A 72,089-nucleotide genomic window follows, 5' to 3' on the forward strand; every position below is an offset into this window, starting at 1 on the left:
AAACGAAATCCCAAGGTAAGTTGTATGTTCAGGATATATATCCACAAAATGGTAAGCAGAATGAATATCAAACTTTATCATGAATCCCCCTTCTTTAAGAAACATCAAACCTAATCTCAAATCTTCATATTTAACAGATTGTTTCCACACGTGTTTATTAACCCATCTCAGATCAAGAATGAGACGCTTTTTACCATTACTTTGAATGGAGACAGATAGTGGATTAACAACACGAGGTGGGACATCGGTTTTTTCTACCAAATCCCGATCTAACAAATCTGAAATTGCTTTCCTAACAAATTCCCTATTTTCACATGCTGATTTATTGTTTTTAAGCAATACGCTTTCAGGTAAAGAATAAAATGGAATCTTGTAACCATGTTCTATAGAATCAATAATAAATTGATTGGCGCCAATGTTTTTCCAAAATTAGATATGTTCCCTCAATCTATTTTAAACAATGATGTCTTTCTGACCTTGCTCGTAAATAAAATAATAATTTGTAAATCTGTGATCTTGTTCATAAATGTAATACTCATCTTTAAACACAGCACTTTCGATCGCGGGTGGGCCCGCCTCAGTGGCATCACTACTTCCTGGCCTGAACGCTCTCTTGCTGACCTCTAGTAGTGGGGCAAGTCCGCCGGAAGTGACCGAACTGTCGATGTAATTACATCGATGCTCTAACTGTTCATCGCGCATGTTTGGTCTAGTTCGTAATCTTTTCCACTTATGCATAGTTAGTGCAAATGTAAAGTTCAATAAAATTTCAGAAGACAGAAAACACACTACCGTATTTTTCGGGGGTAAAAGAAGCGACTTTTTTCCGCAGCGTCTTATTTATGGACGACAATGAAAAACTTAATATCCAAATTTTTGCCAAACAAATGCGCGTGTGATAATCGTTGGCGGTAATTTGATTGCATCTGAATAACCCCCATGTCACTATCAATCAATCAGTTAATTGGTTTATTGCAGTGTTATGGCTTTGTTAAATACCCACCACACTAATCCTTATGTGTACTCCTCCACGATAAAATCGTGGTCAGTTACTGATGATAGCAACCGGGTGTAATCCTCCTGGAAATCGTGCTTTTCATGCATTATATAATCAAAATATTTTTTCGACACGGAAAGCTTTTTAACAAAGTAATATTTAATTCATTACAAATATATTACAAATATAAATGCTTTGTTGAATACCAATTTGTAATCCGAAACACACTTCTGATGGTTTTATGTTAGCGCGCCGTTTACAAATTCTAGCGTCAAATATACAGTCGGGATTGTTAGCAGATTTCAACGGAATATGTCTTCTTTTCCAAATTTCAACATGTATTTCACACCCATGCACGTGACAGTGTTGTTGTCTTTTTAGACACCGATGATAAAAGGAAACCGTGCTCGCACCTAGTTGTAGGCTCCCGCACCTGGATTAATGACAGACAGACAGACAGTTTATTTCGACTTGTATAATGTACATCGTCAACAACACATAATGATAACAGTACAGTTTGTCAATTGTGATAGGAACAAAGTTTTATACAAATTTACAAATCATTTACTAAGCAAATACAGTGGCGTGATTACAAATTAAATATAACAACAACAGAAAAGAAAGAAAACAGGGGATGAACAATTAAAGTATTCTTGCATTTAGAATAGATGTTCGTACTTTAAGTGATTCTTTTACATAAAGGCATATATTAATTAGTTCTGTTTTATTATTCGTTTGCAGTAAACTTAAATATTTATACATAGATGGTCTTACATAATAACATGCTTTAATTTATTTTTTTTCTAATGTTTCTAAACGTCGGGCAAATACAAATAAAGTGAAATTCATCTTCAATATCGGTCGAATCGCAACAAATGCAATATCGTTGGTTTCTAGAAATGATTTGTCTCGCATAACGACCGGTTTGAATATGTAATGGGTGGGCTGACAATTTAAGTCTAGTAAAAAGGTATCTCAAACTTCTTGGGATAATGACTAGGTAGGACTTATATTCAAAGTTGATTTAAAAACTTCGATAAACATCTAGCATTGAACTGTGGTTTAACGTCCCATACCAGTCCTGTGTAAAGTGATCATATACTCTGCGTTTAAATTCCTCTACAAATGTATTAGTATCAATATTAATATTAGTTACATCATCAAATACATAACTGAAACCATAGTCATCAAGCATCTGTTTAACATTAAATATCCAATTATGACAGCCCTTGTGGTAATCTGAAACGGTCAAGTTATATACAGTTTTAATAATGATATTTTTAGATCTACGTATATTAAACCAATATTTAATGACACGTACATATCTATTTATATACATGGGATATCTACCCAGCTCACAATAAACACATGCATTACACGTGTTAAGTTTAACCTTTAATAATCGTTTACACAATTTCAAATGGATTCTTTCTAATTCCTTAGATTTAGTATAGCCCCAAACTTCCGAGGCATAGTTTAAAATGGAACCAACAAAAGCGTCAAATAGTTGACAAAGTATTTTGGGCTTTAAATCATAGTCATGACATTTATATAATAAGATATTCATTGCTTTTAATGCTTTACCCGTTAGGTGTTCCTGAATCAATGTAAAACTCCCAGTATAATTAAAAACAACTCCTAGATAATTAAAATCGTTCACTACTTGAATGACATGTCCATTGTAGGTCCACTTTTCATTGGGCAATAATCCGCCTCTTTTCCGAAATACCATAATCTTTGTTTTCTCTGTATTTACTTTTAATCCCCAAACATTGCAATAATAATGAAGGTTATCTAAATGATTTTGAATTTCGTCTGGCGATTTACCTACAATGACCATATCATCAGCAAATAACAGTAAAATCAAGACAATGTCATCAATATGCAATCCGGATTGTACATCATTTTGTAAAAACAACTCGAGATCTTCTACAAACAAAGAAAATAATAAAGGGGGCATAACCTCTCCCTGACGAAGCCCCAGTGCATATGAAAAATAGTCAGAATATGAAGACAATGACTTAACACAAGATTTAACTTTTTTATACATATCCCGAACAATCCTAAGAATTTTACCCTGTATGCCACATTTATACATTTTTAACCATAATGCATTTCTATATATAGTATCAAAACATTTCATCATGTCCACAAAAATAATATATAATCACTTATTTTCAAATAAATAATTTTTAACAAGAGAATGGAGAATAAATATTGCATCAGTCGTAGACCGCCCTTTCCGAAATCCGAATTGGGCGTCCGAAATATAGTTATTTTCACAACAGATATTTTCAATACGATTGTTTAAAACGGTTGTAAAGAGCTTAGATAAACAGCTAACCAAAGTTATCCCTCTATAATTATTAACATCTTCTTTTGAACCTTCTTTGTGGAGAGGGACAATTATTCCCTCGGTCCATTTTTCAGGATAATACCCTGAGTTCAATATGCAATTAAATAAGTCACATATATGCAAGGCTAATATATCAACACTTTCAATAAAATACTCGTTTAAAAGATAATCACTACCGCAAGATTTGTTCCGCTTCAATGACTTAACAGCATTAATGATCTTTTCAACTGAAATTTGATCATCGAGCTCAGGGTAAACATAATTAGGATTATCAAAATCATTACAACTATTAAAATTTTCAGCATCATAATTCTTATCATTTGAAATGTCTGTGCTTAAATTTTCAAAAAACTTTTTAAACTCATCGAGAGTTATTTTGGAAGATGTTTTAGCAGATTAAGATTTAAAATGTACCAAAATTCTCTGGGCCTACTTTGGCGTATTCTCAGGGCCTACTTTGGCGTAAATTTGCCAATTCGAACATACGTTTATTATAGTCTGCGTGCTTTTTCTTTCTTACGATATTTTTATAATTAGTTTTTGCATTACACAAAGTAGACCTGTTTGTATCGCTTTTGTCAACATAAAACAATTTAAGCGCTTCCAAATACATATTACGGGCGACAATACAATCATGGTCAAACCAATCTTTATTCCTTTTAATGTATCCTTCAAAATAAGTATCTTGTGAATAAAAACAATCTTTGGCAAACAATGGATCTGCAACATCGCGAATAGTATTAGAAAACTTATCAATAAAAACGTTTATTGAGTCCCTGTCAGGGCAATTTATATTATGCACAATATCATTAAAAGTTGGCAATATTCGAATAATCCCCGAGCGAAATTGTTCACGCAGGGAGTCGTTCCATTTATATTTAGTGTCTGACTGTTTTTCTTCGCAATGCAATCTGTTATTGCATAACAGTGAAAAGCATAACGGTGCATGGTCACTCCATTCATTGAAACGTTGTATATAAAATTGTTGTATCTGTGAGAATTTACTTTCTTTTGTTAAAAGATAATCGATAACTGAACAACCGTTATTTGACAAAAATGTGAACTGATCGCTATTACCAATGCGACCATTTACAATGCGAAACGATGCGCCCTTACAAATATCGAGCAGTTTCACCCCGTGACTGTTGAGTGATTTATCTAATGAGGCCCTGTCAGGGATGCAATCTGAAGTATAATCTTGGCTATCGATACAACTATTAAATTTGTCACAAACAATATAATCTTTTTTGTCACCAGCTCTACTGTTAAAATCACCACATATAAACACACAACCAAGAGTTTCATATAAACATATATCATTTTCTAAAATATCAAACAAATCAACGTTATAAATATTGTATATTGGGGAATCATCGCCCCATATATATGATCCACATAGATAAATATCTTCTGGAGTATTAAAAAAGGAATGATCTAGTTTCAACCAAATTAGAGTGTCGTAATGGTTTTTTATTACATGCATTCCATTCTTTAAATGTTCTTTGTAAAGTAAAACAATTCCACCGCTACTACGTTTTGCATTTTTATGCGTGAATTTGCGATAAAAATTGTGGGATACATATCCGTTCAACTGGATATTACTATTTGAGTCACACCAAGATTCATAAAGAAAACATATATTTTTTAAGGATATTTACAAAATCACTAGATTCTTTTGTCTTTTGTGAGTCCGTGCACGTTCCACGACAGTATAGACAGTTCACCCTCGTAGTGTTCCTAGGGACGTATCGGTTTGCCGTCGACGTACAACGTATCGTACGCGATCCACGCACGTTTACCTTCCTTTCTAGCATCTTTCATGTATGGAACCAGTTTGCGCCGCTTCTCTACCACTTCCGGTGGAAACTGCTCGTGCATTTGGTAGTTTGTACCTGTAAGGTGTTTCCATTGTTTCCGCACTAGTTCCCTGTCCATGAAGAAGGTAAATTTTGCAACTATATTTCGCACTTTGCCGTGAACCGGATATCCTGGCGCGCGGTGTACACGCTCGAAACGTATGGTGTCAGCGGTTTCTTTGGCGACCTTAAGTGTTTCCTCTATGTGATCGCGGGGCTTCCGCTCTGTGACTTCGGGCGGCTCGTTTCCTGTTGAGTTGTCTTCCGGGATATTCATAAACACTAAGTTATTACGCATTGACTGCGATTTCAATTAATGATAATATCGTGTTGCTTATGCTTTTCTCAGTTTGTAGCCACGACGAACCAATAATTGATTTTAATAATTGCATCATATATGTCTACATGTCGAATTTTATATTGAAACATTAGGCTGCGATAATTTTGATTTGTCGGCATTTTGTTTCATTTCAGACTCCATGCAGTTCTCAGATCATAATCTCTGTGATTTATTACTCTAACTTGTCTCTAACTTGTTAGTTGCTGACCACGCGTGCTACTGAAAAATATCCATCGGGATTGTGTTTTATGGCCCTAACAAGCACACAGTGGCTTCGACCCGTGGTTTAATCCCTAAATGTAAGATAAGCACGTGAACTATAAAATATTATGTTGGTCAGTACAAACGTTCTACCGAAAACCGCAGACCGCGTCTTTGTTTTATTGCCCAATTAAGCCACGAACATCCAATATCATGTATATTACGACAGACAAACTTTAGATAAGCACGTGTCGTCTGTCAAAAGAATGTTTTTTTTTATACATCAGTAAGCATATCGAAGTTGCTCACACAGTAAATTCCCGTATATGATCTCGGAAACGAGACTTACTTCAAACATTTAAAATAACGATATTTATTGTCAAAATAATTTCCAAAAACAAATGAGAACCATCCAACATACACCATACACAGACGACACAAATTATAAAAAAATTTGACAATTTAAATACAAACAAATGTTTAAATACAGAAAAAACTTGTACATGTTATGATATCTAATATAAATTAATTTGTTTATTGGTCGTTGCAAAATAATATGAATTGTATACGATGATTTTTTTTTGTGCAATCAGTATACATTACAATACAAATGCAGTAATTGTTCAATACTGAACGAACTAAAAGAGTGTAACGATAACAATACAGCGTGTTTAATTTTTATTTTATTCGAAGGAATTGTCAATGGCAAATAATTCGCGAGATACCTCGCGAGAAAAATGGAGAAAGTTTGTGTTTATGAATTTGAGCACTGTTTCGTCAATATTTACCAGAATTTTATGTTAAAAATGGAAATCCGACATATACGGAATAATCATTGTTTGGACAGATGACATCCGATGGTAATTGTATGAAGTATGCAGAGAAGCTGACGAAATGTTAACACAATCGCGCAGAAGTAAACATATAAGCGTATTATATGTATCGGTTTCTAATTTTCGTGAATTAAAAAATTATTCAACCTTTGCTATAGTATACAGTAACTATTTGTGAATATTTTTACTCGGGTAATCGCCGAGTGTAAAGACGCGGCGTGATTCTGCGGATCGATGCCGCGGCAGAAACAGACGCGGCTGTTTTTATTTGTAGAAAACAGTTTGTGTTTGGAAACATGGCTAGCACGACCGATTTGTGTGCACCAAATCTTCTTCAGTATTTTGTAATTCGGAAACTGGATTTTTTTTTATCACATTATCTTTTTCAGAACGTGATTTACAGCCAAAGGCCGCACAGATAACCATTAACCATATTACTGGAAAAACAATTTCACGAAAATATCAATAAACACAGAAAAATAAAACCCGAATTCTGAACTATCGCTAATCTTCTAAGCGGACGCGAAAATGCTTGTTTAGCTGTGACGTCATAAAACAGGGTAGAACAGGGGAGATAAGCGAATCAATAAAAGTCAACAAAATCGAGATGAAACACAACACGCAAACGTTATTTTTCCGATAATGTAATAATATTTCAATGTAAATAGCGTTAAATATATTGACTTTGGATTTTCTTTGAAATTGACCTTTAAACGAAAAATACAATTAAAGCGGAAAGTGTCGTCCCTGATCCCCCCGCACAGGCTAATCTGGGACGACACTTTACGCACACAAATTAAGCCCAATTGTCTCAGAAAAAGACACATATAATCATTTAAATTTGGTACCATGCAGAGTATGCAAACATGATCGTTGTAATAAGCAATCGCATTTGACATTGTGTTGGCCTACGTTTATTGTTTGTTATAACGCTCAAAATCCCAAAACAAACAAATAACGTTTAGTGTTAAATGTTACGTTTATGACATGTTTTCATGAACAATCGCTGATATGTTGCTCTTAGAAATTGTTGGTTGCTGGCATTACGTCAATATAGCCATATGTCAATACCGATACAAATTCCTTACAGGGCAATTGTTGTGACCCTTGAAGATTCAATTTGAACAGACGGTGGGCCATTCTCAAGCAGACCGTGCGTAATCGACAGTGTTTATGTTAACAGTAGAACGTCGGATTTAATGGCATGATATTGTTCGGTGATCATTGAAAAGCGACTGACCCTGAATTGTTTTTGTTTACTTCTTAAGTAACCTTTTGTAGAAGTCATCGGTGTCCACAAAGGTGTAGAAATAAGTGTGTGTTTTTTGGACATAAGACTGTGATACGACCTTTGCTGTCCGTATTTTGTACGCACGATTTACCCATTGATAGTTATTCTTTTACAACAACAACAGAAACCACAGCACAACAACACAACGATTGCTAGGCGTTTTAAAATAATTTGTTAATTTATGCTCGTTTTCCAACTGTTAATTGGCAATATGGATGAAAGCACATATGTCTTAATGTCTGTTAAAGCGTATATGGTAAAATACCTGTTAAAGCGCATGAAGAAAAAATCAATAAAGGTTTTATAAACACAACTGACTAAATAAGCGCATATAGTACGTCTAAATTTACAAAAACAATAAAATATATAAACTTTACTTTTTAAATTACTCGTATGGCATAAAGTAGCAAACTGCTTATAAAGTTGTGTCAAATTTTAGCTTCATATTTTAAGTAGCTGCATGGACGCAAATGATATAATAATGAACACTATAAATGAAATTAAGCCCCAGTAATTATATTCTATTTTGGTCACGTATAGCGCATGCGCAGAACAAATGATGTATCTCCGCGTTATACCGGTATATCGAAATATTGATCACAGTGAAATATGACTTTCGACCGCTAATACGCTATACTTATGCTAAACCCCAAATGCTTGAACCAAGTTGTATGAATTTTGAGAGTCTGTTGTATACTTGCATGTTTTGTCAAGTGTTTGCCTCATGAATGCTCTATTGGTCCCTCCCAATAAATAAAAGGTCGTGTGGTATAATGAATTTGTCTCCGCATGGTTCATTTTGTGCGCATGTGTACCTTGAATCACACTGTGCTTTAAAGTTCGTATGCGTGCACTAGCCTTTCTATGCTCTTTTTATATGACGTTACATGTAAGCTGTATACAATGTACACCGGTCAGCGTAATTAGGTACGTTTTCTTCAACATTTCTTGTGCGATAGATTTAACCGGGTCATCAACCAATTTCGCACAGTATTTGACACATTCCGTCGGTAAAAACGGAGATATATTAATCACATACGCGATAAACCTTACTAATACTAGTATGATTGTGAAACTTTTCATACTACATTGTACCATTGTTAATATCATATGACCAAAGGTTTGATCGGTGTCTTTGCTAATGAATTTATGGCGTCCTTAGATCTATCCTCCGAATAATCAGGACGCCGTCGGATCGCTGCCCTCGTCGCTTACTCTTAACATGTCACAAGTAGTCGTCAAAATGTCGCAGCCCAAGGGTTCATACGACGTCGTTTCACGTTCTCACGACAACCCTATTCCGTCCTTGGTTTCACTAATATAGTAATAGTATTGCGAGATTGCACACTATATAGTGAACCGATATTTATAATAAGATGTCCATACGTTAATTTGGCAAAGTTTATATTTTGCTGCGTATGACACAGATTCTTTTCCATGGGAACTTTCTATTAATGATTACTCAGCTTTCTTATGACCTCGGGCATGCTACTTCTAGCTTGTCAGGTTATAAAGGGTTTTCGCGTACCCATCGGCTCAAAAAAGTACTGGTGTTAGCGAAATGAAACGTTTCAAGTATATCTTGGTATTTGAACTAGCTCACCGCCATATTATGGTCAGGATAGTTTCTATATTACCGAAGTAATTGTATCCTTTATTAACAACAACAAATACATTCTTAAAACTGCTATTTTCACAACTACCGTCGAATGATATTATCGGTTGCATTTTCCACCTAATATTGAATTAAATAAAACAATATCATGTTATGAAGATGGTAAAAAAAAACAACACAACACACACGCAACAGCACCATATGAACGATTTACAAAAATATATATATTTTATTTCGGATATAATGCTCAAAGCCTATTATACTCGCACTATGACCTACATTCTAACTAATTTCTCCGATTGTTCCCAAATATTTAGGTGATTTAGTGATTTTAGTAGCAGTCAATTAAAAAAAATTGAGAATGTGTTCGAGTTGTTGTTGGGTGTTATAAAACTGTGGAACATATTACTGACTCGATTTATAAATACCTTTATTAATACATGTGTATACTAAATTTTTCTCATTATATTATCTATATATATACAAAGTCTCTATTAGCCATTGTATTATTTAAACAAAAACGCTGTATTTAATTTATGCCGAAGCCTTCGACCTCACGGTCTTCATCAGCGGCCATTTTTTATTTCAAGGACATACCGACCATATGGTATAAACGTGCAGGAATAAATAGTCATGAAAGGGCGCCAAAACAACGTTGACGCCGGAAACGCACAACGTCATATCCGTACATAAATGAAACATCTTGAAATAAAAAATGGCCGCTGATGAAGACCGTGAGGTCGAAAGCTTCGGCATAAATTAAATACAACGCTTTTGTTTATATATATATATATATATATATATTATAGTATATATGTTATATATATATATATATATATATATATATATATATATATATATATATATATATATATATATATATATATATATATATATATATATATATATATATATATATTTATATATATATATATATATATATATATATATATATATATATATATATATATACACATGGTATGAATTCTCACGATATCGACGCGAACGCTACATGTTAGTAGCGAAACGCAGACGTGTTGCTCTACACGCTGCATAGTTCTGCACGTTTTTTTAGAACTATCGTGCGTTGGTCATATGTGGCATGAACCGATTTCAGCGTTTTTATGTTCATGCAGATTAGTTATACTTATTTAAAACAAGTACTTATAAATCAATTATACCAAAATACATACATAAGCTAAAAAAAAACAATCGCCTGCCTTCGCCTGCCTTCCGACCAACCTGTCATGCAATGGGTCGGGTGATTACAAAATCATGCTTATTTTAGAGAGGACTCAGACAGTTCATTATAAACATAATCTATAAGATAAATGTCAATGTTTTGCTAATGTGATCACGTCAAATATATCATCGTTCATACTCATATTCTGAAATGAAATAGCAAACCAGAGAAGATTTATTCAAAAGTATATATGCATGTCACCACATAGCCTGTTCACATTTATGTCGCCACGAGTTAGAGAGTGAATATGAATAATAGACAGTACTGTGTTGAAATTCCATTTTTGAGATTATCCATGCTAAACATACTGCCGCGTTATTTTAATAGCATAAGTAATTCAACTTGGCAATTAAATTACATAAGCATGAAAACTCAAAACTCGAGAACAAGAATTAAATTGGAAACAAATATTTATCATGCCATATAAAACAACTATAGATAGCACACTGAGAAACTTTCAATATAAATATGTCCACAGAATCATAGCTACAAATAAATACCTTTTTAAGTGCAACCTATCCAACACAAATTTATGTGATATATGCAGCGAACACATTGAAACAATAGAACACCTTTTCTGGGAGTGCAAACATATTCAAACTCTATGGAACCAGTTAACAACTTTTCTAGAGAAACAACAATTAAAATTAAAACTGTCTCTCTTAAATATCAGTTTCGGTGTGAATACTTTTAAAATACCAGAAATTAATAACACTGTGAACCACATTATCATATTAATGAAATATTTTATATTTAGCTTCAAATACAAAAAACAAATACCTACTTTCAACTGTTTTATAAACTATTTAAAACTAAAGATCCAAATTGAAAAAGAAATAGCCCTCAACAACGATAAACTTCATATTTTTGAACAAAAATGGAAACGCATAAACTTTCATAACCCAGTCCAGTTGTCATCCACCTAACTCTACGCAACTCATCTATAGGATTGATTATTACATTTAAAAATAACAGCATACACCACATGCAACCAAAGCAAAAAAAAACAACATTATATCCTAGCATATCATGTATAATATGTGTTTGATATTATTACTGTTGTATTATACCACTTTTGTTTTTGCTTATGCACATATTTACATTGTATGTTTTATATTGAATAAAAAAAAAAAAAAAAAAAAAAAAAAAATGAAAACTCAAAGCACTATGAACTTTCGTCATAATGTTTTTAGCGCCAATCAACAAAGTAACTGTCTCCGTAGAGTATAATAATGATATGCTCATATAATGTGATCATGCAACCATGTATGGTCCTTATGTTATGCCCAGCAATAAGTTCTAACATAATGTGGATTCATGTATGATTAGCAATGTTGTTGTACGTAATTACAATATTAAATTACATGATAAAAGTATCATAAAATTTTCATATTAACATTGTATCTGTGTTAGGCGAAGACGAGACAAAATTGTACAAAAAGGAGTAAAATGTACGGAGCAATTTAAGTCACTGTGACAGTGAGTGTAGAAAATTAATACGTTAATAGACGGCTCGTGCGGAATTACATTTTCACTATTCAGATTAATTTTATCTAAGTTTGTATTAACAGTTGTAAAAACAAAAAAGTTTATATTAACGCTTGTTATACATATTCAGTTATACATGTAATAATATAAAGCCGTGTCGTGGGCATGGGGAATAAAATACTTGCAGTAACAAATATATCTTTGAAACATTTGTCATAAAATGCTTTATATTGATAAAAGTAAACATTGGATCTAAAAAGATCCGGTAATAAATCAAGAATACAAATAAAAAAGAAAAATAGTAACCCTCAACAGGGCTCGAACCACTGACCCCTGGAGTCCTGGAGTAAAAGTCTACCAGTTTGTCTCAAGAGTTTTGGAGCCGAACAGCTCATTAAGCATTTCTGGAACGAAAAAAACATGACAATGTAACATATTGTATACTTAAATTACCAGTCAGTAAAAGTATTCTACATTTTTAAAATATTAATGAAAATTATCTGAGCCTTTATTGCAGAAAGCATTTTTCTAGTATCAACTAGCAAAAAAAAGAATAATCAAGAACTGTCCTCAACTAAGAGTATGCTCCACTTGTCTCAGTGTTGGATATCGTAGTAAAAGCTATTAATTTGATAAAGATATTTTTGACATTTTCTAGACTTGTGAATAAAAGCAACCAAACAATAAGATCAAGTAAAAAAGGGTGCACAACGAAGCCAATATTAAATGAAGAGTTAACTACCCTAGTGAAATAGGTTCTCCTTGTACTAGTATTTTATACATGTGCGCTAAATGTGAACCAAATATTTCGGAAAGGTTCTGAGAAACAGAGGGCCATGATTGCTCTATATCGCTCACCCAAAACATGTTATTCTTCAATTAAAAAAATCAGCAGGGGTTTTATATAATATGTTTCAGTTTGGGTTGCCTTGGCAATCAGAGTTATGCAAGGAATGCAATCCTTTACAATGCTTTGAAAGAGCTTAATTAAAGGAAAATTCCTCCTAAGTTAAAGCAATAATTGGCCAGCAGTTGAAAGGATAATGTTGAAGTGAAAACGTTGATCATGGTGATCAAAGACCTACACATTTTGGTCAAGATAGCTCTCCATGAGCCCTTTGTACTCAGATAAGATGAACGATATACCGCAACAAGGGTTGATTAGTACCTCCAAGAAGTCCTGCTTTATGTGCCAGAGCTCTTTTTTGGGAAGATAGCCCATGGCTTTGGAATTGGGAATTTTATCGGCATTTTCATGAAATTGGGAAAATAAATTCATTAGCCTTTTTTTCCACACGAAAAGTCCACTGATTAGGGAAATACTAAATTTGATATAACCCTTTATAATCATTCAAATTAAAAGAACAAAATCATATAAAACTTTGTTAGATGTAATTGAATTAAAATTGAGATAAAATACACATTAGACTTCTTTCTATAAAAAAAAATTAATATTTTTTTGGAAATTGGGAATTTTTGCCACATTTTGGGAAAAAAGTATACTTTTTGGGATTGGGAACATAGCCGAATTTCGGCTATAAAATCGGGCCAAAAAAAAACACTCTGGCTCTATTATGAAAGGGTGGAGATCTTCAAACCGCTTTTTTGGTGAGGTAGCCAAGGAACGAAGAAGTTTTGCTTACTCTAGACGCACACGAGTTAGTTGATCACTACCAACATGGACTATATATGACCGTAGAAGGAAAGTGGAGCCTGTTTAAAGGAAAGTTTGTGATACTTGACCCTGAATTTTATTTTTGTTAACATGTAAATATTTGTTTAATTATCATGAGATGTAATGTAAAATGTTTTAAATTACTGATCTCCCTTAAAAACTAATTGAAATTGAGTTTTTAAAATTAAAACATCTTTCATATTCTCAGAAGTAGAAACTTGCAAATATATACTGTAGGTTCAAAGCTCAAGTTAAATGTCAATTCAGAGAACGTTTTTTGCATTTACAGCAATAGAAAACAATTTGTATTTATAAACAACTTAAAACTGTTGAATGTCAATTCAGAGAACATTGATTACATTTCATATTAATAGAAAATTCTGTGTAAAAACAATTTGTAACTGTCAGACATAGATAAAGGTAATAAAATATCATTCAAACTTCTTCACGTGTATACATAAATATTAAGGGACAGATATCATGATGTGTTTTCATCGTTTCAAATTGTATCCCAATAATTTCAGAAATATCATCAACAAATATGATTACTTTTATCACACGTATGATCACAGAATTATAGAATATTATTAAACTTTATCACATCTTAATGAATTTAGAATATATAAGCAAAAGTATTAAAATGTTGTTGAGCATTACATCACATATATTCAAAAGTTTTAATTGTAACTAAACTTATAAACATCACAAAATATTACCATTTACAAACTGTTTAAGAATTAATTGAATATGTTAAAAGATAAAAAAATTTAACATCGACATTGCAGGCTACTGATTACAATCTGCATCTGTATTATTAATGTAAATCGAAACGTAACTGCTTAAGTGTGTGAACATTGCAAGATAATCACAATATATTATAAGAGACGAAACCATCTTCGGAATTCGCATATATCACAAAAACATCATCACTGTCATTGCAAATCCTTCAAAATATACATATCACAGATAAACCATCTTTCGCATATATCACAAAAGAATCATCATTGTCATTGCATATTTTTCAAAATATTCTTATCACAAATAAACCATCTTTCGCATATATCACAAAAGCATCATCACTGTTATTACAAATCCTTCAAAATATACATATCACAAATAAACCATCTTTTGCATATATCACAAAAGCATCATCACTGTTATTGCAAATCCTTCACAATATACTTATCACATATAATCTGGTAACGTATCACAGATGCTTTAAATCCATCACATCGTGGAGTTTCAATATCATTATCACAGAAATGCTAATGTGCTAGTAATCCTTCACCAGAATATAATAATATTAGTATAAAGTAAATGTTCCTGTATATCAAATGGCAATGAGTGAAAAGTATGCTTAAAATACTTATTAATTTGTCATACATTGGTTATATGAAAAACAAACGGTCCTCTTCCCATATATCATATACCACATGAGCAGCGACAGCTAGCCGAGCATTTAATCTTGGCAGTCGAACATGAAAATTTACGATTGCTGCTGCAGTCTGTCTTGCACGATTACCTTGTAAGTTCCTTCAACGCCTTCACAACCAATGGCTGGTGTGTCATCTGCTTCAGGATCAGACAGGACGTTCATTTGGACGTTCATACACGAGTACCAAATACTGGATTGCAGGATGGCTCTTCTAGTGTATTGTTTGAGGGCACTTTGTGTTGGTGGTATATTTTTTTTATCCGCCTGTTATTTGTGTCGCCTGACTATGGTCAGGGGACATATAGGTGTTACTTTTTGGCGGAGTGGGCGGCGGCGTCACACTTTTCGAAAAAGGCTCATAACTTCTGTGTCCCTTTAGATATTGATTTCATATTTGGTACGCATGTGTGTCTAGACAACACCTTTCGATGCGCATAAAATATTCGACCCCTGTGACCTTGACCTTGAACTTGAGATCAGCGTTCAGGTTTCGAAATCTGCGACCGCGATTCGAAAAAGGCTCATAACTTTTGTGTCCCTTCAGATATTGCTTTCATGATTGGTATGCATGTGTATCTGGACAACACCTTTTCATGCGCATACAATTTGTCTACCCGTGTGACCTTTACCTTGAACTTGAGATCAGCGTTCAGGTTTCGAAGTCTGCGACCGCGATTCGAATAAAGCTCATAACTACTGTGCCCCTTCAGATATTGCTTTCATATTTGGTATGCATGTGTATCTGGACAACACCTTCCCATGCGCATATTTGTTTTGCCCCTGTGACCTTGACCTTAAGCTTGAGGTCAGCGTTCAGGTTTCGAAATATGCGACCGCAATTCGAAAAAGGTCTATATCTACTGTGTCCCTTCAGATATTGCTTTCATATTTGGTATGCATGAGTATCTGGACAAGACCTTTCCATGCGCATAAAAGTTCTGACCTTGAACTTAGGGTCCGCTTTTAGATTTCGAAATCTGCGACCGCGACCCAAAAAAGGTTCATAACTACTATGTCTTGAGCTTTACCTTAAACATTTTTAATAATAAAAATAATAAAAAAGATTTGATATTTGTGAACTTTGACAGTTATAAAGATGTTTGTGAACTAAAAACGTACTACAGCCACAACAAACCTGTGGGGATAGCAGTTTAGAATTGAAGAGAATTCACAAATTATAGCACAAAGGACGGCATATTGTGTTTGATCTGTCTGTGTGTTTTTATCTGTTTGCTATTAGATTCGTACAAAATTATTTTGGTCATTCATTAAAAAAAGTTTTGCTTATTCAATATGTTACTATATAGGACAAAAAGGGTAAAAGTTTGATTGTAACAACATTAAGAATTAATGTTCCACCTCCGATATAATAGTAAACAAGTAACACAAGTATGCTACCATCAGGCGACACATCCAACTCGCGGAGTTCTAGAGTTTGTAAATAGGTACATCCGTACAGCGTTGGTGTTTGGTAACGACATTGCTGTTATGTCGTAAGCTGTGATGACAACGTTCTCGACTGCTTCTTCAGTTTCACAGACTGGGCTATTTTCAACACTGTGCAACACATGTGCGGAATCTTTAACGTGACTAAAACCTTCTAATATGGACTCATTGCGGAATGCAGACGTCGTATCGTAACCAGAGAGTGCATGTATCATCGGTAGGGCTACAGCAGTGGATTCTCCCAGTTCAGAAACAATCTGATTTATATTGTAGAAACAGAAGTGGTTACCTTTTCCAAAACTGACCCATAACAGGCAATTGGAGCTGATCTGTTTTAACCGAATGAAGACTCCCTACCAGAATGACGACCACATCACTATCGACGGTTCTGATTTGACATAATTTAGCTGCCCTCTCTATGGCATTTTTCAAATGCGACACAAGTCTGGTATCGGCCTCCTTGTGGTCACATTCCGCCATTTGAATGTTCGTGTTTGACAAAACACTAGATGAAGCCGTAGATACTATCGCTTTGTCTGCTGGCCATTCATGCTCTATTACAAGATTTGTAAAGAACTGAAACAGCTCTTCTTTGTTGTCAGAATTTCTTCGAAATGTCTTCCATTCAGGCAGCTTGTTTGATCCGAATAACTTTCTCCTTTTTCCAGTTCCTCTGTTTTCTCTTTCCCCTGCTTTGAGACTGTCCTCAAAATATCGATCAAATATTATATCAGTTCGAGTTGAGTTCTCAGCTTGCCTTGATATATATGGGATGAACAATGTTTCAGCATATTCATCAAATGGTTATAGCTTTGGACCTTCAAGCATATTGACAATGGCTGCTCCATCAATTGCCGTCACATCAAATGTGTCAGGGACTATTGATGCTTTTGAAAATCTATCAAGAATGTCTGATTTGGAGCCATGGTAGAGTGTCCCTTCATCCGAGATTGAAGAAGGAATCTTGTCATTTTCATGCTCGAAGAACTTATTCAAATCTTCATCTTTGCTGCTATTAGCTATTCATAAACGAGTGAACTATTCAGATTCTTTCTTCATCATTTCAAGTTTGTTTTTTGGTTTGTCGTGCTTAGGCTTCTGACGTACTGCTTTTATTAGTGTCAAGTTGTTCCTCGTTATTGGTGCTTGAAACGGTTTAGTTTTGTCTTCTAAGACAACTTTTACAAAATCATTATATTGTTTCTGTCCAACTTTCTCCAATGTAGAAATGGATTGTACTATATTTCCATTACAAACGTCATGGGTGTCTATCGTGAAGAACTATTTTCCCTGTTTCAAGAAATGGGTTTCCCTTTTCCTCCAATTTTGCAATATGACTACTTGTTTTCTCTTGGGACTTTACTTGATGATTGCTTGTTTCTTTATGGAGATGTCCAGTTTCTTTCTTCATTTCTATACCTTCAAATTCATTGATAATGCGTGCTTGTTCGGGTCCTGCTATCATCGACTTTCTTAACGCCGTTGGATAGTCGGTTAGGCCTACAGCCCCACCAGAACCCTTGATCATTTCGTTATTTTGTTCGTGCGCCTGATCAATGGGCATACTTGAAAAGCGTTACTTTGTCTTCTTGACAACAAAATTCCCGTTGACCTCGAATTCCCCCCTGACAGATTCGGGCATATGTTCCATGTCACGAATATGCACAGGCACCCATCTAGCATAATTCCGATGGTTCAGAGCGAAAAAGAATGGGACCAACCGCTTAAAAGAATTGACATACAGTGCAATGTTTGCGAAGGGATCTAATGAATGACAATACCAACAGTTCCCACAGTAGCAAAATGTTCCAGTACCTGAATATCGGACTACTTCTACACATGTCTGATATCCACTCCTCCATGGAACAGTATGCATCTTGTAAATTATCAAATGTCTTTTTACGTAGATTCCCTAGCACAGTACATAACAAATCCAGGTTAGTTATGTAAAAAAAAAATGTTTTCAATTATAAATTTTTAAACGCATTTAAAAAAGATAATAATACCGAAAATATCCGAATTTTTGCCTATCCGACTACTATTACACTTAAAAAAAAAGTTAAAAACATCGTTATTCTTAAAACATGAAACATCTTTTATTTCTAATATTTAAATAAACAATTCTGTTTTCAATTATATACATACTAGTCCATTTAAATGAGTTTAAATAAATGATAATATAAAAAATATCCGAATGTCAGGCTATCCAGCTAGATACATTTTTCTTAGGTCATTTATTCATGCAATATACTTTCAATAACTTTGTTTCAAACATTGAAGTTTCATGGATTGAAATAATATACAATTTAAGTATATACACATGTATATATACCAATTTTACCCTTTGAAATGAAAAATCACTCCTTGGATAATCAGTAATCTATTGTCTGCTTCTCTGTTGATGTTGTACAAATGGTGTAATATTTTAAAGGGATGTAACTCAGTAACTTTTGTACACGAAAACTGATATAAATGCAACCACTGAGCGACAGCAGTTCTTACATGTTGTGTGTGCTATTGAGTTAAACCTTCCGCACAATAATGTCTGAAAAGTGTCTGATGATGTAGTTTTATCACAATGCCAACTGACCTGAGTTTATGTTTGTCTGTTGCTATGGAAACAAATAAAAATTTCCTTAGCAACCACATTACATTTTCTCTTTTTTTTTTAATCAACCTAATTCTATCGATATGAAAATCATAAAATACACGGTAAAGCAAAACACTCAATAATACTGTTAATACAAATCATTTGACACCAAAATATGATGCATTTTAGGGTAGTTACCATGGCAACGCAGAACATTTTCAATAATATTTATTAATAAAAGGGAATCAACATTCCCCTAAATATGTAATTTATATGAATAATAAGACAAACATTTTATAGTGAATACACTCAAAACTATTGGCAATTATTGGACAATTTGATTCTTTAACCACTGATAAGTGAAATTATATAGAATAGTACCGAGCTTTTGCTTTATTTATGAATATTCTGGTTACCATAGCAAACAAATTTGTGCCAAACTTATTGACATAACTGTTGAGTAATTTAATAAGCAAAGATTAAGACCTGATAATCATCTATTGTTTAGAAAGAAGGATTACAATTATATGTGTGCCATAAAAAAAGTGAAAAATAGGGCGAAATGAGAATTTGGTTGCCATGGTATCCCTTATAGGAGGACAAAATGGTAAACAATATAATCTAAAATACATTTTACTTATCCCTGACAAATATGGTATATTAAATTACATCAAAATCACGCATGCGACCAGACTGACATTGCTTTTAAAAAGTGCCCACCGTTTTCAAACCTGTTGCCATGGAAACAAATATTCCGAAACAAATACTTATCCGACAGCGCTGCTCCCATCTTAAACAGATCGAGTAAGGTGTTATGTATAGATATGTGAAATATCAGGGTAGTGTAAAACCGGTAACACAATCGGCCCTAAACGGGATTATTTTCCCCTACTATATCACAAGAGGTCGAAGACGCATTTCAAGAACAGAAGGTAGTCTTGACAGTCTGGATTGACCTTCAAAGGGCGTTCGACAAAGTCTGGACTGATGGTTTACAAGTGAAACTTATGAGGAACGGAGTTGACGTATCCATGCTGAGCTGGATCATGGCATATTTATATAACAGGAGAGCCAGGGTTAGTCTGAACCAAACAAAAAGCAGAAAGTTACTACTGCGCCATGGAGTCCCCCAAGGTGGAGTCTTATCTCCAACACTCTTTGTGCTTTTCGTCAATGACATAGTGGCTGAGCTACCGAAGGAAGTAAAGGCCGCACTTTATGCAGATGACCTGGTGTTATGGTGTAAGGACCAATATGCAACCACGGCCACATACAGAATGCAGGGAGCCATAGAAGAGCTTACGACATGGGCCAATGACTGGTGTGTTTCCATTAACAAGGAAAAATCATCCACAACACTATTCACCATGCCCACAAAGCAAAGAGCTGGAAAGTTCATGATGGAAGGAACACAGCTGAAGGAGATGAGGCTACATACCTAGGAGTCACATTTGACAAGAGGCAAACTTGGAAGCCACATATCAGCCGTATTAAAGGAAACGCCAGAAGGAAACTTGCTGGAACAAGATGGGGTGCTAATGAGCAAATATTGAAAACCATATACCTGGGCACAGTGAGACCCACAATGGAATATAGCTCAGCAGCATGGTCCACTACAACCAAGACCATCCAGCAAGCCCTCGACAAGGTACAGAACCAAGCACTGCGAATCATAACAGGCCACCAAGTCGACACCCATTGCCTTCATGGAAAAACTTACTGGTATACAGCCACTTCATGAAAGAAGACAGACTAAAATACTACTACACGCTGAAAAGTTCAAATCCCTACCTGACCATCCAATAAAAGCTAGACGTACAGAAGGTACTAAAATCGGCTTAAGAGAGGTAGTTTTGTACACCAAGTGAAGACACTTAACAAAAAGTTTGCACAAAAGCTGGTCACTCAAAAAACTCAACTCAGCTCTGAAGACATTGTAAATCCAACAGCAAATGATCTGTCAAAAGTACAAACTAGACTTACTGTTCCCCTAATTGATTCAGAAGCACAAAATGAAATCATTAAAAGAAGTCATACCTTAGCCATGACAAACGAGGATTTCCGATCAGATCTGTGGACACATGTATACACAGACGGATCAGCTACTAGAGCCGTTGAAGACGGAGGAGCTGGGATCCACATCAGATATCCATCAGGCAGAAATGAAACACACTTCATGGCCACAGGAAAGAGGTGCAGCAATTACAAAGCTGAGACAGAAGCACTCATGAAGGCAGCCTCTATGATTGATAACTCACCAGAAGATACCACCTCAGTAGTATTCCTCACAGATGCAAGATCAGTCCTTGACGCTCTGATAAACAACACCTCCTCAAAACTAGTTAAACTTATGACAAGACGCAGCAATAACCTCAACATAGCACACCAGTGGATACCTGCCCACTGTGGAGTGTCAGGAAACGAAGAGGCTGACCAACTAGCCAAACAGGGAGCAAAGCAGAGCAACCAAATACCCAGGTTACATACAGAGAGAAAGTCACCATCATCAAGGCAATCACCAGGCCCCAGCAAGAACAAGATGCTTATCACCTGCTTAACAGAGCAGAACAAGAAGTGATGGTTCGACTACGCTCAGGACACAACATACTGAATGCCCACTTGTACAGAAAATACAAGCTGGTACCCTCACCACTCTGTCCATGTGGAGAAGTGGAAAAAACTGCTGAACACGTTCTTCAAAGATGCAAAAGACACGATCAGGAGCGAGCTGCGAAGTGGTCCGAAGACACAACCCTCGACAGAAAACTGTATAGAGGTCTGGAAGATCTAAGACGGACTAAAACATTCATCGCAGAAACTGGCGTGATTGTGTAGCGCGAACGCCAAGAAGAAGAAGACGAAGTGTCTCGTCTTTGATCTAAGCAAATGCTTAAATAACATCATATCGTTCAATATTCAGACTCAACGCAGAACAAAAAAGCAGAATGTGTACATGTGATATAGACTAAATTAATGACATTAAAATTAATAATATACATCAATTCTAAAATGATTACTTAATACATGTTACACAAATATTTGTTTTGAAAAGAGCGTTCACAAACATTCCACCACATAAAATACTAACAAAATGTGACAATTTAATCAACTTGAAATAAAGGAGACATAGAATCAATAATATATGCGTCAAAATCACGAATTTTTAAGGTTGTTAAATTGTCTCGACATTTGAAGAAGCATAAGGTCGATCTTTATCGATGTTTTGCAAGGAATATAATGATATTTCATATCATGTGTTATAAGCAGGCATTTCAAAATGCCATCAAAGTCGCACTAAAAATGAACGACGACGCGTTGTATTAAAAACCACACATTTCCCTTCGTCGCACACCATACTCGTGACAGTCTTGTTGTTGTCGTTCTTGTTGGTTGACGTATGACAACCGCAACGCATTAAGTTATTAAGTTTATAAACTTCAACCGACCATGTTACATGGCGGTGTTATTATGCATACGTCGAAATGGAATTATACCCAAATTAAACAGATATTCCAATATGTAAACATGATTTGAAACATATCTATACACATAAAAATTGCATTACGTTATTAAGATACATACATGTTTTACTAATCATTATTTCTCAAAACAATAAGACTATTATGAATAGTCGAGTTCATTGTCCATGAGTATCAACACCATCGAAATACCATTTAGACCTTTATAACGCTACACGAAATGTTTGCATTTAAGAAGACACACTTCTAACTTCTAGCAATATGCACCATGCAAGAACTATTATAAATATGATTTATATTAATTAGGAGCTGATCATGCTCTATGGTTTAGACTGACAGGTATAAAGTATGTCGAAAAATGAAAGAGCATTCTTCACATGTAAGATGTTTTTATCCTGCCTCTGTTGCAAACATTGACCAAATAAAGCAGGGTCGAATAAATTCTCCTATCTCCGGACAACAGGAAGTAGTATATTCCTACGCACGCTGTAACGATTAACATGTTCTAACATTTGACCTTTGAAATGAAATTTATTGGGACGCATCATAAATGTTATCGTTTTATTATATATCATCCTTTTTTCTTCTTTAAAATATATTACCGAACCAGCTTTCTGTATTCACTCCCGCTGAACTACGTTACAATGAGAGGTGCGTCTGTACGACAACGCGATACGGCGTCATAACTACAACGGTTACGGCGTCTTTCCACAGTTTGATGACGATACGGGACGTTGTTGAAATAAATGATAATAACGGTGATTTTGAATAGTTTTTTTTATATGTGTTAGCCAATGTTTATTAAAATACGGATAATGTGTTCCTCTTTCACAGCTTGCCATGCAATTTATTCCTATGTTATCGATATCTTGGAAGTTTTACAGACCTGTATAGACAACTCATAAAATCATTGGAATATAATTTAAAGTCTGACATTAAACAGAAGAAAATGCAAACAAACGTAAGCAAGAACGAATATTGAATCAATCTTATCAAGATCTGTCTCAAAATTAACTGCTAAGTGCAACGAGATATATTTTGTTGAATTAAAATGTTACGGCGTCTTACAGAGAGTGTTGCAGTGCATTTACTACAACATGTTTAAGGTTACGGTATAGTATCGACGGGTACTAGAGGTTTCGGTAAATAGCAAGTTCGGTAAATTGTATTGATATAGTGAATGTTGTGGAGGGTTCGGTAAAATGGATCTATATAGAGGTATACCTACAATGAATTGTTAATGCCACCTATTATTGTCTTACATCAGGGGCATATATTTGCAAACTGGTGAGTAATTGTTAATTGATTAATTAATGCAATGCCTACAGTAAAGAATTAAGGGGCATGAATGAGCTACCACTGAACTTTTTAAAAAGAATAATTTTAGGTACCAAACCAAAAAAAGTAGATTAAATTTAAAATGTAACTTTATTGAAAGTAAATTAACGATTTAAATAAATCAATACTAATTTTTTTTAAAGATTTGGTGCATTTATTAAAAAAAATAATAGTAATAATAAATGTTGATTTAAAGCGAGACTATACAATGTTGTCAATATTTATGAATTTATATAAAATGTGTAAAAAAAACTAATTATACATATATTTCAATATAAATTAAAATAAAAGTTAAGAAGAATATGTGTCAAAAAATGCGAAATAAGCCAGATATTTAATTCTGAAATCGAAAATGTCTGTACAGTCGAATTCGCCAGCATGTAAATCATGCATGTACGATGTGAATCTAAATTTTGTTGAACGGTTCATTTAAAATTCTTGCAACGATATCTATTCATACGACACACGAAAACTAACTAAAAAGACGAATGCTTCGGTTATTGTGGGAAAATATGTACGGAATATCTGCGTCACAATCGGCTCGGGGCGCTAATTTATCTTTGCTGCATTTTATGACATTTGTCTTCAATGTATAATTTTTCTTGCCTATTTTGTATTATTGTAACATATTTTATCAATATATAACAATTTAACACATATAAAATCGTATAGTCTCGCTTTAAAGACTGAATTAATAGAAGATCTTCAATTTAGATTAATGCTATTAACAAATGTTCAATGTCTTGTAAAATATTGTAGTACTGATTTATTAAAAAAAAAAAACGTAAGCAAATATTAATGAATTTGCGATTCTAAGATTAATTCAGTCTTTAATTAAATATTTTTACTATTATTTTTATCTGATAATAAATGTACAAAATCTTTAAAAATTGTATTACTGATTGATTAAAAAAACGCTATAAAAATACACATAAAAATTACCCAAATGAAGTATTGCTTTTAAATAACCTTAATATGTTATTAAATTCCCCACTTTCGTGGTGTGAAATATTTTCTACATTCCTGTTAAATTCTTTACAGTTATTGAGGTAATTAGTAACTGTTGTTGTTGCTATTAATGACGACCTCTATTCTCACGTCCAAAATGCTACTATCGTGGAACGAAATCTCCATGGTTGTAAATTTGACTTCCTGCAGGCGCTGTAACGCTGTGAAGAAGACACCGTAACATGCATTAGTCGTAAGAGAAGATACCGTAACATGTACACGGAGTTGGCATGCTACAACTTTTTTTGCAAAATCGGATAGAAATCACCAATAATAGTATACACATGGGCATCACATGTTTGCAAAAGAGTAAACTTGATACAAATCATTGAAAATAATCATCGTGACAGAAACTGCCAGCCAGAAACAACGAATTAATTGGATTTTTTTTTATATGTTTCTAGCTTGAACTTCTTTCTTTTATCATGATTTCACGCTAGAAAATGTCTTGATAGCTTAAGGAGCGAGTAAAGAAACATTAAATATGAAAATAAATGCCATATCCCGTTTTACGTGTAAGTTTAAACAAAGAATTTACCTAAGTAAACGCGTGAGTATGTCTATAACTGTCAAGACGTTGTAACCGTTGTAGTTATGACGCCGTATCGCGTTGTCGTACAGACGCACCTCTCATTGTAACGTAGTTCAGCGGCGGTGGTATTAATCATTTTCATTTACTTGATTACGCAATTAATGTCGTATATAGTGTGACGTCATTTTTCAGACGAAATATACTATATAGTTTCTCTCAGGATTTTAGGGACAACAATTTTGACATGGTGGTTTTAACAGTATTTAAAAAAAAATTTAAAGCATCGAACGAATCATAAACGTATTTCGGATTGTGTGTTTGTCATTCATAATTGTGAACTTCTATATGAATGAAATAATTCGCTACGGCAGGATTATGATGTCGTAAATCGGGTTTTGAGTGGTAAGCATTCGATACAAACGCTATCAAAAAATATTGTGGTTTAAAATACATTTCGATAATAGGGATGGAAAAACAGAAAATGGATTTCGACAAAGGGATGGAAGAACAGAAAATGGATGTGTATATCGTTGTAAATTTATTGTTATAACAATGGATTAGAGTTGTCATTAAGGTGAATAAAATTTAGTTTTTGTTTTGCTGCTGCATTTTTTTTCCAAAAAAAATATCACATTCTCGATTCGTTTTTTAATTTCTTCTCATATTTTCAATCGGAAAGTATTAAAAGGAATAGTTTAAAGTGGAACTATTTTTTACGTGACACAATCGGTAGTTATTCGGTCCTCTGGAATGTTGTGTACATGTTGGAGGCTCGACAAGAATAATTATATTGTTATGTCAATTTATCATTCGTCTTTGATTAAATGTGTCAACGGCATGAAGCAGGATAAATAGAATACGTGGTTGGTGCCGAGATGGAGAAAGTTTATCCGATTCGGCCCGAAAAAGAAAAATAGGGCTCGCTAAAGCTCGCCCTATTTTCTTTTTCTAAGCCTCACCGGATAAACTTTCTCCATCTCGGCACCAACCATGAATTCTCTATGTATGTCTGTTTTTTGAAAATGTAATACATTTAAAAGTATGTTGGATTAACTAGGTTATTGTTAAAACAAACGTGATCATAGAAAGTCTCTCGTGACAAAATTAATTTTTCTCTGCTCCCACATGAACTTTAATCCATTATCTACCAAACAAAAAACTATCCTTTATTTATATCATTCGTGGTTAAAAAGTATATTTCTTTAACTAGTCGTGAAGTAAAAATTCGATCACACATCGAATTAAACAAATATTATCTTATTGTCTTTATTTATAACTGTACTTGTACTTTAAATAGTGACACAAACAAGTGAAAATGCCTTCTAACATGAACTGATATATGGCGGTACAAGTAGTCGATCAGTCGTATACCATGTGAAAACGACATGTGAATATCCACAGTTGAAAAATAAAGTTTAAATCATGGTATTATGAACGTTATTTATGGTAGTATTTTGTATTATAATATTCGGTTGTATGTTGGCTTGAAGTGTGCCCATGCGTTTGAATATCGTTTATAACACATATATCTTGCGGTGTGAAATACCAAAGAATTGGCAAGCTAGTACAAGTGATGTTCATTTGATTGTAAATTATAACAACCTTGAGAAAAGCGAACAAAACGCGCGTTTTAGCTAAAATAAAACTAAAAAAATAGGAGTTCAGTAGCAATATTGCCATACTACTGTGACATAATTCATTTAAATGGACATTTTCTTTTACAAACACAACATTACGTCCCGTAAAAACAGAATATCCAATACATGTGCTCTACCAAAGATGTCTTTATATATTACAAGATGCACACGTAATGTAACACAGACCGCGTGAAGGTAATCACAGACCGCCTGTATGCAACCACAGGACGCCTGTATATCACCACAGAACGTCTGTCTGTAACCACAGAACGTCTTCCTGTAACTACCAAACGCCTGTATGTAACCAAATAACGCCTGTCTGTAAACACAGGACGTCGTATGGTACAACAAGACGCATGTTTGTAACCACAGAACATCTGTTTGTAACCACAGGACGCCAGTATGTAACTACAAGACGTGTGTATGTAACCAAAGAACGCCTGTCTTTTATCACAGAACGCCTGTCTTTTATCAAAGAACGTCTGTCTGTTATCACAGAACGCCTGTATGTAACCACAGAACGATTGTCTGTAACCACATGACGCCTGTATGTAACCACAGAACGCCCGAATGCAACCACAAAACGCCTGTATGTAACCAAAGGACGCCTGTATGTAACCACATGACGCCTGTATGTTATCATAGGACGCCTGTATGTTATCACAGAACGTCTGTATGTAACCACATTACCCATGTATGTAGCCACAGGACGCCTGTATGTAACCACTGAACGCCTGTATGTAACCAAAGGACGCCTGTATGATATCACAGGACGCCTGTATTTAATCATAGAACGTCTGTATGTAACAACTGGAGGCCTGTATGTAACAACAAGACGCCTATATATAATCACATGGCGCCTGTATGTAACCCCAGAACTCCTGTATGTTACCACATAACTACTGTTTGTAACAACAGGACGCCTGTATGTAACCACAGGACGCCTGTATGTAACAAATGAACGCCTGTCTAAAATCACAAAACACCCGTATGTAACCACAGAACGCCTGTCTGTAACCACAGATTGTCTGTCTGTAACCACAGAACGCCCGTATGTAATCAATCTTATATTTAGTAAAAAAAATACAAAACCGCTCATTGACGAAGCAATAACGTAAACAAGTCATATATTTCGATCAAACACTAGGTTGGCGCTAAGGAAAAAAACTTAGTCGCCAAATCTAGGGGGGTCCGGCAGCATGCCCCCCCTTCCCCCCGGAATTTTTTTGGATCCTAGATTGTCTGTGGTGCGTTTTGGGGCTATTTCCTGAGCAAAATTAAGACTATTTGTTTCTGAAATTAGCCTTTTTTTTGCTTGAATTTTTTTCTTTGCTGGTGAGCCACTTGCTGACATTTTGCAGCCAATTTATTTGTTTACATAGACACCGATGGCGTAGTGATAATGATACACTAACACCGTTAAACAGTTTTCGGTACATGTGGTATTTCAATCTCTTGCAAGACGGTCACATTACATTCACCTCTCTGTTGGGGTTACAATACACTAAATGATCGCTTTATGTAGGGCTGTACTCTCTAAAAAAATATCATAGTTGACAGGAAGGCATGTTTTACACTTTTTACCATTATTCGGGTGTTATCTTGCGGTGATAATGGTAGGCATGAATAGGTGTTCACTACTGAATCCCTGAAATATGATACACGTGAAGACTATAGTAAACCAATCCACTAGAAAAGGTTACATTCCACTAAGAAACGGCCGAAAAAAAAAGTTGCAAAAACAGTCGATTTTGATTTGTGTCAAGTTCTTTCTTGCATTGTACATGACATATCTTTTTTATTGCATAAATCGATTGTTCGGTTTTAGCTATTTGGTAGACAAAATGGCGTGCTGAGCCTTATGCAGAGTTGTATGTGAGAGCAAGGAACGACAACTCTGCGTGGAGATTGGTGGTATTTAGGTTTGAAACCACTAAAGCAGCCCGCCCGTCTCGGTAGTAATTATACGACATTTTATAAAATCCAAACATTACTTTTTTCATTTTTTTTTTGTTTTTGAAGAAATGCGTGAGAAATTACAAAGTCAGCATGAGACCGTTATTGCAAATTTCAAATATCTACAGACAAACATAAACATACTTACCAAAAAAGTTAATTAACCATAAATTAGATTGACAAAAAAGGGAGCTATACGCGCTCAGTTAACATGTATTTTACATACTTGTTTGGTACTAAGACAATCATTACGTCTATAAATATTGATTTCTCCAAAATGTAAAACATTTGAAAACGGAACACGAAGACACTTATGGTTGTCCTTTTTCCATTTTAACATTTAAAAATGGTAGTTAATAGTTGCTAATCAAAACTACGAAAGATTGATCTATAGAGTCATTGTCCTCTAAATTTCTACTTTAAATAAACGCGGAAGACAAGTATTGTGTGTGTTGCTTCTTGTCCAATGATCAAACACGACGTACGGTTTGACAGGACAACACACCGAGGTGATGACAGTCCAATTTCGCCATCAACCACCTTAACCAATCGACTCTGCTCTCTGTCCAGTTGCATTACCGTCGGAGACCCTGTTCCACATACGAAAACCTGACTATCTGGTGCCACGTGCAATCCTCGTAGAGAAAATAGGTCATCGTGTTCAATCAAGGTCAGTCTGTTGCCCGAGATGTCCAATATACGCAATCCTGGGCAGTCGGGTCCAGTTATGTAAATGTTCTGACCATCTCGGCCAATGGCACAACATGACGTTGTAACCGCAATTAGTAATTTCAAGTCGTACATGCAAAAACAAGAAAACAACAATCAACACAACCGCCACTATTAATACTTTTTAAATAGTAAAACTCATACATTTCAAAACAACGAATAATTATTATTAATATTTCACAAATTGTTGTACTTTTACGAAAACTAATACTTATATGAATACTTAATAGTATTCAGTCAACTTACAAATAAAACGTATCCGTATTGATGTACATCTTAACAAAATACTTATACCAAAACTCAAACTTATACTCATACTATTCAGATGCTACAATTTAATTAGTGAAGACATAAGTAACATTATAACCAAGTTATATTATCTATAAACATTATCAAGATAAACTAGTATACTTCGGTATAGTTATTTAAAAAACTCTTTATTGATGTAATATGTTTAAATTTCCGCATTGTGTATGCAATCTCAGTTTGCTTTGTTAAGAATTATTTCATAAACTTAAAACAATGTATTTCGCATGTTTTGAAGAAGTTGATTCGCGTTGACATGTAAATGTTGTAAATTATAATCAAATATACTTTTATTGAGTTCTATAGGAGAAAAAGTTCTCAATTATTCCACTGGTTATTGAAAAAGACCGAAATCTGGGTTAGACAGCTACGTCAAAAATAGATATTTTTTACACATAACCGTATATTACCTTTTCTACCCGCGGCCCTGTCTTTATTTGTCAGTTTTCCCATCCAACGAGTACTTAAACAGTTCCGTTTTCTTTGCAACAAAAATATGACTGTTTAAGTACGCAATACCATTCGACTGATCGCCAATTGTGATTACCTTCTCTACTCGCAAGCCGCTTTTTTCGAGCAAGTAAAAATGAACTTTCCTAGATTTGACAACTGCAAGCTCAGTTTCCTCTTTTACGCACATATCTAATGGCGATCTCGGTAACGTGCACTGAGTCAGTTGCTGGAATGACTCATTGACAAGCTTCAGACTAGTGTTGGCGGCGTCAGCTAGAACACTGATTCTATTCGGGAGTTCGCACACCGCTGTGATATCACAGTTACGTGTGGTATCTCCGGGCATTGTTATGTTTACCTCTGATTTCTCCTCTACTCCAAACGTCTGCTCAAAGCTTTTGACTGTTCCAAAGGATTGCATTTTTGACATCATAATATGGATTTCAGTATCAGCTGAAACAAATTAATAATTATAAAATATAACTACCAAAATGTAATTAAATACAACAATTGTGCGTTTTTATTTGAAAAAAAAATGCTTTTGAAAGACATTATGTGTATTTCATTCGAAACATAATTGAAACAGGGGTAAGACGTGTGAATAAAAAGTTTCATTTGTAGAAATCAATTTTGTGTTACACTTAACATAACGTAAGTATACATATCTACATACCGTGGAATTTAATACTGCATCTAAATCTTCCTTCGATTTCTCTTATAGGCGATCTAGCACAATACAAAAGCGTATTTCCCTTTTTATGTACTCACCGCGACGAAATTGGAACACGATTCTAACTGGAAATAAAGGTTTACAAAACGTTTCTTTTTGGCTAGAAGGTCTCTTGCTCTGGAAGTTTTAATTTTCAACAGCCTCAAATGTTTGGTCTTGCCGATTGTCGATAAGGCGAGCGATTTTATCATACCTCCGCATTGATATCTGCTTGATATAACCTACGTTACCTTATATAATTTGTTTATATCATGGTCAACAGGAAGTTCTTATATGTTTCGAGTTACGTGGGATTTGCAATAAAGTCAACAATTTATATCAACATGAATCAGGTTCAACAAAACAAACAATTTGATACCAAGAACGTACATATTGTTTTCTAGTTTAAAGTCATAAATCACAAAAACGTTTATTTTTTAAAAATCACCACAGCCCGCACTACAGAAGTTGAATGACGTCATCAATGTGAATAAACCTTTAATATCGATATAGTCCTTGTACAGAGTGTTGCACAGAAAGTCACGACAAATGATAACTGTATACAAATCCTCAACTATTTAAACAAACGATTTAACACGCTTATGTCAATATTGACACAATTATCAAAATGTCAATTTCAATACACATTTCCAAAATGGCGTTTCCAAAATATTCGATGAAGTGTGTTATTCGATTAAATTTGACGCTGCAGTACATTCCTGATCTCCAATTTAAGACGTTTATAATTGGTTGTACTCTTCCCATTCGTAGAGCAAACAACTTTTTTTCTCTATACGATGTTTAAAATAAGCGATTATTTGTGTCGTCTTTTCGAACGCCGTTGCTACATGTATGTCAAAGTGTAAAAGCCGGATCAGCAAAATCAGCGTAAATTTTAAATATTAAAAATGGATTGTTTTGAAGATTTTTAGGAAAATGTGATATGATTAACTCGGCAAGCCTCGCCGTTATATTATTCTAAGCCTCGCCTGATATATTACAAAACGATGGGACAGTAACCTGTTATTCTCTATATATCACTGCAATCCTTTATAGTCCTCTTAACCGCGTCTGCATTACGCTCTAAGAGTTTCTCCTCTTCGGAAAGTTCAAGCATTGTGTGTTCCAATAATGATAACATATCTTTTACTTCGAATGGCAGAATCGAAAACTCTGCAACCTGTTTAAATCCCGTCGCTACAAGTGACAGGTCATCAAAATGCATTATACTCTGATTATTACAATACGTAGAGCATAGAATGTTAGTGTTTCTGTGTGCTTGACATTTTATACTTGAAAAATTACTTCTATCGATCACTTATAAGTTGATTTTGAAAGTCTGACGCCGAGTTGTTTATAATAGTACTTAAACTAAAATTAATATTTACATAGATATACATACCGATGCCCGGCTATATAACTAACTTGCGAAAGAAAGTGATTATAAGTGAGTTTCTTCCGTTTAAATGATTTACCTAAAGATATCTTACTAAATATAATAAAATAATATGAAATAAGGCAAAGCCTCAAAGCGAGCTCGATTAATGTTTAATAGAAGAAACTAACAAAAAACTTTAATAAAGATGATATTTAAATAAAATTATTATAGGCACTTCCTAACAGAAGAACGGGCGTGGAGTTCTTAAAGACTGGTAATAACATAGGCACTGGTATAAAAAAAATAAGGAAATGAACTTTTAATTATTGTGTTAATCAGCAATTAAACAATTAAACAACAAACGAACCATATTTAAGGGTTTCATGTGACCTGATGAACAAAACTTTTAGCCCAAAACCCCGCCCAAAACAGATTGTCACACTATCAGGATCAGTTGCCAGCCTTGCAACCACAGGTTAACCTACGAAGGTCAGATCGGGATTCGAACCCGAATCCTCCCACGAGTCATCTGATGATAATGATCATATGATATTGGCCTGGGTTGCTCTACCAATTAAGCCTTTTAAAAAGTATATAGGTAAACTGCAATGCTGTATAATAGCATGATTACCTTGCTTTGGAAAATTTTACAAAGAATAACATTTAATTGATATTTTGTTATGATATAGAACAGTATGTTGTCAGTTCAAAAGCTTACATGAGGTAAAGTTTGAAAAGCCCACAAAAGCTTTTGTTTGTGAAAATGGTGCTTATTTTCTGACTGTGTATAGTTGAGATAAAATCACCTTATTTTGCACAAGTCTGGTAAAATATATATGGTTCGAATACCAACTGCGGATAAGAGCAACAGAACAGTCCTTGTTACTTAATAACTCTAATATTTTTATAAGTAATTATCTAAACCATAAAGTGACCTATACTTCGATTATTATGTATACCTGAAGAGAAGATAGATCGAAGGTGAAAGTTGCGTAACACATGAAACTATTAACAAATTGTGCAGCAAACAAAGATTGGTATATATCAAGAACATATATATTATTCTAGTATGTATGTCCTTGGCATTACCTCCTTAAAACACTAAACAATCAACTAGAACATACAATGCAAATCGTCACTGGCATCAGCAATGATTTCTCCATGTTGCGTACTGTACTAAGATTTCACAAGGGCCAGGCAGCATATTTGTTTTATTTTCCTTTTTGAGCATTTAAAGTCAAAGTAATTTCAAATTACCATAATTGAGGAATAAATGCAAGGTAGATCAGCGATATGTCACCCACCAAAACATGTTATTTAATACCATTGATATAACACTTTGATAATTTTACACTTGTAAGTATAATTTTTTTAAGTACCAAAATACAAGGATTAAATTAATTTGTATATTCCTAACTACTGTTTAAAAGTCAATTTGGTTAGTGACGGTCACGTCACCCACCGTACTCAAGGTAGCGACTATCACGTCACCCACCGTACTCAAGGTAGAGACTGTCAAGTCAGCCACCGTACTAAAGGTAGCGACTGTCACGTCACCCACCTCAAAGTTATTTATATCTTATTTGAATTTATGTTTTAAATATGATTAATCACATTTGATCACATCTTTTGATTGCTTGAATCATTCAAATTTTATAGTATCTATAAACATTGCACTATTTGCAGTAATTATCAAATAATTAATTTAGAATGTTCTTTACCAGAAAGGTTAGCTCAGATATCAATAAGGGCACTATCTCCCTCACTATGAGATATTGTCAAAGGTAGCAATATTTGTTTGAATCATGCTATTTTGTGAAGCATAACAATTAAGCTAAATTCTTGTCTTTTTTTCAATAGAAGAGAATAGATATCTAGAATTTAACCACTGATATATAATTTTTGATGAGATAAAAAAGTTTGGTCATGCTGAAATGTGATTTACCACCTTTAAATTTAAATGCAATGCATGACTTAGACAGTGAAAGAATAAATAAATACACTATATGAAATGATTATGAAATCGAGTATTTGACTGGGCAGGTTGTTGTTTTGAAAAGTTTGGGAGTACATGCCGAACCAATCGTGTTTTTGTTCCTCAATGGCAATCGTCCAATAAATAATAGCACTTACTTGTTTTGTCATCATTTTAAATAAAATATGCGAGTAGCCGTCGTTGTTGACACTTGCTATGTACACACACAACGGTGACGTCATTTGTTACTTGGATAAATTTGGTGATGACATCATCGAACGGGGAAGTCCCTGAATGAAGACAAATGTTTTACACGAAGAATGCTGATGCTTTATTCGAAATATAGCGCTCTAGTAACAATAAATACAGAGAAGAATTTTAGAATATTTAAAAGCCGTAAATTTGATCATTTTTATCTATTTTATTATTATGATCAATCAGGAGACGCTGGTTATTTACTTCGAAAATTTTCAATTCCGGTTTCGGATATTGCGGATATCCGGTATATTGCGAGCGCAGATACCAAACTTTTCAAAACAACAACCTGTAGATCTACAGTCAAATACACGTGTTACCGTAATGCGAGCATCGCCTGCGGCGAGCTCGCTAATAATCAAGGTTTGTAGTCTTGTTTGTACACAGAATAAAATAAAACCGTTGTCTGCAATATCAGACATTTTATTAAAACCCAGTATTATTTTCTGAAATAAAAATCAATTGAATGCTAAATATATTTATCGATTAATTACGTTTATGTAAATGCATAGGTATGTTTTTATGTCAGTCGTCAATGTTTAAACATGGTACACGGATCTCCTCTTGCATATCAGTATATACAAAAATACATATGCATGTCAATTTTAGCCTCCATTGCCTTTTGTGAAGATCATTCCAGTTATAATGTATGCGTAATGTTCATATATCATTATTATTTTCCAAAAAACAGTTTTGTTTATTCCGACGGGTAAGTACAATTATCATTGCATACAAGTATTTTTCAAGCAAGTAAACACTTATATGCAGCATGTTTAGGATACGCATTTAAGTTGCATACAATGGAATGGAATAACATCAACATTTCTATTGATTATTTAATTACATGATGGTAACATATTTTTTAATGATTCGTTAAAAGTCTGCAGAACAGTTAAATTTATAAATATTGCACACATTTTGGCGTCAATATTTCTTGAAGATACACATTAGTTCACATCGTGGTCACTACGATACAAATCGCCCTTTTTTTGAGGCTCAGAACAGTTTATCGTTTCCTGATATCGACCTGATACAAAGATGCTTGATATAAGATAGGTTTGGCTTAACTTGTTTTATCTTGGCATCAACTATGAAGTCATCATATTCAGTAGAAATAAATCGAAATCAACCAACTTAACAATTTGATACCAAGCTTTAATACACAAATTGTAAGAAAAAAGCAAAATAATTCCAAACGTAATACTCATTAAATGCATTCCCACGCACAGTTCACAGTCAAAGCGAGTATATTATATTATTTCTTATTACAAGAGATGCAAAGAAGTTAACTAAACGGATAAAGAAACATTACTGGTCTAATATTTAGTAATCAATATAAGTAGGCAGGAATAGTAAATGGCTCGGCTTGACGGACCGTTATTGTATGCTAAGCTTAAAATATAACACATTTTAAACGATTTGGCATCTTCCTGATCGCTATATAAATTATCCACTATAAAATACATGTTATATTTCATATACAGTAGTGAGTAAATGGCAAGGCTTAAATGTTTAATATCGATTCTTTATTAAGATACATTTTTAAAAATAACAGTAATTAGAACACAAAAGATGTATTCGTGTCATAGTTTATTCAACGTAGCTTCTATAAACGCATAATGTGTTGACTTCTTGTCTTCTTCAATTCCTACACGGACCTTTGTAACGCAGCCTTACACAGCTGCTAATAGAAAGTGTAGATATATACACTTGTGACAAAAGAAAATGATGTCAACTTCATAATAACTGACCTTTCTTAGTAACAAAAGACCAAAACCAACGAAAAATTGCGAAAAGAAACAATCATAAACAAACAAAAGTAAGACAATAAAATAAATTATTATGTTTTGCGGGTAAAGCGATTATTTGTGTTAATCGGGGAATCCAGTAAATATGCAAATTGTGGTAAATCGGTTAATGAGGCAATAAGGTAAAGGTGCTTAAGAGGTTAAATCGTAAAATTGAGGTAAATTGATAAATTTTGAAAATCGGTCGATGCAGTAAAACGTTCCATAAGGTCGTTTGTTTAAGCGAGGATATAAATCAGTTAATGGTGATGAAAAGCTTAATGGATCTTAACAACTTTAAAGGGGCCTTTTCACAGATTTTGGCATTTTTTAATTCATTCATTAAATGCTTTATATTGATAAATGTAAACATTGGATCGTAAAGGCTTCAGTAAAAAATCAAGAATAAAAATAAAAAAAGGAAAAGAACATTGCCCGGAGCAGGCTTCGAACCAGTGACCCCTGGAGTCCTGCCCGAGTCCTGAAGTAAAAACGCTCTAGCCTACTGAGCTATTCCGCCGAGTACACATACTTGACGTATTTTATACCTTATATAAGCAATCTTCGTAGTTTCACAAAATTTAACGACAAAAACAGAACTCTCCAAATTATTCAATCGTTTCGCGTTGCAACGCTTTATAGTTTTTAGGTTTTAAAATCGTCAAAAGATGCATATAATGGCTATATTAGACCATGGTAAATGTTCAGTATTACTGTTTCCTCACAAATATCATAACTAAAACGAAAATTTGCGAATCTGAAACAACTTTTTTCAATTTTGTCAATTTACCAAAGCGTGAAAAGATCCCTTTAAGGCAGGTAAAAAGGTGCATGGCGGAAATCGAATAATGGGCATAACCTTCAAAGAAGCAGAGGAGTTTATTGATGTAAATCTGCTTACCAGCAGTCGATACGTAAAGGATGAATTTTGTTTACTTAATAATAAACTAAAATGAAAATAAACGAATAGTTTTTCATAACATTATATTATGTGACCTCTTACACATGTTTATATTATTTATATAACGTTTCCCATTCTGTCAGCTCTGTGCCGTGTATGCTGTAAATATGACATTTTAAAACTCACGCGCATCTGAGAATGCACGGGTTTGCATAGGTTTTGCCATTCCGTCCACCCATAGGGTCATACTCCCTCGTACAAAGGCAACCTGGAGCGCCGAAAACACCTGAATAAATATGAGACTCGTTCTGGTAAAACTGTGGTTAATTAATGTGCGTAAAGTGTAGAGACAACACTATCCGCCTTAACTGGATTTTACTACGGAGAGTCATCCTCTAAACAAAAAAGACTATGAACGTGTACAGTGTCGTCTCTGATGAACTAGTGCGGACTGCACAGGCTAATCTGGGCGACACTTTACGCATATGCATTAAGCTCAGTTTTCTCAGAACGTAACTCATATAGAAGGACGGAAACTAAATAAACAAAATAATGGCAGTTATTTAAAGCAACACACTCTAGTCTTTGTTTAAGACAAGTGTCAATTTGACTATACAATCCAGTGCAATATATGAAATACAATGTTGACAATACAATGAAAATACAAATGACACAATTTGACAAAAACCGCATTTATATAGGAATGCATATTTTGGAATCACGCTTATGAGTGTACTATCATGTAAAATCATGAAAGCAAAACATTTGCTTATTGTGTTGTCTATGTATTAGATGTATACAGTTCTAGGTCAAATACAGATAGCTGCAGAACCAACTAATAAATATTCAGCGATGTAGAAACGATTCTACGATGATTCCATGCCCATAACGGTAGTTGCACATTAACCATAACATGTTTTATTTTTAGTCTATTAACTTTTTTTTAATATATTGAACAAGCTTCGTTTTGCTTCAAAACGAAAGACGACATAGTATTACGCCCGTTCATATTCTCAAAATATACGCAGCAAGTTTTAACAAGCAATGCTGCAATAAACAGCATCCTCGTCCTTAAATGAACACTTACAAATGGCTTACTTGAAATACAAGTGTATATTCATATAATTGATATAAAAGCAAAATTCTGCATTTCTGTAATCATGATCTTAGACAAACATGGTCAACTTTGTACTTCACTATGTGGTATGATGTAACATGCAAACATACTTAACATATTTAAATATAAACATATTTACTGCAAAGCGAATTATATTGAAATATGTAGTTAGAATTCTGAAAATAACATATAATTAAATTCAATTAAATACTATCATCGCTATCAATAAATGTGAGCACAATTCATTCAAATAACGTAAATGTAATATTTATCAAATAAAATTTAAAATATAACACTTACATTCTAAAACACGCCGTGTCTTGTCAAAAATTCCTATGAACTATATATAACAAATCGCTGTATTTCAATACCTGATGTAAATCTAATCCGGATTAAGGCTAGATTGAACCGCCGCTCTCGTTGATCTTTTTGTACATTGCTTCAAAGAATTTATAAATTTAACAGCATGCGCAAAAGCCACAAAATAACTGTTTCAAATGTTTATTTAATCAAGCAACGTTTACACAAAACGAAATTGTTATTCATTTTGAGCTGACAGAATGTGTATAGAAGGCACGTAGCACCCGCACCCCCGAAGTGTGTATTGCTCGTTAGCATTAACATGAAGGGTTTGATTACTATTAGAACACACCAAAAAACGTTTATATTTATGAAGGTTATTCATGAGATAAATGGTCTATTATGTTTAAACATGTTATTTTCTTATCTTAATTTGATTGTGTAAATTTCATTCCTCGGTGCGGTATACTAACACAATGTAACATTCTCTTTACAAATACATATCTATTTGTTTTATTCGAATAATGTATTTCCTAGCAAATTATTTAACGGACATGTATCGTGTATTACCATTTTGAATAAGTCGATTGTATTACTTTACGCATCTAAACATGTTGTTCACTAAAATTTACAGTCGAAAACATTTATTTTATTTAAGTTTACCCCTAATATATACCGACACAAGTCAAGGTAAACGTTGTCACTATTTAAATGGCAGCTCTTGACTCAGCATACAAACACGAATAATGTGTATCGTGCTATCTCAAATTGTATTTGGTTGTTGCTGTTGTTCTGTTTGTTGGTTGTGTTTGCTTTCAAGAAATTATAGACACATGTGAAACATGATCACATAAATTGAATACAACTTGTAATTACAGAATAATATGTGTTTTTAATGGAAACATGAAGCGTTATGTTCCTATTTTCTAATCCTAGCTCATTAACGTATTATTCAACACTAAAACTATATACTCACTAGGACATGTATATCTGTAATCAGTTAATGCACTTTTATATTGCAATGTTTAGATATTTCATGTCTACACTTCGTATTGTCATAGCATTAACATTTAGTTTTTCTTATACATATCTATTCGTCTATAAAATAACACTCGAAACCTTATTGTTATAATGACATGTGTGACGTACGGGTGAAGTCACATCAATACACAAAACAAATATCTACCTTACGTAATTTATTTTTGATTTTATGTTTAGAAACGTTAGTTTCAGATGATGATGAAAGCGTCCACATGCATTAAGCGCATTAATACGTAAATAATAATAATACGTTTGAAAATAAATATTATAGCATTAAACTTGATCTACTCCTTGCCGCGCTAAAAACAAACAACGAAACTTTTCATAAAAAAACCATACGATTTTCCATTCACAGAATATCATAAGCGTGACGTTCTTGTTTTGTAGTTCTTATTGGTTGAAGTACGAAAACTGCAACGCAATAAGTTATCTATATACAAATAAGTCGGTCGTTCGACATCGCAGTGATATGATTCATACGACAAAAAGGAATAATTAACATCTTAACACATAAGCCACCATATGCACATTATTTAAAACAAATCTATAAGCATATAAAATGCAATTTGTTATTAAGCTAATTACTTATTAAACTAATTTAATTATAATTTTCAATGAGAACAACAATTAGAACATTGTTAATAATCAAATCAATTGCTCATGAGTGTCCTATCAATCGAAACACCACTGCGATCTTTCATCCGAACGTTTCACGGCATGTTTGTATTTAAGTAGACACATATATACCTTTTAGCAATATGCATCATGAACGAAATATTAATAATAGTATTTGTATTAATTATGTGCCGATGATGTCCAAGGGTTTATTTGGAACCCCGATAGCTGTAGTATGCCGAAAAAGGAAGAAAATACTTTCACATGCCAGTAGCGCGTATGTTTTTTTTTATGAAAGAAGTAATACATTAAAAACGTATGTTGTTTTTACTAGATGATCGTGAAGAAAACAAACTTTATCATAAAAAATATCTAGGGACACTATTCATTTTTCGATCATGGAATTTAGTCCATAATCTATCAAAACCAGGAATAATCCATTGTTATGTTTTCCTCTGATTTACTCGCTTCTGCGAACGTCAGCTCAAAGCTTTCGACTGCTCCAAAGAATTGCTTTTTCGACAACATCTCATGGATTTCAGTATCAGCTGAAACAAATTAATGAGTATAAGGGACATGCATGTACACGAGTGTGACATCGCGTTCAAATCTTAACATAAAACTACCGAAATATTATTTAATACAACAATGCAATTTTGCGCTTGTATTTGAAAACAACAAACTGTTTTAGTACTTGGCATAAAATGTCCTGCTTTTGAATTATGTGTATTTCATTTGAGACATAAATGTAAGACGCGTGAATGAACAGTTTTATTTGTAGAAATCGATTTTGTTTGAAACTTTACGAAACATATTTGTATAAATATCTTTATACCGTGAAATTTAATACCGCATCTCAATCTGCCTTCAATTTCTCTTATTAGCGATCTAGCACGATATAAAAGCGAATTTCCCTTTGTATGGCCAATAAACGCTGTTGTGTCATCAACTGTGCTCACCGCAACGACATTTGAAATAGATTCTAACTTGAAATGGAGGCTTTCACAGCTTTTCTTTTTAGCTAGAAGTTCCCTTGCTCTGGAAGTGTTTATTGTTTCGACATCATTACATGTTTGGCCTTGCAGATTGTTGATAAGGCGAGCGATCATATAACTGCAATCCTGTATATTCTTCTTAACCGCGTCCGCATTACGGTCAAAGAGTTCCATCTCTTCGGAAAGTTCAAGCATTGTGTTTTCCAATAATGATAACATATCTTTTAATTCGAATGGCAGGTTCGAAAACGCTGGAACCTGTTGACATCCCTTCGCTACAAGTGACAGGTCATCGTGTTTGCAACCGCTGCAAAAAAGAATTATATTCCTATTATTACAAAACGTAGAGAATAGTATGTTTGTGTATTTGTGTGCTTGTATTTAAGAGTTGAAAAACGGTTTGCAAGACAATACTTGTATTTTGTTTGCTTTGTACTAAGTATTTAATGTAATACAAACTTACCAAACCATTAGCCAGTAGAAGGTTTACTTTTATATGCAAGTTAGTAAAAAGTGAGTCAAAATAAGAGTTGTTTATATACTAAAATTATCAATATTATCGGGAATAAATGCTGCCACATGCTTGACGAAGGGGTTTGATATTTGTTCTTTTATTTAGTACCTTATTAGGATAGACTAGTATTTTATTTTGAAAAGCCTTAAGTGTTCTTCTTGAGTGTGTAAGGTTTGAAATGCTGACTAAATTTATATCGATGCATATAGCGTTATATATATTTTGTCGTCCTATTTGTTCTGTTTTCATTTAATTGTTGAGGAATCTTTCCTGTGGCGTAGCCGGGAAAGATCGCAAATAATTTTTAAATAACTACGCACGGTTCGATTCAGATAATTTAATCTCTCTTTGCTACTCTTTGCTATTTAAACAAATATATTTTTATCAACAAAGTGTGTGTTTTTTTATAAAAATTGTAGAATAAATAAAATAATATACACTTGTAAGTGCCGTTGTGTACTTGAATTTATCCGACACGTCTCGGAAAGGCTTACACGGCTCCGCAATCCTCGCCGTGAAAACCTTTCTTCATCCAGTCGGTTAGATTCAGGTTCACAAACATAGTATTCATTATTTATTTTCGTAAAGTTGTGTTTGCTTCCATGATGAGTTGCAATTATGCCCATTAAATAAAAGATCAACTAACAAATAAAATACATATACATCAAAGAAGTTACCCTTTAAATTCACCATCAATTTCCTTAGAGAAGTAAAATCACATTTCTTTTACACTGTTCTCAATCCATCAATTGCTCAACAAAACATCACGTTTTTTGAGTACATTTCTCATTTTAAAGAAATCGAAAATGTCTCACCGGTTCCATTCGAGTCAAATATTCCAACTATGTGTTAAAAAAATCCATCCTAAGCACACACAATCCTTGTTATTACTGCAAATGCTTTTCAAAATGCGAAGACACGCTCGTCTTTGACTTTAATGAACCAAGTGATTTCGTCAGCATGCAAGCACTTAGTTTGGCGATGTTTTTTGCATTTCAAATCAATGTACCGCATAAAAATTTAAGCCGCAAGTCTTCATTTCGTGTTTCGTTTTACAATACAATTACAGTAAATATAATAATGAAAACAAACGTTGTATCGGATTTATGACGGCGTATTATGCGGTACATTCGTTTGAAATGTAAACATCAAAGCCCCATAAACACTCACAATCAGCGAATATTTCTTAAGATATTTCGTAAAATAAAGTTAACCCATAAAACAATAGGTCTTCCTTTTAGCAATAGCCAAAATTTCAACTCTATGCAATAGATTTAACGAGATACACAATTTTCGCCAACGCGAGATTTGCTTCGGGCAACGTTTGAGAACTACGTCGCGCTTCCGACGCTGCCCGAAGACAATCTCTCGCATTCGCTCGAAAATGTTCGGATATCGTCGTGGGAGATTCACAAGGAATATATTGTTACACAAAAAATAAAACCAAGCTTTGTGTATCTCGTTTAATCTTTATATCTATGTATCTGTCATTGATGTGTTTTATTTTTCTGACTCAGATCAATTTTTGATTAACATTTTAAAGACATTTTCACATAAATATAGCTCCAAGAGGATATTACGTAATATAGCAGAGCATCATGATAATCTTAAATCTGGGCGGCGTTTACGGTGTGTTATCGGTCGGTGATCTGATGTCACATAAAGTGGTCAAAGTTTACATTTGTTATTGGTGTATTTTGTGGTTATGTATCAGAATGTCGCTCAGCAGCGTATCATATCTAGATGTCAATGAAACATATAGCGATATTCATGGAATAATACAATTTTAACTTCATATACTTTTAATATTATTGTTTAACTATCATACTACCTGTGATCTGCCATGCAAATGCTGCAACATAATAACCCTTTTTCTTCACAGACTGCAATCAAATCCTGTGATGGGTGCATATCACATTTTCTAAGGATGTTCTCGGCGGTCGGGCAATCCTGTGCGGACACATATTCGCTTGTCTTCGACGTAAACTTAGACACTGTAATAAGCTGGATTTTCTCACAATTCTCTGACATATTAGCCTTTGCAGACGCACCAATCATTCCCCTTTTGTCTGTGTCATAATCACATGATAGTTTATGTCTTTGAAAAAAAATGTCGTGCTTATTTACGCAGCTGCTACAATAGAAATGTGTACAGTCCTTGCAGAATAGCCCTGCCTCTGAATTAAGTTTGCTTTCCATGCACGCAAAACAGTTTTTTGCATCCTCCTCGTCAGTACCTTTCTCAAGGCTTGGTATTTCACTCGCAGCCATAGCGTAGCCGTCTGTTTAAAATAATAAGACTAAATACACATGATCTAGGCAGAATACTAGGTGAAACTATGAAACGTAACGCAAAATGAGGACCTGTTCTTCAGCCAGATTGACTTTTATATTGTTTTAATATAGCATGTGAAATTCTTTCTATCGTCGTGTCAGTAAAATATATTGCACATTCTATTGTAAACATTTAACAAATAAACAACAGACATCAGAACTTTTAAAATAAAATGAGTAAAATTTATTACCTTGTAAATATTTGAAAGACATATCCCATGAAAATTTATATTTGTTTGTGCATTTGTAAGCGTTTGTGCTGGTATACTTTGCCTCTTATCACCTGGATGTAACTGACTGACTAAGATGAATATTATAACTCGACTCGCCGAGATAGACCAATGTGAACGATTGCTTTTGTTATCGCCAAACCATAGTGTATTGATGTCGCAACATGTCGTGGAAAGGTAGCCGAATCGAAATTAATAGCTTAAATAAAAGATACATTTTATAAAATCATACGTAACGTCATTGTTTCTCTTGAAATAAAACGGTAACCAATACAATTAACATTGCCTATTTTTTGAAAATAAATTACAATATATATTAGGAAATGCGACGAAAGTGATTGCGTGTGTTTAACAGCCCTTGATAATTTTTTTATCGAGACTTTCTGTATATGTAATTCACTGTGATAGTATTGTAAACACACGTATAATAATTGTACGTATTGTAATTGTGCATGTGATTGCTTACTTTTTATACTGAAACTAAAGTTTAAAAAAACAAATCAAGTAAGGTATTCAATTGTTTTGTGTGTTTGATGCGATTGCATTTGCACGTCACAGCTATCAATTATTACAAAACCTTTAACATGCTATTTTGTTACCACTTAAACGATATCATGTTTGCGATTTTCGCTCTACTGGTCACTTAATAGTACGAACTTAAATACTCACGTGAATGTCACCATAGGCGTTCGACTATTGCTCTGGTTAAGGTACATGGGCAACATGTTTATTTCAATCTGTATACTACAAGTATTTAGGTGATCACTCGTCATTTTGCGAGGACACTGACGAAGGTCAAACAACTCTAACCAGCAATTTAACAGTTATCCACCGTTTCATATGCCAGTTTAAAAAGGTAGATTACCTGCTGAATTACCTTCAGATAACACACTTATTTAAATTATATTAAAGTACCACATTACACGTCAAGAATTTGGTTTCATGTTATTGCTGTATTTCTTTTTGTCTTCAATTGTCTTTCTGCAATCATCTTTACAACAAATAACAACAAATTAAACAAGAATATTGTCGAAAGAAATTCGGCGTTTATCCTGATTTTGAAATATAGTTAGAATATTTTTTTTATTTATTAAATTGAAAACAATGGTTTCTTTGTTGTGTTTTTTCACGTATTAGTCGCGTATCTCCCGAATAAATTGTGGTGTATTAAATTCATGTATATTTAAAGTACACGAAAGTGTTTGTAGATAAAATATGTACTACGGGACATCACATCATATATGTCCTCACTTAGCTTAAAATTAGCTGATGTCTTTACCATCGAAATATATGGAATGTTAATATTTCATAAGCACGCATTTGTCTTTCGACACTTTCAAAAAACACTTTCAGAGCGGCGTCATGCGAAAATAGTTTTTTTGGCGTTTCGGCCAGCGTAGCTCAATACTTGAAATTTGTGGTAAGATAATAATACTATTTCGAAAGAGTTTGTTTTTCTCATCTTGAAAGAAATACGCAGTTTCTAAACGTTTATGGATAGCTCAGTATGTCTTCCCCGGACGGTTTAGTGACCGAGTACTGGCACTGATACTCTGTGAGCTGACTTTTAACGCGTATTTTTAACTGGGCGCTAAGTTTATTGTCTATTAGTCGTATGAACATGCAGAAAGTAGTCTGGAATTCCTTGCAGTGCACACTGCTACATCCGCGTAGTGATGTAGCCAACGTTATGGGGAATTTCTCTCGCATCAGCCAATGAAATATTCGAATGTATTCATTAGGGTCTGCTGGCTTCATGTTAAGATCGCTTGAGGTAAACAGCTAGGTTAAACAGCTACACCGAAAAATCCTTCAGAGATTTATCTTACACAGACATTTTAAAGAGCGTATTTTGTGACGGACTGGGGCTTTTCTTGCACAAAGCAATGTGGTTAAGGTAAACGTGCATCATCTCTTAATCAATGTTTCTACTACAGATATTGAATAGAAAATGTACAGGTGTTTGAATTGTGTGACTGACCAAGTTCAACGCCTCTTGCAATAAATCTAGCATGCCTGGTAATAAGGCCTTTTTTATACACAAAAATGTAGTAAAAAATAATTAGTTATGGGTTCAAACGATTTTTACACAATTTCATCTTCATACCATTCTTTTTTAAATCTGAAATCAAAGGGTACGTTTTGGTACTTACATCGTAAAAGGATAAGTTCTAGAATTGTATCAACACAATTAATGGCATCATTACGTAAATAATTGGACGTAAAATTTAAACTTAACTATGGGGTTTCTTTGCATTGAGGTTATAAATATGTGTAGTTCTCCTTTGAAAAATTAAACGAGAGCAGTGTGCAGCGATAAAATATTTTTTAAATAACTTTGTATCTTTGTTTAGATTGTATTTACTGACAATTGACAAAATGTTCACTTGGTTACGGTATTTACATGGGCGATACCTGATAAATTAATCAGGTGTTTTAAAATATGTCATTTTATAAAAAGATATATTTTGCTCAAGTCATCATCCGAGGTTTGCTTAGTTGTATTATATCAATGTGCAATTACTCTTAGTGTCAAGCTTGGTCAGAAACATTTCGGTATTATTGAATACAATAGCAATAAGTCATTTGTCCGTCAATAAAATCCTAACCGTATACGGGCTTATCCAGAAATAGGTTTGACCGACGTGTAGTGTCTTCGGTAATCTTACGCTATAACAGATTCTCTGTCTGTCGATGGGTAACAATTATTCTTACAAAATGTAGACTATTTATTTAAATCTTATTTTTTAAGATAAATTTAAAAACATGTCACTGGTCAAATTGGAGACACCCAAACAGTTAATCTTGTCACTGGTCAAATTAAGACACCCAAACTGTTAAACCGTTTGCATGAACTAATAATATTAGCGTTATTTAACCCTTCTATAATTCAATTCTATAAAATCGAAATGCGGTCTAACTACAATAAAACATGTACACATTGCTAATGCGATCGATAATATAATCCTTGGAGAGCACGAACTCCGAAATGTCTTTATCGTATTCTATTCCACAAATAGAATACTCGTCCAACCAGATTTTTCGCGCATCAAACACGTTCGATTATCTTACAATCAGAGGTTAAATATTTTAAGAGGGAAACACACACGTTTTATCTCCTAAGATGCACACTTCACGAGACAGTGCCGATAAGTGACACATGGGAATGTGATAAATGTTCCAAAAATACGTGTTCGAGTGTTGCTTTTTAAAAGCCCGAGTTTTAAAATGTGATAACGACTCATTTGAATGTCTTAAATAAACAAAGGCGTTTTTTGTAACCTGCTTCATGTGGACTGTGTTATGCTCCTCTTAAACCTGGATTAATAAATCGACAGTACCGCTTTTGACTGAGCTTTTCTAAATAAATTGTATCATCATTCAAATCCTAGTCCTTATGATATTAAACTTCATTAAGGCGTGAGTTTAGCCTTTCCACCAACCAATCAGAACCTTTCCTTAACGGTTAAATTTATGTTACAATTATTCAGCTACTTCAAAGGAATTGATCTTCACATAATACTGTAGAAAAAACAAAACAATGTGTATTGGAATGGTATTATCAGGTGTTATATTCATACGCCGTAGCTGAATATCGGCTACATCCCACGACCGCAGGACCTACATGTTTCTTCCCCCCCCCCCCAATTTCTACAATTTCCCATGGAACTTTAAAGTTCCTAAAATCTGTTTTGTTAAGGCCTGGTATAAACACAGGTGAAAAGGGAGATTACTGCTACAAACATATTTTAGTTTACGACAATAACTTATCGCGACACCGACTTTTGATAGTACCAATTCGTGCGATTCGATTTATCGTCATCTGACGTAAAAAAATGTGTCTGGTTGAGAAACACAGTAGTGGGTTTTACTATTTCTCTTTACGTCAGGTGTTCTTGATTTAAATAAATCACAACTGAAAGAGCTATATAAACAAATCAAAGGGACCCGAGTTGTAATCGGGTAATATTTGTGGTCCTTATACAAGTAGCTAATACGTACAAGAATTTCTGTCCTGATAAAGATTGTTTTGACTTACATATTTAGCTGTATTGAAAACTGCGAATGAAAGATATTTACGATATTTCGTTCACCTATTTGTTTGACAAATTTCTTAGATACATCCGTAACTTAATATCTTTTGTAGACTGACCATATTTCTTGGTATGCCAATCACTTTAAAACATATCTCGTATGACTTTTTGTCAGAAAAAGTACACCTGATTTGGATTGTTTAAGACACGAGATTCTGAATCTAGTGCGTGGTTTTGCTAGGACATAAACTGTTTTAAACCTCCATGGTGTTCCGCTGACCGTACCAATACGATGATTTCTGTTTAATCAGTGTATTCTAAGAGTAGGTGTTCTGTTTTAAAAGTATCTGATAAGAACAAGACTAACTCTTGAAAGGATCTGGAGTCGCATCGTTTGTAACTTTACGAACCATTATGACATCATGATGCAAAACGTAAAATATGCAATTGCAACTGTGAGGCTATTAGGAATACTGCAATGAGCTACATGTATGTTCAAAATTCTTTATACAGTAAACACCCATTTCTTATATCATTTCATAAAGTCCAATACAATTAACACTTACTCAGTCAGTTTATTGAACATAAATGATATAATTCCACAATGATAAAATGCGTAATTTTTATAAATTTTTCTACGTTTTTGTGTGAAAATTCATTACATAAAACTAATGTATTTGCAGCACATTTGGAAACAAATGGTACTTTCCATTGAACATGCTTTTAAGTTTTCATGTGTTCAAGAATTAACCTAATTCTAGTATTGATTAAACTAATCATGACATGCATGTTTTGACGTTATATTTCACTTGCAAGCCAGAAAACGTCTACTGTTGAAACTGAGCCAGTCATTTTTATGTGAACTGTTAAATAAGTTGTAATGCATTATGCATATATCGTTGTTTTAATGGGTTAAAATGTATACTCCACTTCTTTAAAACAATTATGAAAATCATTATTTTCCTATTGCAAAGTATACCATTTTATACCGTATTGCAGCTTTGTTCTGTCAAACAGTTTTATTTTTTAAGTACAAACGCATACCCGTCTTATTAAAGAATGTTCTTGAATTTGGATCTGTCTGGTGTGTGTAATGAACCCTTTAGCACGATCAGCCCCTAATAAATACATAATATTTTTTTATAATAGTTCGTGTATTATGCACGTTGCATATTGCTAGAAGGTAAGCATTTGTCTACTTGAATGCGAACATTTCGTGAAACGTTGTACAGGAAGGTCTGTGGTGTTTCGATACATTTCTGTATTTGACAGCGGTATTCAATGTATATGACAATATAATTATTGTGTCTGTCATGAACAAATTTAAGTACTTAAAGGTGTTTGTTTACAGAAAGGGATGACAATTTTGGTGAATTAATAGATTCATTCCATTGTGATAGTGCCTTGACATGAATTTAACAATTAAAGTCAATATTACCCAATATGGAACGGTCCATTTGCTGTAGAAGCTTATAGCTCGTTGCATCTAACCATATTTATTATCTGATGTTGTTCTTCATAGCTACGCATCTGAAAATAATGATATAATCAAAAACATAAATCTGCTGTTAAACTCAGAGGCTAATCGTTAACATTTTAAAGCTAAACCGATGGCTATATAAGTGCTGGACTCCAAACACGCATGACACATTACATACAAACATAATATTTACAATGTGTATAACCTATCGCGCGACATTCTTAATTTCAATAGAAATGCCTCTGGCACAATGCTATCGAAATTGGGTACATTTAGCATTTTTATTTGGACGCGATAGCGGACAAATAATGTAGCTGAGTTTTGCAAGTCAGTCTGCCTTAGTTACGCTGGGCGGAGGGTGGTTGTATACAATCGATATTGGCCAATGAGAGCGCACGCTTTGCATGCGCGACAGCACTGGTAGGCCTGCACTAGCTACTGTAACAGTAAAATTATGCAGACGACGAATGAGTGGAAACAGTGGTGTAGTGGTATAACGCTGGCGAAGAGATAGAGAGATCTCTAGTTCGAATCACTCCCTGACCACTGAAATTTTTGTGAACAAGAAATGTATCCCACATTTTCTCCTCTCGTGGACATTGTGCATTGTATGCAAAATACAGTGAAATAATTTATTCGACTCGATTTTTTTTTAACAAATTAAAGTTGAATGACATACCACTAAAATGTTTTGTTTAATTCTCAAATTGGCATAAATAATGTAATTCGAAACACGCTTCTGAATTTTAATGTTAACGCGACATAAACAAATTCTAGATTCAATCTCAGTAAAAAGCGCGCGAAAACTATGCAGACATGTTCAAAAGTGACGTGAAAAGTGTGGGTGTATTTATTAAACAGCAAGTCAGGCGACATACGTGTGTTCAGTTGGAAAACCCCGTCTCGATTGGACATTATTTCATCACATCTGTTAAAAGTCACATATGCCAAAATTCATTTCCTATTTAAGAAAAACGGCCAATGTTTATGTTTATGAAAATTTTGAGTTTACTGAGTTTACTTTTAAAAATGGAATATACGGGATAATCTTGCAATGAAAAGCGACGGGAAAAGAAGTAAGTATTCAGTAATGGATAAGAGTTGGGCTGATACGAATGCATTGGGGAATCGATCGAGTTGGGATTATGCGTATCTATGCGTGAGAAAAAGTGTTCAGCAATGACATAAATGTCGTTATTCATGACTGTATAGCTTTTTTCTTAAAAAGTCATAACGGACAAAAAAACGTCATAAATAACGTACAGAGGGGGCTCATCTCGCTACCCTCTCCCCCTCCACACTGATGAAGGCCCAGGGGCGTCTTAAAATCCTGTGGAAAGCACTGCGAGTAAGTTGTGAAAAACAATACCCGTTAACAATTTGATGTGGTGTCAATTTAATTCCAGCGCATGTATATTTTAACGTGTATATTTAAAGAACTGATTTACACCTTTTTTTACAGCCGCGTGATAATAACCATTCACTATACATATATGTAATGTAAAACCCGTGCTTTAAGCAACATTATTGCTGTCGTCTGCAATGTCAAGTGCCACAAGTTGGGCTAAAAACCAGGACAACTAGCTATTTCAAAGCGTGAAACAACTCAATCCAATTAAACATAGAATACAAATTGGCGACTGTGGATCAATTAGGCCTAGGAAATTATTCAATTCCGGCTCACAACAAGACATGATGCATTAAAAGTATGTCATGTCGGCAAAATTGTTGCTCAATAATTTAAAGAAAATAAATTAAGTATTAGATACACATAACATAACATGTACATGATTCTAGGCTTGTTATTCTTTAGCAAGGCAACAAAAATTCTAAAGATGGTTGCCAGTGCAGCAACCTGTGCTTTAAGAAACCTATTTATAAATTTGAATGGGTTGTGTTCATTTCAAACTTGCGATACAAAAAGCTATAACATAATTTTGAAAACAGAGTTGCGTCTAAGATTATGCAATAGCGTACAAATTCAGTACCTTCAGCGCTTTGATTAGTTCAGTTACCAGCGTTCGCCTATAAACGTTCCAATTGATTGACATTTGGTAGATCGACATTGTTGTATACACTGCGCAATACTCACGTGCAACTATGACATCCAGTGTTGATGTACATGTATGTATTGCCGTCTATTTCTCGTATACGTTTCCAAAGAGCTATAAAAAAGCCAAACTGATATTTAAGTACGATAATACCATCAATGAAGATTGCTAAAAATAGACGCTAATATAAATTTGTGGTGAGCTGTTCAAGAGAGAACACGCTGTTTGCATAATGTACTAAATTGAACATTGAATTGAATGTTTTTGTATAGAACAGCATATGTTCAATATGGGATTTGAAATTCATCATTTCATTTTAACGAGATTAAAAGTGTATCCAAGTATAGAGGTACAGAAATCCATTAGCGCCCATTACTTAATGATACATGAAAAATGCAATTCATCTTACACGAGTTCGTTCGTTATAGTTTAAGCCTCAGAACGTACACTACGCAGTATAAATAATTAACATATTAAAGTTACATTTCTAATATTATTTTGAGTATTCGCCAGCAATCTGTCGCTTCTTAAGTTCCGAAATAAGATTTACAACCGGGTAAGAAACAACAAAATACCACCTGGATTTTAACATCGAACGTTTTAGGTTTAATTGATTATTTGCTTTTCATACATAAAACAGCAGATGCTAGTAAACGATATCCTTCGGAATTGAGTGGCAATTTAAAGACGCATATATTCGTTTAAAACTGAAATCGGTGGTTTACCTCGATTGTTTGAGTATTTTGCTACTTTGGCTACGTAGAAAAATTAAATGTTCAGTGTAACGTCTTATCCTACGTGTGTGCGTGAATCAAACTGTATGGCGTTTTTTTGTTGTTTGTTTTTGTGTTATTGTGTGGGACTTGTGTCGAAAATAATAAGCCGGAATCTTGAATTCTATCCGTGTCTGAATTCTGTAAAGGAACCTTTTGTTCGGAGAAACATATCTGTGTATTAATGAATATCTTTCAAAAGAGAAAACATTCATCGTTTAATAGGATAGAGTAACCTTGAACAGCCAGACGACAAATAAATATGCTATAGCCGGATTTAAGCATTCATCTTTGTGTAATATTATTTGTGTCTGGATCAGCCTGTTACAAAATATATTTTGTCATGCTGTTTTGTGTTAAGTGACATTCCCTAAATATTATAACAACCAATACAATAAGCTTTCATTTCCGTTCAAGGTGGTACGTAGTGGTACACATGTGACTAATTTAATTTACAACACGAACATTCGTCGACAATCTACAAGGGATGTTGACGTTAAAGAAGGATATCTTAACATGTTACAATGTATGAACTCCCATTTTGACCAGGCTTCAACCGTAAAATAGTCAAAAAACGTGTTTTGTGCCCAACAATGCAATTGTGTATTCCCTTGAACCTTTAAATGGGCGCTGGTAATGCATATTGATCACCTGCTGAAGTTTAAAGGCACTCATGGGATTATATTCTAGAATATATCATTCTACATAGGCTAATCAGTGATGACATTATTTTCGCCTAGTCAGGCTTTTTGTTGGGTTGATAGTTCCTTAAAATGAAACATACAAGAAAAAATGGAAAGTGTCGTCCCTTATCTAGTGCTGAATGCACAGACTAATCTTTGATGACTTTACTCACATCCATGAAGCCCATGATTTAAACATATCCAGAGTTCATTCATTCTATACAAACAAAATATTTCTAATAAAATAAGCATCATTTACTTCTATTTAAAATGATACTCTATTAAAATGCATTCTTTTTTATTGACATAGGCTTAAAGTGTATCGGGTATGATAGACCTAACCAAGTAAAATTGAACTCCAAGTATAATTGACGTCCAAGTATAATTGTCCTCACCATGTATACTTGACCTCCAAGTATAATTGACCTCATCAAGTAAAATTGATCTCAAAGTATTATTGACATCCAGTATAATTGACATCACCAAGTAAAATTTACCTCAACAACTTTCAATGACCTTGGAGTTAAATTGACCTCTAAAGATAATTGACCTAAAGAAGTATCAATGACCTTTGAGTAAAATTGACCTCCTTGTATAATTTACCCCAACAAGTATCAATGACCTTTGATAAAAATTGACCTCAACAAGTATCAATGACCTTTAGGTAAAATTGACCTCAACAAGTATCAATGACCTTTGAGTAAAGTTGACCTTCAATTATAATTGATATCCACATGTATATTCCACTTCAGCAACTATTAAAGCCAGAATAATTATAGTAGACCTTAGCAAGTATAATTGACATAATTAAGTATAGTTGACCACTAATTATAATTAACCTCAAAGTATAATTGAACAAAATAAAAGGTGGTATTGTTTTTAACCATGATTTATAATTAGAAACAGTTGCCAATATTCATGCAAAAGTCATGCTTGCGATCTCAGGAAAACTTCTCTAGGACCGGCATTCCAAATTTTGATACAATAGTGCTGAATGTCAATTAAGAAACAATTCTCAAGGCACAGTCTGGCAGCTCTCAATCTGACGATGGAGTATGATTAGAAAGAAGTGATGACTACCAACATCAAGTACCTCACAAACACAGTCGAGGTTATCAAGTTAAATGCTTTTAATAAGCCTCGCTCTGCTGGAAAAATGGCGCCTAATTCACGCGCGTAAATTGTCATCTCAGATAAGCCTGTGCAGTCAGCACAAAAGAAAATGGGACAATACTTTCCGTCTGAACGTGATCTTCGTTAACAAGAGAAAGTTTTGTTCCTGATAAGCCAGTGCCGACTCAACAGGCCAAGCTGGGCGGACACGTTTAACACCTGCATTAAGCCCTGTCTTCAAAGAGATAGACTCATTCTTTATTTCTTAGTGTAGGCTTCCATTTTTTTAACTCTGTACTTTGCTAGAGATGTTTGTCTATTATGTTGAACAATAACATAAAAGTGGATTATTTTTGCCAGTTCAATGGGTGTTAACGGTTTGTTTGTTAAACTTAATGTCTATTGATTAATTTTATATATATTTCCATGCGAAGTCCATCAAAAGTAAGGTTAGTGTGACAGAAATACTTCAGATTTGTATTGAGGTTAGCTTGTTAGATAATTTGACTCTCACAGCACATCCGAGCCAGGTCATAAAGTAAATTTTACGGTCATCTCGCCACCCCTGCGTCTGATTCAATTGGGGTGGAGCCTCACTCTGTAAAATACAGAGCTAAATGTATGTGCAGTCTGCACAGGCTAATTAGGGATTACACTTTGTACCTAAACGTTTTTTTCTTGACAAATATACTTTCGTTTCACGAAAAAATATAAAAGTAGAAAATAATGTACTTCCAGTTTAGCCTAAGCATACTGTATTCAACGCACATGCATTAATCCCATGCCCAGTATTTCAAGAACGATGCTCAATTTTCTATGCTTGCTGAGAAAATATCTTGTTCAAAGACTGAAAAACAGTTCAAACAGCCAAACAACCACTACAGTAATCGTGTGTGTATTAGCAGCTGGAGATAGTGGACGTTTGCTTTGCAGAGGAGGCAGAAGGCTACAAGGTGAAGGAGGAATGCTGTCCTGGCAAACCTTTCATCACTTTCAGGATTGAGGTAGGCAAACGTGAGGAACAAACACTTGTTAACCCTTTACTACTTAGATACGTATTTTGACGCATTTGTAATCCCTTAGAAAGTTAAATTTAATTAAATACCTTTCTTACTAGATTCAAGTTTTGAAGGCTTCAATTCCAACCCTTAGATACTGATCACTCGCAGGCTGTTCTGGTTTTATGCTGTTTGCACATTTTCACTCTGTTTCTGAGTCGGAAAGGTTAATTTGTCTTATCTAACTGTGATGAAACTTGCCTTATCATTTGCACAAAATTTATGTTTGTTTTTAAGAATATTAACGATTTGTTTCCTCCCTATTTTTATCCTTAACCTAGAAAAGAGCATATTTTTGTCAATGTTTTGGGCCAAAATTAATTCTTCAGATTGCACAGGCAAATCTGGCACGAACTTTTACACACAAACATTTAACTCTATTTTCCCAGAATAAGGCTCGTATAAATTTTTAAATTACTTACCAAACCACTTGTCTACTCTCCTGTCTGGCATGTTTTCAGCCATCTGTGATGGTTCGGTTTATCAATCCCCAGCCTAGTAGCGGAGCGTTTGAGGTTAAGCTGCCCATATTCCAGGGGGACACTCTGGAGCAGCTGAAATCCAGGCTACAGAAGACAGGCCGCGGCAAGATGAAAGGTAAGGTGACAATTTGGCACTGTAAGCTTTCTAGTTGAGATATTTAAGTCCTGCGCTGGGAAACGTGGTTTAATTCATGTGAATCAAGTGTTGTCCAAGATTAGTCTGTGCTGTTTGTATAGGCTTATACGGGACGACATTTCCCGTTTTTTTTATGAAACTGTTTGTTTTTCTAAAAACAAATCCAGTTTAAGTGCCATCCCTTATTAGAATGTGCAGACTGGGACGACATTTACATGTAGCACTCAGTTCCGTTTTCCCAGAGTGAGGGTCATGCCCTTCGGTGGCCTGATGGACAGGTTGTTACTCACTTAAAGAAATTGCTGAGTTATATATCTGCATCATCTAAGATTTGCATTTTAGCCTTTTTTTTGCACTCTCAACTTCCCCAATGTTTGTCTGATTGTCACAAAACTATACCCCGGTATATTTTTAAGACTGCATTTCACCAAGCGAAAGCTTTTTAAGGATTTCCTGTAGATTATCTGTCTTCTTTATGTACAGAGTTCATGTAAATTATATGTCTTACTTTCTGGACCTTAAAGGGATCTTTTCACGCTTTGGTAACTTGACAAAATTGAAAAAAGTTGTTTCAGATTCGCAAATTTTCGTTTTAGTTATGATATTTGTGAGGAAACAGTAATACTGAACATTTACCATGGTCTAATATAGCCATTATATGCATCTTTTGACGATTTTAAAACCTAAAAGTTATAAAGCGTTGCAACGCGAAACGATTGAATAATTCGGAGAGTTCTGTTTTTGTCGTTAAATTTTGTGAAACTACGAAGATTGCTTATATAATGTATAAAATACGTACAGTATGTGTACTCGGCGGAATAGCTCAGTAGGCTAAAGCGTTTTTACTTCAGGACTCTGGCAGGACTCCAGGGGTCACTGGTTCGAAACCTGGTCCGGGCAATGTTCTTTTCCTTTTTTTAATTTTATTCTTGATTTTTTACTGGAGCTTTTACGATTCAATGTTTACATTTATCGATATAAAGCATTCAATGAATAAGTTAAAATATGCCAAAATCTGTGAAAAGGCCCCTTTAATAGCTATTGAAAAAAATCAAAGCCTATATTTGTAAATTATGAAGTGCTTTAATATTAATGAATTTAATGTCAATAATTTTTCATCTTGTTCACAGCTTTGTTTCAAGTTCGGAGTCTATGAAAATGATGGGGTCTCACGGAGGATGCCTGAGTTTATTGCTGGAGATAAAGGGAAGGTACTCCTTCAAAACAAGGTGGTCTTCTCTTGGAGCAGTCCTTCAGATGTGGAAGTGAAACTGCACGACAATGGCTCCCATGTGACTTAGAGAGAACTGGTGTACATCTTGGGGTAGTCTTGAAGTTAAAGGGTTGCGGTTTAGCTTCTACATCAACTCAGATTTTTCATAAGCACATTATGACATTTCATGTTTATTTTACTGGTAAGTTACAAGTTATTTTGTTTTTACAGCTGCCCAGTTTGTAAAGATGAACATGAGCTGCACTCTGGCCGTTCGTGGCAAAATGCATGTGCGTAAGGGTTCTTCCCAGATATCTACATGTTGTATGTGCAGTCGACACAGGCTAATCAGTAAAGACACTTTCAGCTTGTATGTTCTTTTTATGTAAAAGAAGAAGTCCCCTCTAAGCCAAAATTTAGTTTAGGTATAAAGTGTCGTCCCTGATTAACCTAACTACTTAGGCCTATTTGCAACAACTCGTTACGCACATGAATTAAGCCCGGTTGTCCCAGAACAAAGCTCATATTTTGATGAATTTTTTATCTTGGTGCACACTGCACATCCTCTGATATATACTTATGTGTTTGTAATCATTAGTGATTAAAAAGTGTCAACATTTGTTTATAAGTATCGAAAATATAACAAAATAAACAATTTGGAAATAGAGTTATTGACTGTTTAGTTTCATTTCACAATGATTGCCTTTTTTCCGACACGCCCCACTACTTGGCAGTCATCATTTTCAGGGATTGAAACCATTTAAAAATCCCGGTGGAAATATCAAGATGGATGTTTTGAAAAGTTTGTTGTTGTTTGGGCGAAATTTTGTCCTATATATAATTAACAAGTATTTACCTCACCTGAGCCTGTAGTGTGCAGGGTGAGCAATGGTTGTAAATAGCCGTCCGGCGTATTTTTGCGTTCGGTATTTTCTTCAATTGATATATGATATCCACCTTAACCTCTTTACAGATTTCCATGAAACTTCAACGGAATGACCCTTTGGTGTCCTTAAAAAATTGTTGGAAACTTGCAGGCTTGATACATATGTGGGTCTCCAGAGATAAAAATATATTTTTATCATAGAAATTGAAAAAAACAACATTTTAAACTGCATGACGTATAAGTTAAATATATAATTCTTATGTAATCTCGCTTAGTTGTCATTTATCAAATTAGTTTAAAGTAAGAGCCTGTGATCAACATTGGCTTGGCCTGGAGACTACTTGTTTCCTTATCAGCGTATTCGCTCCATTTGCCCTTGTAAAACGCTCATATTTCATTAAACCTCCACAAACGAAGTTTAGGGGGGTTTATAGGAGTGAACTTGTCTGTCGGTCTGTAGTCAGTCGGTCCGTATTTAGTGTCCGCTTTCTAATTCAAATTGCTTTCAACCTATCTTCACCAAACTCAGTCAGAAGTTGTATCTTGATGATGTCTAGGTCAAGTTTTAATATGGGTTATGTCGATCGAATACTAAGTAACGGGGTCACTTAATGCTTTTTAAACCTACAGCATGTTGTCCGCTCTCTTATTCAAGAAGTTTTATCCCCATCTTCACCAAACTTGGTCAGAAGTTTTATCTAAATGATCTCTAGGGCAAGTTTGAACATGTGCCGTGCCGGGCTAAAAACTGTGTCACGGGGTCATTTAATGCGTTTTTAACATTCAGCATGGTGGCCGCTTTCTAATTCAAGTAGTTTTTTTTCCGCTCTTAACCAAACTTAGTCGGAAGTTTTATGAAGATTATCTTATGGCAAAGTTCGAACATGGGCTTTGTCGGGTCAAAAACTCGGTCACGGGGTCACTTTGTGCGTTTTAAACATTGAGCATGGTGTCCGCTCTCTAATTGATGTAGTTTACTTCCGATCTTTACCAAACTTGGTCAGGAGTTTTATATAGATGATATCTAAGCCACGTTCGAACAAGGACCATGCCGGGCCAAAAACTATGTCAAGGGGTCCCTTAATGCGTTCTACTCATTCAGTATGGTGTCCGCTCTCTATTTCAAGTACTTGTCATCCGCTCTTCACCAAACTTGGTCTGAAGTTATATCTAAATGATCGCTAGGCCATGTTGGAACATGGGCCATGCCGGGCCAAAAACTAGGCCACGGTGTCACTTAGTGCGTTTAAAAATTCAGCATGGTGTTCTATTTAAAGTACTTATCATCCGCTCTTCATGTGGGGTTATTCGTCACGACTGTGACAAAGCTCTAGTATAAATTTTAAGTGATAGCGTGAACAGTTCTGTGATTGTCATATATCGACAAAGAAATTTTGAATTTAAATACTTACTAGATAAGTTGTTTTCAGACACTAAATACTCATTTAAAGCGGGTATATACGATTTTTATGTGTGCTGAATTGTAAAATATTGATACAAATATATTATAGTAACACACAATATGCAAGAAAAATGATACATTTAAGACGAATTTCATAAAATACAGCAAATACAAATTAGCGTCCCGAGCCGATTGTGACGAAGATAATTCGTAATTATTTTCCTACAATAACCGATGCATTCGTCTTTTTAGTAAGTGTTCGTGTGTCGTATGAATCGATATCGCTGCAGGAATTTCAAATGAACCGTTAAACTAAATTTAGATTCACATCGTACATGCATGATATACATGCTGGCGAATTCGGCTGTACAGCCTTTTTCGATTTCAGAATTAAATATCTGGCTTATTTAGCATTTTTCGACACATGTTCTTCTTAACTTTTATTTTAGTTTATATTGAAATATATGTATAATAAGTTTTTACACATTTTATATTAATAAATAAATATTTTACAAGATCGTATATACCCGCTTTAATCATTTACAATGATATTAATTTCACAACAAACTTATACAAATGTTATGAGTTATCTTTTGTTTTAATTAAAATGTTGGCTTCTGGCTTTGAACTTTTTGTGTAACTTATGGCCATCTATTTCATTGTGTTCAGTATTATATCAAATACTGTTACCTATATCCATTTTGTTTATAATTACATTTTGATGAGATCGGATATATAAATAACTACAGAAGTTCATATGTCATAGTAATTGTCATAGTAAATGTCATAGTAAATGTCATAGTAAATGTCATAGTAAATGTCATAGTAAATGTCATAGTAATTGTCATAGTAAATGTCATAGTAAATGTCATAGTAAATGTCATAGTAAATGTCATAGTAAATGTCATAGTAATTGTCATTGGAGTAACCAAGCTTAATTAGTATGATTAAAACAATTTCTTAACAGTTGCCTTGCATTTCATTCTTGAGATGACGAACTGTAACATATGTTGTATATGTTTTAACAGTATTGAGTGGGCTGATAAAACATATACAACCATGTAATCAATAAAATAAAATGGTGACCATGGTCGGCCCTTTACTTCCTATGTTTTGCACCATCATATGCAATCTTTGTGCACCGAATCAAAAAGGTAAATGGCATGTTTACACTATAGAGAGTTGATGATGTCATCATGAGGTTACGATCTGCAAGAGATAGCAAGAGATAGCACCTCCATGTGCCAATAATGGTTCTACCATGCTGGGAGTACTAATCAAAGCTGGTGGGGGTAATTGGATTTTCCAGGGGGTGAAGATTGCTCGGTTAGGTGGGATAGAAATTTGGCTTTGAAGCGGAACAGTTGCACCTTATCATGCTGTGCATTTCACCAGTACTCCACAGCAAAAGTTTCAAGGACTGTTCATGAACTCTCAGTGTATTGTCACAGCATGGCTGCATGTCATCGAATGTGCTGATGAATGGTAATTAAAATATTATACAAATTGTGTTGAACGATTATTTAAGTTACTAATAAGGTAGCTTAGAGGATGATTGATTAATTATTTCACTTTTCAATAATTCAACTTATTCAACTTGTATATACTTTAATTTGTTGAATAGTACTATAACTGTTACGTCATTGCGTATTACCTGGACAATCATTTGTCTCATTCAGCATGAAATCCATTGATGAAAAACTTGTTTTTGTCATTTCTAAACAGACATTAATTCCATGATGTGATGATTGGTTCCATATAAATAGTAGTCATCCGAAAAAAACAAAATACAATCTAATTAATCCGACTATACCTATATATGCCTTTGAAATTGTCGCTGAATGCACTTTTTGTGCAGACTGTAACGCAAGTTATTGTTTGTGAAGTTGTGGCAGTATTTGGAGTCTGTAAAATAAACGAAATGTTACATATGCTGTCGTCAGCCTACTCTCCCAAATGCTAGTCTGGTGCAGCAACAACAGATGTAGGAACAACAGTATTGCCTAGTGCAGGGCTCATAGTATGACATCTGTTGACGAAAATAAAGTTTGCCAGATGCATGAGGTGGCATTTAAAATGCGATATATGTGCTACTTTTGCAAGAACCACCGAAGTTGATACTTGAAAACTCCAGACAATTTCTACACTAATAACCAAATTGTCGTAAGGTTGGGATGAGATTATCGATCATTTTGAATGTTTGAACTTAGTGTTAACACCGGGTATATTTGACTCGAAAGCGAAAGAAAATACAACACAAACAAGTTCAAGTCATTATCGATACATTTACATATATTATAATCCAACACCCACCAGTATATTCAAACGATTTTTACGCGCACCAAGTTCGATCCTATCTAATCGCCTTAAAACTTGCAACAAACCAACGTGTCATCGTCGTAGCAAATATGATTATTTATTTTTTCCAACTTTTATCGAACGCGTAAAAGGATTAACTTTCTAAGGTTTGCAAATTGAGCAATCGCTTCATTAAAAGGACATTTTCTCAGATTTAAGCATGTATTTAAACTTGTCATTAAATGCTTTACATTGACAATTTAAAGATTGGATCTAAAATGCTCAAATAAAAAACAAGAATACAATTAAAGAAAGAAAAAAAGTAACCCTCAACTGGGCTCGAACCACTGACCCATGGAGTTAAAGTCTATCGCTTAGACCACTCAGCCATCCGTGCTCTTACAACAAGAGATTTATATAAGTACTTTATATAAGCTATCCTCTTAGTGTCACAAAATATAGCGACATTAACAAACTCATCCAAATTATTCAATCGTTTCGTGTTGCAACTCTTTATAATTTTCAGGTTTTATACTCGTCAAACGATGCATACGATTGATATTTTAGAGCATAGTAAATGTTCAGTATTACTGTTTCCTCACAAAATATCATTACTACAATCAAAATTTGCGAATCTGAACCTTTTTTAAGTACTTTTTTCAATTTACCAAAATATGATAAAGTCCCTTTACATGTCGCCTTCGATCATGAAAAAGCATTTATAATTATTGAAATGCTGATTAAGCGAAATAAATAATAATTAAGGCGGTTTTCTTAGTAACGGGAAGTTTAATATACCGGTAATAAATCTCATAAAAAAGTCGGAACATCTGCGCGGATTGTGCACGAACCAAGGTTCAAAAAGGGTGTGTGCTGTTCATACAAACTCAACAATTGACAATCGAATTGTAAATTGTAGTTTATTTCCGGTTTCTCATATCAGTTTCCGCAGAAACTAAAAGGCTTTTTAGCAAACCCAGATGCTTTTGCTTGCCAAGCATGGAGCTGAGTCACTATGATTATGATATTTTTTTTTATCTCATGTAGACAAATATGTCCTCGATCCGATATTTTTCACTTGATATTTAAAATTATGTTAAGAACTTTGCGATTAGTAAACTAAAACGTATACACTCGAGAATAAATTTGTACGATTTGTTTTTCTGCTCTACATAATGTTAAAATAAATTCAATGAAGTGAAACGTCTTAGGAGATTTATTAATGCAATGAAAATCAACTGCCACATTTCGTGGGAAGAGTTTTCAGTTACTGGCTATTTGAATTTGAATCAAACTTTCAAGCACGTGAATAATCCCCCAATCGCTCTTATAAGGCCTTATTTGTATTGTTCTCAACTCTTTAAAAACGGACCAATGTATAATTTGACACTGCATACATTGTTATTTGAGATCAGTTTCTACTAACATATTGTTGCATTTAAATAATTTCCTTAATGGATCGTTGAAACACCTGCTGCACGTGCACATACAAGTAAGCACATACTATTGATGTTCTTTTGAATAACCTTTTTTTCCTTTGGAATTTCAATGGGAAAAAACAACATTAGTATACATAGTTGATTAAGAAGGGTCGGTGATTAAACAACATGAGTGTGCAATACGACGATTTCAGACTGTTCGGTTGTTCAAAATGTGTTGAAATTTATTGCTCGTACCACGTTCAACACATGAAAAGTATCACATCACGCGCAGCGAATGTTAGCTGCCTTCAAAATCACATACTCCAGAAAGTATAACACCAATTTTTTGCGTAGTGTTGCCAAGGTTGGTAATTCACGATATGCAACATTTTGTACAATATGGAAACGAAACCGTATTCGGTAATGGATGATCAGAACACCGGCTTTCATACAATGTCATTTGATTTCGACGCGATAAATGTATAGTGTAATTAATTAGTTTACATAAATAATACTAAGATAAAAGGAACGAATGCTTATTAAGGTGTCATTCATTTGTGATATATCGTTATTACTGAAAATGTTTACTAGAACTGGGACTCAGTAAGCTTAAAACATAAAATTCGGATGATGTTGGTAGAAGCCCGGTAAGAAGCGGTCGGGCTCCTCCGTCATGGAATATCCAAAAAAGTCACATATGTAATTCCGATCGTATCGCATCAAACATGTACATTATCTTTTAAACAAAAAGTAAGAGATGTATGGTTTGAAAACAAGCAGACGCAACTTGTTTCATGGAAAAACGTGAGTGTACTCATTATTAGAGATATAATTAATATAATTTGCTAAATTAAAATATATTAGTGTTATTTTTTTTTATACAAAAAGAAGCTTCATTCACACATTTAACAAGAAATAGCTTTAAAAAAGATAAACGGCGTTGATAGTTCAATGAATGAGATCAATGATAGCGAATGTCTTTTTCTGTGCAGTTCATAGCTGCATCACACGCAGTAAGGGATGTTACGCGGAGTTTTCGCGGCTTATTTTACATTATTACATATTGCTGGTCATAAACCTTTAGATACAAAACAGAAAACCAAAAGAAGAATGGAAGTTAAATTAAAACATACGAGTCAACCGGCCACACGCGAAGTATCCGTATTTATAGGCGCGTTCTTCGAACAAATCTGTTTTAGTGGTTTGTCGGACATTGCTATATGATTCGATTATTAACAGTTTCGAGAAACATCGCGCTCATGCTTAATACAATAGTCAATATGGTGGAATAATTATTGTTAAATTAATCTAAAATAATATTTTATCATTGTATTGTTGAAAACACATTAATAATCTATTATTGACATAATTATATTGATCTTCATTTAACATATTTCTGGTCTAAAGAAAATTCCAGGTCACCTAGTTCACGGATAGAGTCTTTATAATATAACGATTATTTTACTGGCTGCGAACTCCGTTGATGAACTGTATATAAACTCTGACTTTCACACACTGGCCGCGAATTGACCCGAAACCTCGCTGGTTGAAATGCAATGCATAGCCTTTAGTATAAACGCTTTTGCGCTGGTAATTCTCTGAAAATAAAAGGTGTACGCACAAACTGTATTTATGTCGAGAATTGATAGTAAAACTGTTCTATCTATTGAGCCTTTTCATTAGAGATAAAATTGTTTCATGCAGTAAAACAGTGTTACAATAACGCGGATATGTTTCCAATGTTCTGGTGTTATACTCAAATCAGCCAATAGAATAAATGAAGTGTATTCATTCGTACCTAGCCGCGGGAAATTTTATTTGAATATTATTGGACACTAACAAAGGTCAGGTCAGGTGAAAAGCTGGCTTAATACAGCTTACGCCGAAAAAACACATTGTGTTATTTCGTCTGATAAAAAGGTAGTCATCGTGTTTCGTCTTAACAACCCTGACTAAGCTGATGAACATGTTCTAAGCAACTGAAAGAGTAAAAAATCTCACAAGAGATTCAAATTGCTGAGGTACGTCTTAGAGACCTAATCGTGAACTTGTGTTGGCGTATCTTCGTAGCGCCATTTAAACGGCTCGTGAGACAGTTCGAACGTACGACCGCCATGCCATTGCATAGACTGTTCGGCATGTTCTACTTGGATCTTTCCTCGGTAATGTAATAACTCAACGAAACCGACCACAACGCTAACGCTGGGCTCAAACCCATCTCCATCGAACTCGATCCGACGGGGCCAATGATTTGTTTACCGATGAGTTCTGTTTCAATACCGCTCATCACACATTCGTGGAAGTATTTGATGCACGGGCTGTATCGCGTCTCTCCCACAACCTGTTTCGTGCATATGGCATGCAGGCTTTATCCTGACCTTCCAAATCGCTTGATTTAAACTCAGTTGAGAACTTTGTGGTTGCTGCATTCGCGTTTTCAAACGGGAACTGTTGCATAGTGTAACTAGATACAGACTATAGATAGCTGCATGCTTGAATAACCTGACTATTATTGTACGCCACCAACGTAGTAAATATTATAGCGCACCTACCTGTTTGTTATTACTATGAATTATTCACATGAGTGAAATAATACATTCATTTGATTGAACAAAAGTTTAATAACCGATACACATAACATTAACAAATGAAAGCGGAACGTGGCTAAAAAGTATAAAAATTGCATCTATTCGTGCTGTGTAACTGGCAGTAATCGATGTCAGTGGGTCGGATCAAGTACTCTTGATATGATAAAAACTAAAAACTCAATTTACTGACGAGTTAATTGTCAATGTATTGTAGGTTCGAGTTATGTGTATGCTCTTGATTAGTTCTATACATTTTTTTCAGTTTTAGAAACAAATAAAATGATTAATAAATTAATGTTTACTGGGGGGTGTGTGAATGTTTCTTTCATGGTTCATGTATCTCCCTTATATTTATATTAATCAATTATATTGTAAATTATATTTTAGCCTCGTTATAAAAATGTGCACAGGCTAATCAGGGACGACTCTTTCCGGTTAAACTAGATTTTTGCGACGAAGAGACATCTTCAAACGAAGAATACCGTAAAAGCGGCAAGTAATGTCCCTGACTAGCCATTATATTTATCCGTTACATTTTACGAACATGAATTTAGAGCTGTTTTCCCAGAGACCCGTTGATATCATTTCAATAACGGTTTCAGACTTAATACTAAAAGCATAGTGAGTACATCAGGAAAGAGTTGTTGTTTGTCGGCAAGGTGAGAAATTACCGGATGTTTGTTATTAATTGCAGATATAGCATGTTTATTAAAAGTCCTTCTTCTAAGATAAGAAGCTGGTTTACGTTATAGTGATTGCAACAAGAAGATAATGATTATGTTCATTTAGCAAAATGACTAGTGCTAGTTTTATTGAAAGCTGTTTCGTTTTAAAATGACTCATTATCTTAGCATACATAAAATATCAGATAATTTATTTTCCTTCCCTTTAAATAAACAATCTTTTGTTCGGCCTGAAGGGATTGTGGAAGCTGAAACAAGCTGATTCAGAAACGATGACCAATAAACGTAGTCCGTAGGACTATTTTGTAACTCGTAGTACGGAATTCGGTGAGATATCCCTCCGCGTCGAACTATAAATCGGGTCTGAGTTCGCTAGTTCACTCACGGACGCAGACAGACCGGACGGTTTATCAGCCCTTTCGTATAACACGTAAGTAGAATTTATGCGTGTACAATGTAAACTATGATTACCACTGTTGCCATTGCAATTAAGTTGCTTGAACAGGTTTTATTGTTAGGAAAACGTATTTGGAAAAGATAAAAAAAATTTTTAATTATTCATAGTTATTAATAAGAGAATAAAAAGTGTACTAATTTTCTACTTGTTAATTCTTTACAAAAAATTAATATATGATCAACTTATACTTACTGCCTTATATCAAATAATAGGTAAGTATTTTTATTATTGTTATTGTTATAATAATAATAATAATAATAATAATAATAATAATAATAATAATAATAATAATAATAATACTAATAATAATATTTCTACCACGACTACTACTACTACTACTACTAATAATAATAATAATTACTCATCGAAATTCTATGAGGGAATATTTTTGATATTCCCTTTTTTGTTGCAAAATGAAGAAAAATGTGTGTTTTCTTACTTATACTGCACACAAATTTAACCGTGAACAAACATGCATGAACACAAAATAACAAATTTGTCTCTTTCCTCAAAAAGTGGGTACATTTACCAACAATTTTAATTCCAATCAGTCACATTTAACATCATAAAGTAAAACTTTTTCGTAATAAGTTCAGGGACAATCAATCAGTTTTTTCGGACTTTAATAAATTGTCATCTTGAAAATCAGTATTTTTCATTAACAAAATAACATGTTTGATATTTTGTAATATAACGCACTATTATAAATTGTGATCATTGTTGGTAATATTACGAACATTTTCTGGGACAAAAAATCTTTTTCTTCGCATTAAAAATCAACATTTTTATCCTTTGTAATATTACGCACTGTTATAAATTTCCATTATTGTTCGTAAAATTAAGGACGTTTTCAAGAAGAAAAAGTCAGTTTTTGTCATTAAAAATCAACATTTTTGGTATATCGTAGTATTATGCACTATAATAAATCGTCATCATAGTTCGTAATATTAGAATCATTTTAAGGGACAAACAATCATTTTTTCGCATTAAAAATCAAAAATTGTTATACTTCGTAATACTACGCAATATTATATATTGTCATTATTGTTTGTAATATTACGAACATTTTCAGGGACAAACAATCGTGTGTTTTTTCACTTTAAAAATCAACACTTTTTATACTTCGTAATATAATAAATTATCATCATTGTTCGTAATAGTACGAACATATTCCGGAAGAAAAAGTCAGTTTTGGACATTAAAAATCAACATGTTTGCTAATTCGTAATATTACGCACTTAAATAAATTGTAATCATAAAAATCAGTATTTTTCATTTACAATCAATATTTTGGTACTTCGTTATATTGCGCAATTTTATAAATCAGCATTATGAAAATAAGTATTTTTCATTAAACATCGACATTTTTGGTACTTCTTAATATTCCGCACTATTATAAATTGTCATAATTTTTCGTAATATTACACGCATTTTCAGGGAGAAAAAGTGGGGTTTTTTTCAGAAAAAATCAACATTTTTTATACTTTGCAATATTACGCACTACTATAAATAGTCATCATAAAAAAGTATTTTTTTATTAAAAATCAACATCTTTTATACTTCGATATATTATGCACAATTAAAGAGTGTTATCATTGTTCGTAATATGACAAACATCTTCAGTGAGAAAAATGTCATTTTTATTATTAAAATTCTCATTTCTTTTTCTACTCTGTTATATTACGAACTTATAAAATTGTATCATTATTCATAATATTACGAAAACTTTCAGGGAGAAAGTCTTTTTTTCATTACAAATCAACATTTGTGATACTTCGTAACATTACGCACTATTATAAATTTTGATAATTATTCGTAACATTAACAACACTATAAGGGAGAACAATTCATTTTTCACCTTTAAAAAACAACATTTTTGATTTTACATAAAATTACGCACTTTTATTAATTTTCATCATGAAAATCAGTATTTTTCATCAAAAATCAACATTTTTGATAGTTATTTATACTACTCACTTTTGTGTATTGTCATCATTGTTCGTAATATAACGATCATTTTCAGAAGCAAAAAAGTATCTTTTTCGCATTTCAAAATCAATATTTTTTATCCTTTTTAATAGACGCATTATTATAAATTGTCATTATTGTTCGTAATGTTATAAACATTTTCATGAAGATAAAGTCTGTTTTTGGCATTAAAAATCATCATTTTTGATACTTCGTAATATAACGCCCTTTTATAAATTGTCATCCTGAAAATCAGTATTTTTCATTAAAAATAAACATTTTTTGTACTTCGTAATATTACGCATTATTTTAAATTGTCATAATTGTTCGTCATATTACGAACATTTCAAGGGACAAACCATCATTTTATCGCATTAAAAATCAACAGTTTTTTATACTTCGTTATATAAAAAATTGTCATTATTTTTTATAATATTACGAACATTTTCAGGAAGAAAAAGTCAGTTTTTTGAAGTTCAAATCAATATTTTTGGTAATTCGTTTTATTACGCACTTTTATAAATTGTCATCATGAAAATCAGTATTTTTAATAACAAAATCAACATTCTTGGTACTTTTTTATATTCCTCAGTATTATAAATTGTCATCATTGTTCGTAATATTATACGCATTTTTTATTTAGGAAAAGTAATTTTTCCCTTAAAAATCAACACTTCGTAATATAACGCACTACTATTAATAGTCATCATGAAGATGTCAGTTTTTTAATTAAAAATCAACATTTTTTATACTTCGTTATATTTTGAACTATTAAAAAGTGTCATCATTGTTCGTTTTATGAAGAACATATTCAGGGAGATTGTTTTTGCATTACAATCAACATTTTTGCTTCTTCGTAATAAAACGCACTTTTATAAATGTTATTTAATTGTTCATAATATTACAAACATTTTCAGGGAGAAAGTCAGTGTTTTTCATTAAAAATCAACACTTTGATACTTCGTGATATTACACACTATTATTAATTGTCATAATTGTTTATAATAATACGAACATTTTTAAGAGAAAAAAAGTCTCTTTATTTCATTATTAAAATCAACATTTTTGATACTTCGTAAAATTACGCACTTTTATAAATTTCCGTTATTATTCGTAATATTACCAACAATTTTAGGGAGAACAATTCTTTTTTTTCCTAAAAATCAACATTGTTGATACTTTATAATAGTGCGCACTATTATAAATCATCATCATTGTTCTAATGTTTCGAACATTTTAAGGGTAAAAAAGTTTAGTTTATTTGCATTGATAAATCAACAATTTTGATATTTAATTATATAACGCAGTATTATACATTTTCATCGTTAAAAAGTAATATTTTCGTCATAAAAAATCAACAAAAAATAAAATACTCCGTACTATTACGCACTATTATAAATTGTCATCAAGAAAAGTCCGTGTTTTTTTTCATTAAAAATAAACATGTTTGATACTTAATAATAGTAAGCGCTATTTTAAATTGTCAACAAGAAAAGTAGGTGTTTTTTTTCATGAAAAATAAACATTTTTGATTCTTAATAAAAGTAAGAACTATTATAAATTATCATTATTGTTCGTAATATTATGAACATTTGCAGGAAGATAAAGTCCGTTTTTGGCATTAAAAATCATCATTTTTGATACTTCGTAATGTAACGCACTTTTATAAATTGTCGTCATGAAAATCAGTATTTTTCATTAAAAATCGACATTTTGGTACTTCGTAATATTACGCATTATTTAAAATTGTCATAATTGTTCGTCATATTACGATCATTTTAAGAGACAAACAATCATTTTATTGCATTAAAAATCAACAATTTTTTATACTTTGTTATATTAAAAACTGTCATTATTTTTTGTTATATAACGAATATTTTCAGGAAGAAAAAGTCAGTTTTTGGTAGTTCAAATCAACATTTTTGGTAATTTGTTTTATTATGCACTTATATAAATTGTTTTCATGAAAATCAGTATTTGTAATAACAAAATCAACATTCTTGGTACTTTGTAATATTCCGCAGTATTATATATTGTCATCATTTTTCGTAATATTACACGCATTTTCATTGAGGAAAAGTCATTTTTCCCTTAAAAATCAACATTGTTTACACTTCGCAATATAACGCGCTACTATTAATAGTCATAAGTGAAGATGTCAGTTTTTTAATTAAAAATCAACATTTTTTATACTTCTTTATATTTTGAAAAAATATTAAAAAGTGTCATCATTCTTCGCTTTATGAAGAACATATTCGGGGAGATTGTATTTGCATTAAAATCAACATTTTTGCTACTTTGTAATAAAACGCACTATTATATATTTCCGTTATTATTCGTAATATAAGCAACAATTTTAGGGAGAACAATTCTTTTTTTTCCCTAAAAATCAACATTGTTGATACTTT

At 33.7% G+C, this 72,089-nt stretch overlaps 2 protein-coding genes across 2 annotated transcripts; one reads left to right on the forward strand and one right to left on the reverse strand.

Moving 5' to 3' along the window:
* Nucleotides 1-21,410: 21,410 nt before the first annotated feature.
* On the forward strand, nucleotides 21,411-21,944 carry LOC127872626 (ribonuclease H1-like). Its single transcript, XM_052415956.1, has one exon. The coding sequence runs from the start codon at nucleotides 21,411-21,413 to the stop codon at nucleotides 21,942-21,944; it is 534 nt and encodes a 177-aa protein (XP_052271916.1).
* A 17,467-nt stretch (nucleotides 21,945-39,411) lies between these two features.
* LOC127871623 (uncharacterized) lies at nucleotides 39,412-45,060 on the reverse strand. Its single transcript, XM_052414740.1, has 4 exons — nucleotides 44,917-45,060; nucleotides 44,223-44,673; nucleotides 41,718-42,184; nucleotides 39,412-41,430 (listed from the first exon to the last, which is right to left on the reverse strand). The coding sequence occupies exons 1-4, from the start codon at nucleotides 44,936-44,938 to the stop codon at nucleotides 41,303-41,305; spliced, it is 1,068 nt and encodes a 355-aa protein (XP_052270700.1). The 5' UTR covers nucleotides 44,939-45,060; the 3' UTR covers nucleotides 39,412-41,302.
* Nucleotides 45,061-72,089: the final 27,029 nt, after the last annotated feature.

The sequence above is a fragment of the Dreissena polymorpha genome, chromosome 3 (genome assembly GCF_020536995.1).
Source record: "Dreissena polymorpha isolate Duluth1 chromosome 3, UMN_Dpol_1.0, whole genome shotgun sequence".
Classification (NCBI taxonomy): domain Eukaryota; kingdom Metazoa; phylum Mollusca; class Bivalvia; order Myida; family Dreissenidae; genus Dreissena; species Dreissena polymorpha.

Coding starts and splice junctions, on each gene's coding strand:
- LOC127872626 (XM_052415956.1), top strand. CDS start 21,411: ATGACAAACGAGGATTTCCGATCAGATCTGTGGACACATGTATACACA.
- LOC127871623 (XM_052414740.1), bottom strand. CDS start 44,938: ATGTCTTTCAAATATTTACAAG. Junction 44,674..44,916: donor GTCTTTCAAATATTTACAAG/GTAATAAATTTT, acceptor TATTTTAAACAG/ACGGCTACGCTATGGCTGCG. Junction 42,185..44,222: donor ATTTGCATGGCAGATCACAG/GTAGTATGATAG, acceptor TCTTTTTTGCAG/CGGTTGCAAACACGATGACC.